The following is a 72,089-nucleotide window of genomic DNA, read 5'->3' as shown; positions in this document are numbered from 1 at the left end:
GTACCACTATTTAGCCATCTTTTGCTGACAGGCATTTAAATTGTTTTCAGTGTGTGCTTCTTATAAACAGTTACTGCAATAAACCCAAGTAACTATGTCAAATCCACAGTAGAAATAAGTTCAGTCCTAGATGTAGAATTACAGAATCAAAAGTTTATGGGCATTAGTTATTTTTACAAAAATTAAAAATCTCCACACTGCTGAGGGAATTTGGGGGCACAGATGAGCAGTTTACTACCTAGTTAGGTTGCACCAGTTTATAGTCCTTCCAACAGTGAATGAGAAGACCAGTCTGCACTCTGTTCTCCAAAGCTGTGCCGCTACTATGCATTTATTCAGGGATACAGAGCTCCTGCTCTGCCAGGTGCTGTAGCTATTTAAAAAAAATGATAGTGATAATGTCCCTGACACTCTGGAGTTTATGCATTCCTCACATTATGTGGAAAGAAGTCAACAATTTCATTGATAAAATAGGTAGTAAAATGTAAAACAAAATTAAAGTAGACAAGAGGATAGAGTGTGGGTTGGGAGAACTTAGTTTCTCCTCTCTCTCAGGAGGGTGGTTAAGGAAGACATTTGGAGAAGGTAACAATGGAGTAGAGGCTAAATGAGATGAGGAGACAGAAAGATTCAGAAAGGGCCAGCTGAAAGAGGGAAAACAAGTACAAAGGTCTGGAAGTTCCTTGCTGGATGTGTTCAATGGGAGCAGGAAAACTAGCCAGTCTAAGAGTAGGGGAGGGGAGCAGAGGGCAGAAATTTTACAGCTACTTAGGACTTCAGATAAATTCAGTTAAAGATAAGCAGCTGTCTTAAGCTATATTTCCGTCCCATTTTATAAACTAATTCTTTAGACAAGCATCCTGATTTTGTCTTTACTGTGATATCATTGTTATCATTTTTGATAGATGGTCTTGCCAGGGGTGAGAAGGAATACATAATCATTTTTATCTGAGCATAGAGAGACAATTTAAAAGCATTGCTCCTATTATAATTAATGAGAATTAAAGATCTAAATAGCCCCGACTAAAGTACAGACAGTATCCCTGTATTTCTGAACTCAGTATGACATATATATATACATATATATACATGTACTGACACCATACAATTATGATAAACAACCTCATTATAATACAGGGAAAACTAACTGGAGTGCTGCCTTTATTTTTTAGCAACTCTCTCTCCAATTTCAAGTGAAAAAAAGGTCTTGCTTCAACTAAATTATTAATGTTGTAATAATCTGTCATTAGAATCAATACCTGCTTTATTATTCATAGTGCATAGAGAGCTAAAATGGACCTTCTCTGAAATAAATTTAGTGCCTTGTCACAATACAATATGATTTTACAATATTGCTAATGTGCACAAAGCATTCAAATATAGAATATTGACATGTCAGAGATTTATGACAAACGTGAGGAGAGGATGCATCTAGGTTAAGCTTTCGTGTCACTTGACTGAGGTTAAAAAAAAAAAATCAATACTATTCATAATGTATCTTTCACCCATAGTCTTAAATGAAAAACCTTATAAGAATAGAGGAACTTTGTTTATTTTTCATCTTGGCTATACAAATACTCTAGAATTGAGGTTAATAGAGAAAATAAATGACAACTAATTAGTAGGAAAGTGAGCTAATTACATTTTGAGGATATACAATGACTTAGGACCAGGGAGCTAGATACAGACTCATATGCTTTCCCTATTTTTATCTTTACCTTTGTCTGAAGGTATGTTTAATGTTTGTGAGATGCAAGATGTGCAATGCTGTAGGCAACAGTCACACTTCTCAACTTTTGACTTTTATGGATTTTAGAACATGCAAAAGATTCAGCAAATTCATCTTTATTTTACTTACTGTTTCCTAATTCTTTCAACACAACATGGTTTTTAGGTATATACTGAGCACAGTGTTCAATTCCTGTAATTCTTTTCATCCCTAAAGATTAGTGTAGACCAAATGCTGCTATTCTATTATCCTTGTCAGTGAGTAGTTGAAAATAGGCAAGTCATTTAGTCCTGGTCAACGATATATAAGGAGAAACCTGTTAGCAGTTTCTACAAAAAGAATCTTTCTTTTTAAAAAGAAGACTCAGAAGAAAGAATGTTATTCTTTCTTCTCTGAATTTTATCTAGAGATTCAGGAACTTCTAGAGTTATCTTGAAACCCTGGGGGAATTTAGCCCAGCTGACTTGGAAAAGATACAGTGCTGAGAGATGAAATAACTCCATTATTCTGTGAAATTGTCTTTAGATAAGTCTGGAGACTACCTTATCTTTGGGTTTAAGACAAATATCCAATTTTAAGCCATTTTGAGATGCAATTTTATATTGCAGCCAAAAAGTATCCTAACTGATGCTATCAGTCATGATTAGAAATTAACTGAAGATTAATTATTTTTCATAGTTTCATTTATTCTTTGATGCAAAGAGACTGTAGTCTGCAAATGTATTATCAGGGAATTAAAATGGCTAATGAATCTAATCATAAATAACTGAGCCCATTTTAGCTCAGAGAAATGACAGTAGTCCTGTTTTATAAACTTGATCTATAGTTAAATATTTTTATGAAGAGTCTTTATCTCTGAAAGGTTTTTAAGTATTACAATAATTTTATGTAACTCTTTCATTAATAGGTTGATCCTGAGCAATAGTTATCCATACATACATTCAATAAACACTTACTCAGTGAATAATGAGAGAGGTAAACACATAAAATTGTGACGAGTGCAGTAATAGAAATTATGCCCAAGATGTCTGATACCTTGAAAGATAGGCACTACCTAATCTAGCACAGATGAGGAAGAAACAATCAAGAAAGGTTTCCTGGATAAAATTCTGCCTGAGCTGAATCTTGAACAATGATTAGAGCCTGCCAGATGAAAGAAGGAGATGATATGAGGATATAAGGAAAAGAAAACCAAATAGATCAATAAAGATAGAAAGGTACACATCTGAGAATTATGAGTCCAGGGAGTGGGACAAGAAGTGAAAATAGATAAGGCTGAAGATAACAGCAGAATATAATGGTTAAAAGCAAAGATTTTAGAATCACAGTGTTTTGAATGTCAATCCCTCATTCAAGCAATAATTGCCAAGTTTCAAACATAAATCCATTTCTGTGACAGACAGTCATGATACAGTAAAAATCTTTGTCATCATGAAGCATACATTCTAGAGAATGAGAAACAAAAAAAAGGAGATAAGCAGAAATGTGGGGGAGTGGGGAAAGGACTGTCAGTATAAAGAGTGTTAGGAAGGAAGCAAAGGGCTGAGGTAGAAATTAACAAGTATCTATTTAAATAGGATGGTCATGGTGGATATCCCTGAGAAGATGCCAGGCTGAACTTAAAAGCTGAAAAGGACTTAGCTTTATCAGGAATAAAAGACTCATAAACATTTCTCTCTCTACAAAAGCAAAACCATTTTCCAAAAGGAATAGTGATCATGTCCTTGCTTTTCTTTATAATTGTATCATCCAAGTGTGCATCCCAAATTGCTGTTGTTTGTTGTTGTTTGATCACTAAGTCATGTCCAACTCTTTTGCAACCCCATGGACTGAGGCCCCCCAGGCTCCTCTGTCCGTGGGATTTTCCAGGCAAGAATACTGGAGTGGGTTGCCATTTCCTTCTCTAGGAACTCTTTATGACCCAAGGGTCAAAATTGTGTCTCTTGCATTGCCAGGCAGAATCTTTATCACTGAGCAACCTAAACACTAAAGTTTAATTCTTCCCATTTCTCCTTTTTAGTTTACATATGTTTTTTTAATGTATAGTTTTATCCTCAATCTGTTGACTTTTTTCTTACGTGTATATGTCGAAGAAACTTGGTTATTGAATCTGTAAAGTTACCCACCATATGATAAGAAGTAACTTTTATCAGTCTGCTTTTGGATAGCTCTTTTGTACATAATACTTTGGACTTCCCTTGTGGCTCAGCTGGTAAAGACTCCACCTGCAATGCAGGAAACCTGGGTTTGATCCCTGGGTTGGAAAGATCCCTTGTAGAAGGGGAAGGCTACCCACTCCAGTATTCTTGCCTGGAGAATTCCATGAACTGTATAGTCCATGGGGTCACAAAGAGTCAGACACGACTGAGCAACTTTCACTTTTACATATTACTTATCTGCCCTTATGTCCTTCTGGAAAGTTTAAAAATAATATCCCTTACAGGGCCCACTCCTAATTTCCACAAGGAAAGATACCCTGTCAGCACACTCTCATTTTAGGGTTGGATGCCTTATCTGTTAGGTGTATTGGGGAATAAACTTGGGGAGAATGGGCTCAACTTTCTTTCTTCCTTGTGAGAGTTGTCAGAGCTAGTGCAAGCGTCTGATTTTTCTGGGCCGCTACATTTGGCAGCGGTTGGGCAGTGCTGGTGGTGGAAACGCCTGTCCCAATTCAGAATTGTTATTATGACTGCTCGTGTCAGAGGGCCCACCTCTGAAGAACACTGCTGATAACCACACGTGGCTAACTTGGAGCTGTGTCCTCCACTGGGCCTCACCAGTGATACAAGCAATATTTTGGTCCTATGGCATGCCTTTGCTTTATTTCTTCAAATTTTCAAAACCCTGAGAAGAAGATTGGTACCCTAAGATCTAAACAAACATCTGTTCATTTTATTTCCAGGGTCACTTTAGAAACATGTAATGATGATTTTGGACTGTATTTTGTTTAAGTAATAAGCACATTTCTAACAAATTTAGTTACATTTAGACTTTGTGATTTGACTTATTTAATATTTAAAGTGAATTAAGGTTGCACACTATTTTAAAGTAATTCTTTGGTAAAATTAATTGTACAATTCGGTAAAAATTAATTGGACCTTAGTTTCTTTTCATCGGATTTCTTTGCTGAAATACTAACAAGATTTTGTGAATGCAAGCTAGATATTGAGGATAAACTTCTAAACGACACATTGAGTTCAGGAAAGTAGCAATGCATGTGTGGTTTGGGGAGGAATTCCACAGAATGTTGACAATGGAAACTTGACATGTAGGAGGCACTGTATGGATAAAACACACTATTTATGTGTAATATCTCCACACCCTACACTTCTACATGGATGAAACGCTCCACTGTGAGGTGGCTATTCCATTCCAGTATTGATATGCGGCAAATGTAAACATTTGGCCATTTTTCTTTCTAATATCTTTCCACAGTATGGTAATAATATGAGGCTTTATCTAAAATGTTTTGTTATATTCAGATATGTTGAACTTTAGCCAAATAAGTCTCTGTAATCCCATAAAATGAATTGGGAATAAGTTTATCTTCATAGAAGACTTTTGAAAAATATTTTCTTTTGGAGTTTTAGGTATTTACTTTAGAGTTTTATTCTCACAGATAGAGGTTTATTTTATGTTTATTAATGTAAAAACTTTACTTTATATTAAAGTAAAAAGTTAAAAGTTCTTTTAACTAAAGACATTTACTATATATAGCTTTTATAAAAACTGTCATTCATAAATTTATAGGTAAGAAGAAATTACTTTTAACTGCATTTATTGAAAATCTATGTTTCATAGTTGCAATATAATCCCCTTGCTGGTAATTATAATTTAGAAAGTTCAAGTCTAACTCTGTATATCATTGCTTCTGCCAAAAGAACTTTGGTAAATCTCTGCTCTTTTGACCTGAATATCTATAGTGAATCCTTACATGTCTTTAGCAGCATCACAGGTTAAAATCATATCTCATCTTCATTTATAAATCTACTTATCTATTTCTTTGTTTTCATGTATAAATATTTTAGTTAATGAAACCATGCTACTTTAATGAAAAAAGTCTTTTGGTCAGCATTATGTTCACTTCAGTAGTTAGGAAGGTAATCATACAAACAGTGTATATTTATCTGGAAGAGATAAAAAGGCTCTATTAATTTGATCAATATGGATATTATTAAATAGAATGTGAATTAAGCAGACACAACTATATAAGTGATTTTTCGGTGAAAAGAGTATTAGAAAGATGATTTAAAAGAGTCTTATTCATTGCAATTCTATTTTTAGACATGTCAATTGCATAACAGATATATTATCACCATGTAAACCAGCTTTCATACTGCCCTTTGACCAGATAAAACAAATGGTTTGCATGGCCACCAGGTTGCCAAGTGTAAATGATATGGATTCATAGACTATTGGACATTTTTAAGCCAATTTAAATTAAATACATTTTTACCTTAGTGTGAAAACAGGAACTGGCACATCCTTTTGAAACGTCATCTGCAGAACTACAAGGATAAAAAGTAAAATATATAAATATATATTTAGAGAAGACAAAGTGGATTTATAAATAAATAACTACGGATATTATTTTGTATGCATTACTAATGCCATCAACTTGATCTTGTCTTTCAACCTTTTTTTCCTATAAGTAGGAAATTTTGCAATAGACAAATCCATAATTACAGTTGGAGATTTAAATACTCATCTTTCCAACCCTGGGTTAGGAAGATCCCCTGGAGGAGGGCATGGCAACCCACTCCAGTATTCTTGCCTGAAGAAGCCCATGGACAGAGGAGACTAGTGGGCTACAGTCCATAGGATCGCAAAGAGTCGGACACAACTGAAGCGACATACCATGCTCGCGCGCGCGCGCACACACACACACACACACACACACACACACACACACACAGAATATCTATATTCTCTGACTATATTGAATTAAATTAAAAATCAATAACATAAATATGTCTGGAAAACCTCCCCAAATTTGGAAATCATCCTTATCATTACCATTTTTCATCTGTGTCAAAGAAGGAATCAATACAAAAATAAATATTTTGAACTGAATAAGTATAAGGAAATAAACATAAAAATACAAAATATCAAAATCTGTAGAATGATGCTGAAGCAACACTTAGGGGTAAATGTACAGCCCTAATTGTCTATGTTAGGATGAAAAGGAAATTTTCATATGAATGACCTCAACTTCAACATCAAGAAGCTTAAAAGAAAAAGCAAATGACCCTTAAAATAAGTAGAAGAAATAAAATAAAGGTCAGATCAATGATATAGAAAACAAAAGACAATTAGAAAAATATCAACAAAAACTAAATTTGATTCATGGAGAAAACAAACTGATAAACCTCTTACCAGGAAAAAAAGGAGAGACGACATTACCAATACCAGAAATAAGAGAAGTAACATGACTTGTGACTATGTAAAAAATTTTTGGTCTTTTTAAAATTTTTTTCCTGACATTTTTCTGCACCGTCCCTTCAACATCAGTAGTCTGTCTCCTTTTGGCAACTCTCAACTAGCCTTCACTTCTGCGTTTTTTTCTTCCATTTAAAAAATCTGGTTTCTATAAACTTTGATTTCATTTCTTTTCATTATATTCCCATTTTCATTCTTGAATATTGTTTTTGTGCTTTGAAGTCTTGTTTTGTATAGAAAATTGCTTTCTCTTCTGTCTCTGCACTCCTCCAAAGACAGTTTACTTCTGCAAATATGGCTACAACTGCATTTCTCCCTTTAGTATCTCTTTCTCTGCTTCCAAGGATTTTGTGACAAACCTGGTTGGTAAAAACTTCAGTCCCCATTGGTTTAAATAAAAGAAGAGTGACTTTGCCCCAGAGTGCCACTTAATATAGGCTTTGTCTAAATTCTACAGTAAAGAGTAGATACCCTACTTTAGTATGCACACTAACCTGTATTTAATGTACACTTCACTGTATTTGATGACTCTTTCTAATGTGTTGTGGTTTAGCATTGCTCAGACAAACTTAACTTCACTGAAAATGGAGTTCAGGTTTCTCTTTTAGGCACTCTCTTTTGCTACTGGGTAACTTACAAGAAAAGAAATCATTTTAAAATTGAATGTCTTCTATTTTATGTTTTCTGATAAGAAATTTATGAAGAACACTAATGTTTTAAAAATAGTATTATTTACTTTGGAAGTATTAATTTAGTTTTAATCATTAAGAATTTAGAAATGAAAAACCTTTCAATTTAATCATTATTTTAAAGGTGATTTGGTGATACATTGATTAAATATCACATTAGTAAACACAACTAATATAGTCCTGAGAACTGATTTTATCTTCATATCATTTATCACAGGATGTGGTATTAAATTGGTATATTTATCATCTTATCAGAAAATGAACATATAGAAACTATAGCTGTCTTAAATCTAAACATAACCCACACAGAAGCAAAAACAGAGAGCACTTATAAGAGAAAGTATGAAATTTGAGACATCAAATTGCAGTTCAGAAAGGGATTCAGAATTTTATAACAAAGTATTTACCTTCTAGAAAACTGAGAATATTTTTAACTAAAATCTTTACCAAGTATTTTAAGTTTGTTTTGCCTTTTTCTGTTTGGAAATATTGAGAAGTTAATCCCATGGGTTTCTGGCTTGATGAGAGAAAGCTGAGAATGAACACCAGCTTTTAGAATTATATCTTTCCTGCTTTAATCTCAGCTAGAATTGTCAAACCAAGTACCTTCTCCTTTGAACACCAGGAAACCCATTACCATATTCTTTTAATCATTTCAATATACCGGTAGTATTTTCTGTTTCAGTTATAACTCAAAGAATGCTTTTAACTTCAAATATTTTCCAAGATATTTTTTAACTAAATAAATATTTTTTAATAAAATGTTCCAAATTGCACAGTGAAGAATAAAGTTTATAAATACAAATTACTTGGGAATCTTAGATGATCGTGTCAATTATTAACTAATGTAATAAAACCCTGGAAGCTCCGATGGTAAAGAATCTACCTGCAATGCAGGAGACCTGGGTTCAATCCCTGGGCTGGGAAGATCCCCTGGAGAAGGGAATGACTACCTACTCCAGTATTTTGGCCTGGAGAATTCCATGGACAGAGTAGTCTGGCAGGCTACACAGTCCATGGGCCATAAAGAATCGGACATGACTCAGCGACTTTCTTTTTCACTTTCAACACTTACTAAAGTGTTTGATTACATTATGTTTGTTCTTTCTGAATAATCAATAACTTTTAAAGTATTTTAGTTTTAAATAAATAATGCAAGCACAAGGTACAAAATCCAAAAGACACAACAGGGAATCAGTTCAACTCAACCTCTCAGTCATTCCATATCCCTCTTTAAAGACAACCCACTACTTCCAATGTCTCCTATAACGTCCAGAGCTGATCTGTGTATATATAACTACACACACACACACACACACACACACATTCTTTAAAACATAAATGGTAGAAATATGTATGTTTTTCTGACTTTCCATTTTCTATTCAACAATATGTTTTGAGAATAACTCCAGAACAAATGGAAGTACATTATTCTGCTGAACAGCTGCGAAGTATTGTATATATTGCATGAAAGTGCCATGACTCATAGAATTAGTTCTCCACTGTTGTTCATTTAGATTATTTCTAATTCTTTGCTAGTACTATCATTGTTGGCACAGATATTCTTTTACATTTCGTATACATATGAGTAAATTTGTAAGATAAACTCCTACAAGTGAAACTCCTGGGTAAGAATACATTCATTACAAATTTAGATAGGTATTTTGAAATGCTTTTCATAGAACTAAAAGATGTGTCAAATTTGACCCACATACAGTATTAGCATATAAGAGTGCTTATTTCCCCAAAACTTTAACAGATATATTTTCAAATACCCTTTTGTTAATCTAAAAGGTAATATATATATGTATATATATATATATTTAGTTTTAAAATTCATTTTTTTTAATAGAGAAAAAAATATTGCTTTTAGTGCCCACTTCTTTTAAACATCACCTGTATGAGCCAGGTTCACATCAGCCTCAAAGAGATCCTGCCAACAATTTATAAGTCCTTTCTTATTTTTCATCACCCTCATATAATCTTTTACAGAATACACATACTTCAAAATGTACCTACATATATAATTTTTTATCATTCTTATTTCACAAAAATTATATCATCCTATTTATTTCTATCAATGTTTTGCTTTTAATGAATAATTATAACTCTAAGATAATTGGCCTAGCTTTAATTTATATTTTTCATTTGCTACATAAGATCTAAATTATTCACTCCCTCCACTACTGTTGAACATTTATTTCCAGATTTTTACTTTTACAAATGATGGCACAAACATGAGTTCATGTATTGTTACACACTAAAACAATTTTATTACAGATTTGTAATAATTAACTTATACTGGTATCCATGCCTTAATTGTCAGTTTCATTTACCTAAATTATTTATCTATTCATTTTCTATATCAGATTTATCTTAATATCAGGGACCTCAGACTATATTCTAATTCCTAGTAACACAAGTCCCTCTCATTTTTTTCAAATATTTGACTTTTTGTGGGGGTATACATTATTTCAATATATCTTATAATTGTACATAGTTAGTAAAATCTGAGATGCTAGTAAGAATTACTTTAAATATACATGTTAATTTTCAAGGAGTTAAATCTTACATTGTGTCATTCCATTAAAAAATTGGATAAGAATTTTCATTTGTTCAGATCTTGTTTCATGTTCTTCAATACATGTCATAGTTTTAATCAAAAAGCCCCCACAATCCTCTTACCAAATCCATCACATTAAATTGCATATTATAACATTACTACATATAAAACATTTAAAATTAATATTTCTGTTGACTAATTATAAAAATGAAAAGTAAGTATTGGTTTTTATATATCTATCTTGTAGTCAGCCACTTTGCTTTATTGTTTATTAATGCCAAAAACAAAAACTCCATATAATTGCTTCAGTGTTTGATGTGTAGCAACACGTCATAAGGAACTGAATTCCACCAACAATCATATAAGCTTGCAAGTTGTTGCTTCTCTGACTGAACCTTGGCTGATATCCCAACAATGCAGAGGATTCAGCTGAAACTGTGGGATAATAAATGTGTGTTCTTTAAGCAAGTAAGCTTATGGGAATACTATTGTGCAGCAATATATAACTAACACATTTTCAATTTATGGTTTTGTTTCATTTTAATTAATAGATGCTGCCTCTATTGTCTACTTATGAAAATTTACTGTTATTTTGTTTCTTGATAAATGTACAGAATAAATCAATCTATGTCCAATGAACATTTGAAAAAAATATTAAGATCTAGGGCTCAGTGCATGTCAGTGAGATATGCTATGTACATCATATTATTAAGATTTTCTCTGTTTATATGTCTTTTAATCCACTACGTTTACTGAATTGAAGGGAATAAATTAAATTATGCTACTCATTATGGGTTTCTAGTTTCATTATTTTCAGTTTACAAATTTTCATGAACTGTTTAGTGCAAAGATATTCATAAGTGAAAAAAGCACGATTTTGTCTTTCTTTTTACTATTATAGCCACTTCCCTGATAGCTCAGATGGTAAAGAATCTGCCTACAATGCAGGAGCCCAGGTTTTAATCCCTGGGTCAGAAAAATCCCCTGGAGGAGGGCATTGCAACCCACTCCAGTATTCTTGCCTGGAAAATTCCATAGACAGAGGAGCCTGGTGGGCTACAGTCTATGGGGTCATAAAGAGTAGGACACGACTGAGTGACTAACCCTTTTACTTTTGTAGCTTAATGTTATTTGCTCTAACTTTTAAAATTTGTTGTCTATTTTGAATATGATTCTTGTTTTTTAAATTTAAATATTCCTAGGATATCTTTGCATATATTTTTACTTTTCTATTTCGGAGTTACTTTGAGATGAGTCATTTGTTTGTGTGCATGCATATATATATATATATATATATATATATATATATATATATATCAGTAAATATGTATATATGTACATATATGTATAAAATTCTTAGTTTTTTAAGCACTTTATCATTTAATAGAGGAATTTTGCTCATTTACAGTTAATTGACATAGAAAGTAGTTTTGATCTTAGAACTGCCAACCCATATATAATCATATACCTGTCTTTTTATTGGATTCAAAAACAGTCTATGGCTCAATGGCATTCATTTCTTTTGGTATTTTTGTATATGTTTGTTCTTTAAAAGATAAAGCTAGAATCAGTATTTTCTCACTAGTCTGACATCTATTCCTAGACTAAGCATGTGCAATACTTTTTTCTCAAAAAAGGAAAATGAAATTTGTGTAATTTGAGAAGATTCCCAAAGTATTTTTCAGTAGAAATTACTGACAATAACTTACACTTGTTGTTTAGTCACTAAATCATGTCCAACTCTTTTGTGACCGCCCCCCTCCCCACACCCTGCTCAGCTACAGCCCACCAGATTCCCCTGCCCATGAAATTTCCCAGGTAAGAATACTGGAGTCAGTTACCATTTCTTCTTCCTGGGATATTCCTGACCTACAGATTGAACCCACATCTCCTGAACTGGCAGGCCAATTCTTTACCACTGAGCCATCAGGGAAGCCCAATTTAAATTTAAGAATACAAATATAACTGATTTTCTTTTTATGACAAATAGATAATTACATTTATGGAATTTTCAAAATTATCATTCCTAAAAAACAAATCATTCACCCTAACTTACTTCTTCAGTTTGCAGTGAAATGTTTTTTGACTTCTCAGTATTTATTTATTCACTATTTTCACATCTTTTTCAACTTTGTATGTGTATTTTACACACATTGTTCCAAACTTTCAAAATCATGGACATATCTCTTTATTACCAGAAAGGTTTCCATTATTTCTTTGAACAGACCTGAAAATAGTCTAGATTTTCAATCTATATTGATATATTTCACACAAAGTTAGACTTCTACTTTAATTTCTTCACTGATTTAACAAATATTTTGAACCTTTAATCCGTGCTCAGAATTTTGCTAGGACTTGTAGATGATAAGATAAAAAGTCACATGGTCACTGACCTTGAAAAGCTCAAATCAAGTAGAATCTCTGAATTAATTTAACTGCATCCCAAATATCCAATCTGGAAGCATATGACAAACTAAAGGCAGTTAAAATATTTTACAATGACAGATTTCTTAGCACTGATAATAACATCACTTTGGTTACATTTCACATTAGAGAGTGGGGAGGAAATATTGGCCAAAAAACCTAATTCTTTAAAATCAAAACCTTTATTTCCCATGTTTCTAGAAAACAGATGCAATGAACACTCATCATCATTCTTCTTTTAAAATAAAGATAATTTAAAATGTTAATGTGTCCATTGAGGTTCTGCGGTGATAGGAGTTTTTAACTACTGGATTCCGTGTGCAGAAGTAGCTGACCCTTCTCTCACTTCTTTTAAGGGCTGCTTGAGTGAATGGGAAGTGAGGAGGCAAAGCGGCGGCACCTGTCTGCATGACAGATGACTCTTGACAAAGGGGCAATGTCACTTCTTTCTTTGATCCTTTCCAGGAAACAGAGACAGTGGTGATGAATGTTACAGTCCAGCTCTTCATATCCTGAGTAATCATTGATCTAGATCTCCCCAGGTAGTTTCAGTTAGTGTTTGTTGTATCAATACAATTAGTAGTGTTCAATTTTATTCTCAAAAACATTCCTATTTGGACAACAAATTACACAGTCACCACATTATTATGTAGGTATATTAAGTTAAGTAATGGGATTATATGAAGATTTTTGTCATCCATTCAATATGCTACCAAAAGACTTTGAATAACTTTTCAAAGAAACAATACCTAAAAAGATCAAAAAGAGAAATTCTAAAAGTTAAATGTCTTCTAATTGTTGGCAGCCATTTAATAAGGAAGCATACAAAAACCAGGAAAAACCCAGGAATCTAACTGGGGTCTCCTGCATTGCAAATGATTCTTTACCAGTTGAGCTACCAGGGAATCCCCAGTCCAATAACATGTCAGTCCAATTCACTCTTACCTTAAAAAAGAATTCTGGATTCCATGCAATCCACAGTGACAACCCACATGAGAAGTGATTAATGAGGGAAGGTAGAAGTTGCGAAAGTAAGTAAAAGTAAAGTCAAAGGATCTACTCACTAAACCACAAATTTTTAGTCATAATAAAAACTATTTGAAAAACATTCATAGTTGATCACTGTCAGAGGAAAAGAAAATGACTCTTGTTAACAAATGTCATTACATGGAACCAACACTTCCTTTTAAATCAAAAGACTAAGATATAAAGATTGACAACCAGTTCCATGTACTACAAAATAAAGGCCAAATCATTAACTCATGACTTCATTATTTTACTAAACTTTAGATCCTAGTATAAACCTTCTCCAGTCATTATTTCTTATAGGCAAGCCTCAAATGCTACTGTATTTATCAGCTTTCCAGAGGCTATGCTGCATAAGGAATCACTGCAAAATCTCACTAAATTAAAACAATAAATGTTTATTTCTTCCTTGAGTTTCATATAAACTGCAGCTCAACTGTGGTTTTGCTCTCGGCCTGGAATCGGATATATAATTTACCTATTGTTTCAAAGAAGAACCAGAAGTTGAACTAAGTAGTCACTTTTAGAATTTAAACTTTTAAAATTTAGAGTTTGCTCAGGTGGGACTAATATCACATATGTCATACTCCACTGGCCAAAATAAATCACATACCCAAGCCTAACAGGGCTTCCCTGGTGGCTTTGTGGTAAATCAGCCTACCAAGCAGGAGATGCAAGTTAGATCCCTGGGTTGGGGTGATCCCCTGGAGAAGGAAATGGCAATCCATGGACAGAGAAACTTAACAGGTTACAGTCCATAGGGTCACAAGAGAGTTAGACATGACTCAGTAACTAAACAAGACTTGCATCAACAAAGCAGAGACATATAACCCTACCACAAGATGAAGGAACAGGAATACTTCCCAACAATCATAAAATGTATCACAGCCATGCTCAATCAGTGTTTCAGTATTTTTTATGTCTTTCCAGTGTTTTGGGAAAGTCTTGCTAACCCATTTATTACCAGATTCTCCCACCTTCCAAGGATCAACTCAAATCAAGCAAATCCACAAGTCTTTTCCTAATGGTTGCAATTCACTTTGCTTTTACTTTGTCCACCCTTCCATGCATTTATATTTATCACTTATATTGACATAAAAATATGATTTGTATCATTATATATTTGTTTCATGCCCTTATGCCTTGTTTCAAGGACAAGGACCATACTCCCCTCTTTTTATTAATTTATGCACTTTTCACATATAAAATACAATAGAGATATATGTTGACTCAATCATTCACTATTATTTTGCTCCCTTTCATTTCAGAACTGGTTCTGAAGGGTAAAAGACCAGTGATCGAAGCTACATTCACACTATTTCAGTAGTTTCGTTATTTATTTATTCAATAAATATTTATTTAAACATGTATCTGTAGCCTGTATAACCTCACATATGAAGGTGCTAATGATGATTCAACAAAACTCTTGAAAGCTCTTGAGGAGTTCCGTGGCACCACTAAAAGATAAAATATTTTCTATCATAACTGAGGTATCAAAAAAAAAACTAATCTAGAAATATAGAGAACAATATAGAGGACAATATAAAGAAATGTATATATGTTCACACATACACTCCTTGTATGGTGTGCTTTGATTATGGTTGTCTATTAGAATCATTCTCTCCCTATGGAATATTTAGAATCCTTCAAACTTACATTAGAATATTTTGAAATCAACAAGCATATGTTTCTCATCTACAAATAACAGTTTACTATGTCTAACTTATTTTTACATCTCTAAGTCCATAAGAAATTTGCATTACTTTGTGAGTAAGAACAACCATTAGAAAAATGGAGAAAAAATAGTGAATCAACTAATCAACACTGTAAAAAAATATATTTCTTTCTCATCTTTATCCTTGCATTTCCTCTGTCCTGACTTTCTGACAATAGAGGTAAAGTTTGAAAGTGGTTTAATAATGTGTGTGTGTGTGTGTGTGTGTGTGTGTGTGTGTGTGCACGCGCATATGTGGGTGTGATCCTATTTGCAGGCTGTTATCAGAGACTCTTGGACAAAAACTATTTGGAAGGAAGTCTGAGATTTAGGCACCATGTTATAACAATACATTGTTCTCAGAGAAACAAGTTTTTAATAAGCGATGACCAATATTCTATTGCAAGTTGTGCCAGGAATTTTGTACTCCCTCAATACAGGTTACTATAATATTACATTTGTAAACTGTTTACTTTAAAATTCCTTCCTTTTAGAACTCATGATTACTTGCTTTTTACATTTTGTAAAGACTGACTCTAAGTTAGTAGAATTGTGATTTAATCTCACCATGATCTCACGGTATCTGCCTTGAACAGAGAAGTCCAAAGGCAAATAACTTTCTAAAAGGTTTTCAAGATTTAACTACTACTCATATCTTCATCCACAATAAGTTACTACACCCAAAGCAACAATTTTAGAAAAGTACCAAGGGCAAATAACATGATAAAGATTTATAACAGGTTTATGAAATAATAGGTATACAGATAGATTCAGCAACCTTTAGTGAGTAAAATTTTTTCCCAGCTTCTTGAAGTTATCATTGTAGGCCTATTGGTAAGAATATCTGGACTGCATGAACAAAAATAAAAATAATATTTAAATAAAGCTGTAAGTCATTTTAAAGAAACTAGCCCAATTTCACTAGCATTATAGTAGGGAGCAAGACAGTGAGTATCCTGCTATGAGTATAGCTAAGAAGAACTCTATTCCTTTGCTGCTGTCTTCTTTCTTCTAACAGCTTCTTCATTATTCAGCCCATATTAAAGATCTTGAAGAAGACTGTCAATACTTAATTCCCATGAGAAATTATCAGTGTTTCTGATTTTCAAAATTCTATGGTTGGTCCTAAAATCATGAATAACGTTCAAGAGTATCATGTTCAGATGTGTGTAGCTTTAATGTTACTGGAATTTACACAAAGAAGTTTCATGCTACTAAAGCCCAAGAAACAAATAACAAGGCATTGCTAAGATTTATTACTTCAGTCAGTTCAGTTCAGTCGCTCAGTCGTGTCTGACTCTTTGCAACCCCATGGACTGCAGCATACCAGGCCTCCCTGTCCATCACCAACTCCTGGAGTTTACTCAAGCTCATGTCTGTTGAGTCGGTGATGCCATCCAACCATCTCATCCTCTGCAGTCCCCTTCTGCTCCTACCTTCAGTCTTTCTGGGTCTTTTCTAATGAGTCAGCTCTTTGCATCAGGTGGCCAAAGAATTGGAGTTTCAGCTTCAACATCAGTCCTTCCAATGAATATTCAGGACTGATTTCCTTTAGGATGGACTGGTTGAATCTCCTTGCAGTCCAAGGGACTCTCAAGAGTCTTCTCCAACACCACAGTTCAAAAGCATCAATTCTTTGGCGCTCAGCTTTCTTTATAGTACAACTCTCACATCCATACATGACTACTGGAAAAACCATAGCCTTGACTAGACAGTCCTTTGTTGGCAAAGTAATGTCTCTGCTTTTTAATACACTGATTAGGTTGGTCATAACTTTTATTCCAAGGAGTAAGTGTCTTTTAATTTCATGGCTGCAGTCACTATCTGCAGTGATTTTGGAGCCCCCAAAAATAAATTCTGACACTGTTTCCACTGTTTCCCCATCTATTTCCCATGAGGTGATGGGACCAGATGCCATGATCTTAGTTTTCTGAATGTTGAGCTTTAAGTCAACTTTTTCACTCTCCTCTCTTACTTTCATCAAGAGGCTTTTTAGTTCCTCTTCACTCTCTGCCATAAGGGTGGTGTCATCTGCATATCTGAGGTTATTGATATCTCTCCTGGCAATCGTGATTCCAGCTTGTGCTTCATCCAGCCCACCATTTCTCATGATGTACTCTGGATATAAGTTAAATAAGCAGGGTGAAAACATACAGCTTTGATGTACTCTTTTTTTCTATTTGGAACCAGTCTGTTCCATGTCCAGTTCTAACTGTTGCTTCCTGACCTGCATACAGATTTCTTAAGAGGCAGGTGAGGAGGTCTGGTATCCCCATCTACAGTTTGTGGTGATCCACACAAAGGCTTTGGCATAGTCAATAAAGCAGAAATAGATGTTTTTCTGGAACTCGTGCTTTTTCTATGATCCAATGGATGATGGCAATTTGATCTCTGGTTCCTCTGCCTTTTCTAAAATCAGTTTGAACATCTGGAAGTTCATGGTTCACGCATTGTTGAAGCCTGGCTTGGGGAATTTGAGCATTACTTTACTAGCATGTGAGATGAGTGCAATTGTGCAGTAGTTTGAGCATTCTTGGTATTGCCTTTCTTTGGGATTGGAATGAAAACTGAATACCCATTTGCATGCAGAGTTCCAAAGAATAGCAAGGAGAGATAAGAAAGCCTTCCTCAGTGATCAGTGCAAAGAAATAGAGGAAAACAATAGAATGGGAAAGACTAGAGATCTCTTCAAGAAAATTAGATACCAAGGGATCATTTCATGTAAAGATGGGCTCAATAAAGGACAGAAATGGTATAGACCTAATAGAAGCACAAGATATTAAGAAGAGGTAGCAAGAATACACAGAAGAACTAAACAAAAAAGATCTTCACCACCCAGATAATCATGATGGTGTGATGACTCACCTAGAGCCAGACATCCTGGAATGTGAAGTCAAGTGGGCCTTAGGAAGCATCACTATAAACAAAGCTAGTGGAGGTGATGGAATTCCTGACACTGTTTCCAATTCAGCAGTGAGGATAGGAGTCCTCTACTGTCTGTGGTTAAATCACGACTATTTATTGCATCTGTTGGAAGTATGCATTTATGTAAAATAACAAAATTAAATTCTATAACACCAAAGGTTATTACTAAGATTAAGCATCATAATTATTTGAGCAAAAATGTTGTAATAAGGAGCTAATAGTCATATCAATAGAAATTGCTGTTAAAGAGGCAAAAAAATTCTAGGTAAGTATCATAATCAAGTCTACCTTTACATAAATTTGTAAATGAATTTTCTTTACCAAAATAGAATTTTATTAACATATATATTTTTTCTAATAAAACTAGCCTCCCATTTCAAACCCTATAACTCTGGAATTTACATAGGTTTATAAAGGCAATATTTTTTCACTCATCATTTATGCACTCACCATATACTTATTGAATGCTTATAAAGACCAAGCGTATTAGTTTCCTAATGGCACTAAAATTACCACAAACTTAATGACTTAAGACAATAGAAACTGATTCTCTTACAGGTCTACTGATTGTAAGTCCAAAATGAGTCTTACAGGAGGAAAATCAAGGAGTCAATAGGCTGCTTCCTTCTGCAAGATCCAGAGGAAAATATGTTCCTTGCCTTTTCTACTTTTAGAGGCTGTTTACATTCCTAGGGTCCTGCTTGCATCACTCCCAGCTCTGCTTCCAAGGTCACATCATCTTTTCCTCTACTATAGTCAAATCTCTCTCCGTCTTCCTCTAATAAGGTCTTTATACCAACTCAAGGCCCAAATCATCCCCATTATCCAAATATCATCAGCTTTAGACTGTCGGATCTCATCACCTAAATCAAGTATGGTTGAGACTCTCATTATGACAGATTCCAAGGAGAAATTATAGTCCATATGTGGTCCTGTGAAACTAGATAATAAATGATCTTGTCCCCAAATATAATGGTGAGGCAGTCATTTCAAGATTGAGAAAATGGAAGGAAGGAAGAAAGGAGTCACTGGTCCCAAACAATTTCAAAATCCATCTGGGCAAACTCCAAAAGGTTTCCAGGCCTGGAAATAATCAAAGCTCTGCCCTTGGAGTCATTCTTCCTTTTCCTTATAGAGTAGTAGAGATTCTTAGCAGAGTAATTTATCGGCCTGTTTCATGTCTACAAAATTTTGATAGTCTGATCATTTTCTTTCATTTTGCCCTATCTCTATTCCTTTTAGTCAAAGCTGGTAATATTTCTGCAGATAAAACATTCTCAAAAATCTTGTGGATCTGCTGCATATATCCCAAAGAATCACTCTCTTAGACAATAGGATCCTCTATAGATCTTTCCTGGATAATCTCATATCTATTCCTAGATTCTGCTGAGATGCTAATGGGATTGATAAGTCATGTACCTAATTCTTTCAGCAAAAGTAGTCCAATCACACCCTTGATATTCTCTCTAGAGCACACTTCTTGACAGTGAATCTTCTAATCTAGCATTATTTGCAATATAAATAGGTTAAAAATCCCCCAAATTATCGAGTCTTAGGGCTTTCCAAGTGGCTCATTGGTAAACAGTCCACCTGCCAATGCAGGAGATGTGAGTTCAATCCCTGGGTAGGGAAGAACTCCTGGAGGAGTTTGAAATGGCAAACCCACACCACTTTTCTTGCTTGGAAAATCCCACAGACAGAGGAGCATGGCAGGATCCAGTCTGTGGGGTTGCAGAGAGTCAGATATGACTAAGTGACTGAGCACAATCAAGTCTTAGGGCCCATTTGCTTAGCAATTCTCCCCTTAATTTATCTCTTCTTCTCACATTTTACCATGAACAACAAGAAGAAACGAAGCATCACTCTCAATACTTTGCTTGGAATTATCCTCAGCCAAATATTCAAATTCATTACTTATAAGTTCTGCTTTCAATATAACCCATATAACCAATTCAGCTAAGATTTCTGCCCTATTTAACAAGGTTCCCCTTTCCTCCAGTTTCCAATAACATGCTTATCATTTCTTCTGAGTGGTCTCTGGCCACAGTGTTTTTAAATGTCTTATTTCCACTAACACTCTTGTTTAAGGAAGTCTAAGGGTTTTTTTCCTATCACTTTCTTTATCATTCCTGCATGCTCTATATACAATATCCCATTTCAAAATCACTTTCACATTTTAGGTATTTGTTATAGCAGCACCTTACTTCCAGGTACCAAAACCTATGTTAGTTTCCTGTTGCTGCTGTAACAAATTACCACAAGGTTAGTGACTTGAAATAACAGAATTTTATTCTGTTACAGTTCTGCAGATCAGAAGCCCAAAATCAGTCTTGTGGGATAAAAATCAAAGTGTTACCAAGGGCTGGTTCCTTCTGGAAGCTTTAGGAGAGAATCTATTTCTTGTCTTTTCCACTTAGAGAGGCTAACAGCATCCTTTGGTTCCTAACCACACAATTCCAATCTCTCTGCTCCTTAGTTACAAATGCCTTCTACTTTACTAAAGTCAAATTTCCCTGTGTATCATTCTCACAAGAATACTTGTGATTACATTTAGGGTCCATGGGATAATCTAGCCATCCCAAGAGACTTAACCACATCTATATAGCCCCTCTGCCACAAAAGAACACATCATAGGTGCCAGAGGTTCCAGGGATTAAGATAAGGCATATTCATGGGTCATTACTCTTAAGTATCATGCTATCACTCTAGCTGTCTGTAAACAGCTAAGAACATTAGGTCTCCTGCCTCCAATTTGTTTACATTCTAATATTTTTCACTCTTAAACATATTAAAAAAGAATGCCAAGATCAGGTAAGGCTAAGATTGGGAGAAAGGGTAAAGATATAAACAAAACCTAGGAAGCATGCAGAAAGTACACAAATGTAGCCTGATGTGAGAAATGAACCACATGGTAATGAAGATCCTAAAATAGCAGAACTCCTAAACCGGGGAAAAGACGGCAGTCAGAAGCCCAGACACAAGGAGTCAAAAACAAGAAAACTTCAAAAGTGAAGAAATTGCTATATCAGATAGTAAACCTTCTTATTCATTTCCTGCTGTGGCAGATATAAATACTAGGAACAATAGAGTCAATCATTAGATCAACATAGCTAAAATGAAGAGTGCAAGATTGAAAATAAAAAAATCTATACTGTTTCATGAATAAACAAATTGTAGAATATCAAAGATCTATCACCTTTCCTTTTGAAAACTATCTAAATTTACTTTTTTCTTTTTGATGCAATGATAATAAAGCTCAGTCGGTAAAGAATCTGCCTGCAATGCAGGAGACCCAGGTTCAATTCCTGAGTCGGGAGGACCCCTGGAGAAGGAAATGGCAACCCACTCCAGTATTCTTGCCTGGAGAATCCCGTGGGCAGAGGAGCCTGCAGGGTTACAGTCCACGGGGTCGCAAGAGTTGGCCGTGACTTAGCAACTAAATCACCACCACCACCATGAAATAGTACTTACCTGACTTAGTAATCTCTAAATAAGACTCTACTTACAATTTGATTAAAATGTGTTCTTTCTCCATCTATATAACCTCTATTCCTCTGCCTTTGAAGAGATTTTGAACCTTGAGTTTATTTAATAGATTCCTATTTGAACTTGATTTCTCAGTATTTTATAAGTGCTCCGTCTTGGCTTTCCATATATGAATACAGATTGGCCATACTGTTTCTCAGAACAGATACTCTCTTTATGTGAACATTTAGCATCTGTCTAGTGACGAGAGTACAATATGTGTTGTCCACAAAAGCTTCAAATTGGTGAAAAATGGCTGTCTATTCAAAACAGACATTTTGCTACTTTTCCCAAAGCACATATCTAAATAGTTCTATAGACAGTAACATTCTATCTCTGTATAAGTTGAGCTTGTAGAGTGTGGGGCATCATCTTAGCTATTCTATATTCCATTAGAATATAATTGTGTAACTCCACCAGAACTAGTCAATATAGGATCAGTTGCTATTTGAGTAAATAGATTATTCTTGTTATTCAGCACAGCTATTAATTACCATGAAGCACCATGACAACTGAACTGTCCCTTATGCTGTACTTAAGAGAGTATGAGCATTTGGAGTCATCACAGAACAAGAAAAGAAGAAAAGCTTCAGTTGGGGCAAACGTGTGAGTGCATGCACAAGCATGTGTATGCATATTATGTTTATGAATGACAGGTGTGCAGAAATTAATTTCTCACATAAAAGAGATTAATCTCAAGCAATATAATGTAAAGTATTCAAAAAGCAAAATTATTGCTAAATAACCTCAGGAAACACCCCCAAAGTACCAGTCTCCAGCTCTCCAGTTTTACTTTAATTATTTCACCCTGTATCAGCAGCCTGAAAATGTTAGCAAGGTTAAAATTACTATGCTAACAGAAACTTACAGTTTCCATTCCATACTTTTCTTTTTTTCCTGAAACTTTCAGCTGAATAATACATATAACCTTTCATTTTTTATGAAAAGCAATACTGGCAAATTGCTAGACTGCTTGGAAAATTCTGGCAAAGTAATGTTAGTTTAAGACAATGCTAGCTTGACATAAACTAGTCACATTAGACGGATTTAAAAGACTAATGGAAATGCAAGGAAATAAAAAAAAAAAGTCATTGCTACACAGTAAGATCATGTCCTGGGCTTGGGCTTGTAGATAGTAGATCTGAAATTGCCACTGACTGATGCCATTAAAAAGGGAAAGAAGAATCCATTCAAATGGATCCATACTAATGTATCATCCAACTCGTCATTCTATGAAACACCAGCACATACAGTTGTAAAAGACTGAATGCAATTATTGCCTATTTTCTCTAGTCATAATTTGAAATGTCAATCTGCAAAGACTGCAAAACAAACATAGCTTACAGCATATTTTTCAATGTATTTTCATCATTTCTCTTTGAGTTTATCCCATCATTTATATAACAAATGGCTTTATTTTTTCATTATATGAGTTCCTGTGCCTGTATAATACCCAATAAGCAGAAAACAATTGAAACAGACCATTGGTGTTTTGATATATACAAAGAAAAGTGATCTATGAGATTTTTCCTGCATGTGTATTTTAAGCTGACTGATTTTACATTGAAATATAAGTATATCACAATTTAATTAGCTTAAAGTCAATAATGTTTCCCAGGTGGTTCAGTGGTAAAGAATCCTCATGCTAATGCAAGAGACATGGGTTTGATCCCTGGGTTTGGAAAATACCCTGGAGGAAGAAATGGCAACCCACTCCAATATGCTTTCCTGGAGAATCTCATGAACAGAAGAGCCTGGTGGGCTACAGGCCATAGGGTTGCACAGAGTCAGACAGGGCTGAGCGACTGAGTATGCATGCATGCAAGGTCAATGATAGCTTTCAGTCAGCCAGGACATTTCATATAACACTAATTCCTTTGAAAACATAGTGAATTATTATTTATTTATTTACCCAAATAAAATTGACATAGTCCTTTGGAATATAGTCATGTTGAAAGTGCAAAAAAATAATATAAAACTGTAAATATGGAACACTTAAATGTGAATTTGCAATAAATGAATCTAAATCACTATTGCTTAGTGGTCACTTAAATGCTCACACAAAAATAATTTTTTGCCATCTTCCAAAGTGTCTACCTCTCTTTCTCACTCTGTTTTTGTCTCTTTCTTATTCCCTCTGTCAAGCTGTGGGTGTGCATCCGTGTACACATCGGTATACACATGTGTGTGCACATTCTTTTTCTAAAACCCTTCCTGATCTACATATGTTTAATTCTGGATTTAAAAAGAACCAAATGCAAAATACAGCCATCAATACTGATTCACCAGTTGTAAGAAATGTACCACACTAACTCAACTTGTTAGTAGCAGGGAAAATTATGCTGGAAAGCTATTAATTATTAATTGAATTTCTTTAATAGATATGGACCTATTCAGATTATTTGTTTATACTTCTGTGAGTTTTGGTAGCTTGCATTTTTAAAGAAATTGGTCCATTTCACTAAAGTTACCAAATTTATGGGCACAGAGTTGTTAAATGTCTATTTTTTAATGTCCACAGAATCAGTAGTGATTTTCCTATTTCTAATATTAATAATCTGTCTTATTTTCTTGGGTTGCCTCACTAGAGGTTTATCAGTTTTATTGTTCTTTTCAAACTTTTAGTTTCACTGATTTTCTTCATTGTTTCTTGTGTTCAGCTTCATTGACTTCTTTATTTTCCTCAGTTTACTTTGCATTTCATTTACTTATCTTTTTTTCATTTACTAAGTAGGAAACTTAGAAGACAGATTTTAGATCTTTTTTCTTTTCCAACATACACATTCAGTGGTATAAAATTCTCTCTCAGTACTGCTTTCAATGCATCCCACAAATTTTTTAAGTTGTATTTTTGTTTTCATTTAGTTGAAAAATGTTTATTTTTTCTTCAAACTTGTTGTTAGATCCAGCTCCATGTGCTTTTAGAAGTGTTATTTAATCTCCAAATATTTCAAAACTTTCCAGTTACTTTTCTGCTCGTGATTTCAGATTTAATTTTACTGTGTTCTGAGAACATAACATACTCTGCATGATTTCTATTCTTTTAAGTTTGTTGAGGTATATTTTGTGGACCAGAATGTGATCTGTCTTGGTGAATGCTCCATATGAACTTGAGTAAAATGTGCATTTTGCTCTTGTAGATTGAATTATTCTATAAATGTCAGCTAGATCGAGTTGATTGATGATTCTGGGAATTAGTCTCTTTTGGGCATGGTACCTAATAAGAACTCAATAAATGCTTGTCAAATGTATGAATAAATGACTAAATTAGCAAATGAAGGATATTCCATGTCATATACCATAATGTAGTTAATCCCTTCTTTATTAAGGAACATTGAAATAAGTTAAGATTTTGCACTATTACAATCCTTATTAATGCATATGTATGAATGGATTTTAATATCTATAGCTCTGCAATTTTATTGTGTATAAAAGGAGAAGTTGAGACACAACAACATTAAGTAATGAAATTATATCCCTAAAAGTTCACTATCAGATTTTCCTCACTGTGAAGTACTGGCATCTTTCCCTTCCCACCACACCTTAATCATCTGTGTCTTGTTCACTATTGACTGCTGTATTTGGATCTGTTGTTTTGGAATATTAATGCAATATTAATGCAAACTGATTTTTAACATGATATCACAAATTTCACATGAGGAAATGTGGTTCATGCAGTAAAATTAGAAAGCTGCTAAAATCACAAAATGATGACAATGGAGATGTGGCATAGTTAGGACTTCCCTGTAGCTCAAATGGGAAAGAATCTGCCTGCAGTACAGGAGACCAGGGTTGATCCCGGGGTCGAGAAGATCCTCTGGAGAAGGGAGGATCCACTCCAGTAATACTGCCTGGAGAATCCCATGGACAGAGAAGCCTGGAGGGCTACAGTCCTTGGGGTTGCCAAGAGTCAGACACAGCTGAGTGACTAACACACACACATGGCATAGTTAAACTAGTTAACATAAGCAGAAGAGGAAACCGACACCTATGGTTACATGATAGATGTTTCAAAACAATTATTTCATATTAAAGTAAATAGCTTATGGAATAATTGAGGTTTTGTTACAAAAGTCACAAAAGGGGATTAAATATAAGGCTATTATAAAATGTTATTAAATATGCTATACTAAAAAGTTTAAAAAGTTGATCTGTATATTTTTTTAAAAACTTAACCTTTGCTTTGTATAGAACATGCAAATATAACATATTTGTCAGTCCTAAGTCTTTTAATTGTACTGATAGTGACTTTATTTCCTGTGCTGTGTAAGATTTAAATTTCTCCAGTGTCAAATCTGTAGGTCTTTCATTATAGCTATTAGACACAGAATATAGATTTCATCATATGTACACACACATACATGCATACACATTTCAGGTCAAGATTACAAAATAGCAAGATTATTAAACTTCTCCCCCATATTTCCTTATATAATACTTATAAACGTATTTGCTTAATTCCTAAAACAATATGAAGTTTGTGTCCGTGTGTATACATGTGTGTACATGGGATAAAATCAATATCTAATATATTTTTCTCCCACTTCATTTACAGTTGTCCCAGTATCATCTGTTTAAGCACTATATCATTTTTCATTGATTGTAGATGCCCTCTTATTGCAGATATAATTGCTGCTTATATATGGCCCTATTTTCTTGGGCTTTTCTTCTGTTCCAATGACCAACTTTGTCACCAGTATTACATTCTTTTAAGCTTTAGAGTTCTGTAGTTTATTTTATGCAGGCATACACTGGAGATATTGCAGGTTTGGTTCCAGACCACCACAATAAAGCAAATAGTGAATGACGTGAATCACACAAAAAGTTATGTTTACACTATACTTTAGTCTATTAACTGTGCAATAGCTTTATGTCTAAAAGTTGCTTAACTTAATTAAAAAATACTTTATTGCTATAATGCTAATTACAATCTGAGCCTTCAATTAGCTGTAATCTTTTTGCATCAGTAACATCACTGATCACATATGATTATAACAATATTCTAGTAGTGAAAAGTTAGATATATTGAGAATTACCAAATTGTGACAAAGAAATATAAAGTGAGGAAATATTACTGGAAAAATGATGTAATAGGCTTGCTTATGCAGGGTTGCCACAAACTTTCAATTTATGGGAAAAAGAAAAGTAGTACCTGAGAAATGCAAGGAAGTGAAGCACCATAAAATGAGATATGTCTGGGTTTGGCAAGACCTGTCAATTTTTTTGTTTGTTTATCAAAATTTAGTTATTCTTTTTTTTTCAGATGTGAACCTTCATAACTTTTCATTAGTATTGTCATTGACTATCCACAAAATGTATGGATTAAATTATACATAACTGGCATCTTTGCAATATATTTTTCCTAACTAAAAATATGATGAACAACAGACTGGTTCCAGTTTGGGAAAGGAGTATGTCAAGGCTGTATATTGTCATCCTGCTTATTTAACTTATATGCAGAGTACATCATGTGAAATCCCAGACTGGATGAAGCACAAGCTGGAATCCAGATTGCCAGGAGAAATATCAATAACCACAGATACACAGATGACACCACCCTTATGGCAGAAAGCGAAGAAGAACTAAAGGCCTCTTGATGAAAGTGAAAGAGGAGAGTGAAAAAGTTGGCTTAAAACTCAACATTCAGAAAACTAAGATCATGGCATCTGGTCCCATCTCTTTATGGCAAATAGATAGGGAAAGAAGGAAACAGTGACAGACTTTATTTGGGGGGGCTCCAAAATCACTGCAGATGGTGACTGCAGCCATGAAATTAAAAGACACTTGCTCCTTGGAAGAAAATCTGTGACAAACCCAGAGAGCATATTAAAAAGCAGAGACATCACTTTGCCAACAAAGGTCTGTCTAGTCAGAGCTATGGTTTTTCCCATAGTCACATATGGATGTGAGAGTTGGACTATAAAGAAAGCTGAGTGCTGAAGAATTGATGCTTTTGAACTGTGGTGTTGGAGAAGACTCTTGAGAGTCCATTGGACTGCAAGGAGATCCAACCAGTCAATCCTATAGGAAATCAGTCCTGAATATTCATTGGAAAGACTGATGCTGAAGCTGAAATTCCAAAACTTTGGCCACCCGATATGAAGAACTGACTCACTGGAAAAGACCAATTGCTGGGAAAGATTGTAGGCAGGAAGAGAAGGGGATGACAGAGGATGAGATGGTTGGATGGCATCACCAACTTGATGGACATGAGTTTGAGCTTCAGAAGTTGGTAATGGACAGGAAAACCTGTCGGGCTGCAGTCCATGGGGTCACAAGAGTCAGACATGACTGAGCGACTGAACTGAACTGAAAATGTAATGTGCATTTTTATTTATTTAGGTCTTCTTTTATATTTGTCTTTTTCTAATACTTAGTGGAATTCCTTTCAATATTTTACCATCATATGTGATGTTTTCTGTAGACTTCTATGGTATCAACTTCATTAAGTTAATATAAATGTGCCTATTGAATATTTTTAGTTACAGGGAGCCAAGGAAATAATCCAGATGTCACGTGGGGGGGGGTTATTGTTAGTTTGTCTGAAATAAAAGAAAGGCTCTGAAATTATCTCATTAATTCATTGACTATCCACACCCACTTACTCCATTAGACGATAAGCTTCATGAGAACAGAGACCATGTCTTTCTTAACTTTTACAATCCAGCACCAAGGACAGAGTCCCTCAGTAAATGGAGAATGGAAGAAATCACATTTAGAAATTTACCCCATGACTTTAAAGCAGCCTTAGGCATATGGTTCTCTATTTTGGAGAAAAATCTTAACATTTGGAGATAGAGCCACTGAATTAAATCCTGATTCTGATTCTTACTATCCGTATGATTTGGAGCAATTTAACTCCTCTGAGTTGCCTAAATGGAAACTGAAATGGATAAAACACAGAACCACTGTGAGAAGTAAATGCAATGATGCTATAACATTCCTAACAATGTATAAGATACATAATTCATAAAATTAAATGCTACTGTCATTTTCCTCTTTTCCTCATAAACTAGGAATATCATTTAAATAACTGTTGGGCAGTTATATATGATATTGTTTATGTTCATTATTGAAACATACATTCAAATGAATTTTTCATGTTTTATAATGTTTTATATAGAATGAACATAACATGATTTTTACCAATCTGAATTCATATACCTCTAGAACCACAGAAATCTTCCCTTCAATAAGTGTTTTCACAAGCAACCATGGCCTGAAATCTATCATAATCCTTCTGGTGATAAAAAATATTCAATTCAACTAAATATTTGAATATTTAATATCTGCTATAAATGTACTTCACAAACAACCATAATATGAAACCCCTCACAATTCTTCTACTGATATAAACTATTCAATCCAATCCTATTATGTTTATTTAACATCTACTATACTATGCATTATAGAAAATATTAGTAAGAAAGGACCATTATCTTCAAAGGAATCCCATATTATGAGTGAAGCAGATGAGAAATAGACTTGAAACAAACATATAAGTAGGTGTATATAATTTTCAGACATTGCAGTATTGCTTTTGTACTCATTTAATTATGAATATGGGCTTCCTCAGTGGCTCAGCAAAATTTGTGTGCAATTTAAGAGCTGCAGGAGACTTGGGTTTGAACCCTGGGTCAGGAAGATCCTCTGGAGGACATCATGGCAACTCACTCCAATATTCTTGCCTGAAGAATCTCTATGGAACAGAGGAGAGTCAGACAGGACTGAAGTGACTTAGTATGTATGCATGCACGTATGCAATCATGAATATATGTCCATCAAAATGTTACAAAAATAGAATCAGTTTTTATAATCAGTTTTATAATTTTCTGGAAATAAACTGAATAAAATTATAGATTTTTAAATGTTGAGGGACTCAAATTCTCAGGTGAGAAATTGGAGGAACAGAGAGGTCCAAAGTTACCTAGACAGCTGGGAATTAAAGCCTGATTTCCTACATGCTAACTAATTATCCCTGTCACACACAGCATGTGATATATATTGACAATTTACATTAACGCACATAGTTATATTGTGATTTAACATTCTGAGATGGCAATTTCTTTGGGATTCTTTATCTTCATGCCAAAACTATTTGCTGACTATAAAGCTTTTCTCTCAATTTTGCATAAATAATTCATCTATTCATGCATTTGAAAAACTATCTGATAAAACAACTTTAAATTGCCTAGCTCATTCCCAGAAGCTAGTTATTCCCTAAAACATATTCATTTTGAGTAATTCAGTTTTGTTCATCAGTCATGTGAAATTCTCCTATACTTTTCATAATTTAAGAAATTGTTAACTTACTTTTTTGTTAATGCTTAAAGTCTATTTTAATAATACAAACTAATTTTAAAGTTTTCATTCATTAATCATTTTTTAAAAATCCAGTGATTCTTCAGAACTATTGCTACAAATTCAGATAAAAATTGAATTAGCAGACTGATGTCAGCACTAGGTTGATGTAAGATGCTCCCTTTCTCCCCTTTAATCTCCAACTAGTAAAACACCCATAACTCAACAAAGGTTCTTCTACTCAACATACCAGGAAATGGAGGGGTCCATACATCTGTCCTTCTGAAGGTTAGTGGATTAGACTACATAGAGTAGGTAGAACTGGAGGGAAAGGGCAGGTGGTGTCTATAATCTTGACCATAGCAACGGAGCCTGCAGCCAGAGAACCTGGTATCAGCAGCAGAGGCATCACAAACAATGTTTACTTCCCAGCTGCAGGTACTAGTTGTCCACAGGGAACCAAGCAGCAGTAGAAGTGGAACTTGCCTCTCCAGCTGCAGTGGAACCCACATCTCTGGGCCCCTGCCCTAGCGGCAGCACCTGTAAGGCTAACAATCCCAGACATGACAGAGGTGCCCACAAGCCCAGGTTTCCTCCAAATACGCACTTCTACCACCATGCAGCAGTGCTCACGTCTCAAGTGATCCCAGGCATGGTGGAGACACCACTATCCCTGTGCCCTCAGCGAGAAATCCAGCAACAGAAGCAAGGCACCAGCAATACCAGAAGCACAAGCAGCAATGACAGGGAACAGGTGACTTTCTGGTAGAGGCAGCAGAGGAAAGAAAGTGTAATTCTCAAACACAGCTAGAAGCAGCTCAGTTAGGACAAGGAAAAAATACGTCTGCTAAACTGCCTAGCAACACAATACTCCATTTACATCAGTGGACAGACCATCCATCCAGACCAACAAGGAAACAACAACCTTAAATGAAACATTAGATCAGATGGATAGCAGATATACACAGAACACTCCAAACAAAGCAGAGAATATACATTATGCTCAATACAAATGGAACATTCTCAAGGACCAACCATATGTTTGGCACAAAACAATAAAGTTAAGACTAAAATCATAAGAAAATTAGAGATACCAAGGGAACATTCCATGCAAAGATGGGTTCGACAAAGGACAGAAATGGTATGGACCTAACAGAAGCAGAAGATATTAAGAGGTGGCAAGAATACACAGAAGAACTGTACAAAAAAAGATCTTCATGATCCAGATAATCACGATGGTGTATCACTCACCTAGAGCCAGACATCCTGGAATGTGAAGTCAAGTGGGCCTCAGAAAGCATCACAACGAACAAAGCTAATAGAAGCGATGGAATTTCAGTTGAGCTATTTCAAATCCTGAAAGATGATGCTGTGAAGGTGCTGCACTCAATATGCCAGCAAATTTGGAAAACTCAGCAGTGGCCACAGGAAAAGGTCAGTTTTCATTCCAATCCCAAAGAAAGGCAATGCCAAAGAATGCTCAAACTACCACACAATTGCACTCATCTCACACGCTAGTAAAGTAATACTCAAAATTCTCCAAGCCAGCCTTCAGGAATACATGAACCATGAACTTCCAGATGTTCAAGCTGGTTTTAGAAAAGGCAGAGGAACCAGAGATCAAATTGCCAATATCCACTGAATCATCAAAAAAGCAAGAGAGTTCCAGAAAAACATCTATTTCTGCTTTATTGACTATGTCAAAGCTTTTGACTGTGTGGATCACAATAAACTGTGGAAAATAGTTCTGAAAGAGATGGGAATATCAGACCACCTGACCTGCCCTTTGAGAAACCTATATTCAGGTCAGGAAGCAACAGTTAGAACTGGACATGGAACAATAGACTGGTTCCAAATAGGAAAAGGAGTACGTCAAGGCTGTATATTGTCATCCTGCTTATTTAACTTCTATGCAGAGTATATCATGAGAAACACTGGGCTGGAGGAAGCACAAGCTAGAATCCAGATTGCTGGAGAAATATCAGTAACCTCAGATATGTAGATGACACCACCTTTATGGCAGAAAGTGAAGAGGAACTAAAAAGTCTCTTGATGAAAGTGAAAGAGGAGAGTGAAAAAGTTGGCTTAAAGCTCAACATTCAGAAAACTAAGATCATGGCATCTGGTCCCATCCCCTCATGGGAAATAGATGGGGAAACAGTGGAAACAGTGTCAGACTTTATTTTTGGGGGCTCCAATATCACTGCAGATGGTGATTGCAGCCATGAAATTAAAAGGTGCTTACTCCTTGAAAGGAAAATCATGACCAACCTAGATAGCATATTAATAAGCAGAGATATTACTTTGTCAACAAAGGTCTGTCTAGTCAAGGCTATGGTTTTTCCAGTGGTCATGTATGGATGAGAGAGTTGGACTATAAAGAAAGCTGAGTGCCGAAAAATTGATGCTTTTGAACTATGGTGTTGGAGAAGACTCTTGAGAGTCCCTTGGACTGCAAGGAGATTCAACCAGTCCATCCTAAAGGAGATCAGTCCTGGGTGTTCATTGGAAGGACTGATGCTGAAGCTGGAACTCCAGTACTTTGGCCACCTCATGCGAAGAGCTGACTCAAATGAAAAGACCCTGATGCTGGGAGGGGTTGGGGGCAGGAGGAGAAGGGGACGACAGAGGATGAGATGTCTGGATGGCATCACCAACTCGATGGGCATGAGTTTGAGTAAACTCCGGGAGTTGGTGATGGACAGAGAGGCCTGGCATGCTGTGATTCATGGGATTGCAAGAGTCGGACACGACTGAGCGACTGAACTGAACTGAAAATCATATCAAGCATCTTTTCTGACCACAGTGATGTGAAGTTAGAAATCAACTACAAAAGAAGGCTGGAAAAATCAAATATGCAGAGATGAAACAACATACTATTGAACAATTATTTCATCAATGAAAAATTGAAAAAATAAAATCAATTAAAAAATAAAAGAGAAAGATGAACATTGTATGATATTACTTATGTGTGGAATCTAAAATATGACACAAATGAATCTATATATGAAAGAGAAATAGAATCACAGACATGGAGAACAAACAGATTGGTGGTTGCCAAGGGAGAGAGGCTGGGGATATGGAGTGGGAGGCTGGGGTAAGCACATGTAGTTTTAACATATGGATAGATAATAAAGTCTCAGTATATAGCATAAAGAACTATATACAATATCCTCTCATAAATCATAATGGAAAAAATGAGAAATTAAAGAAAAGTTACAACAAACATTACAGAAATATAAAGAATTATGAGACTACTATGAACAGCTGTTTACCAACAAACTGTACAACCTAGCAGAAACAAATATACTCTTAGAATGATATAATCTTTCAAAACTGAATCATGACAAAATAGAAAATCTGAATAGACTGATGGAATAACTAGGCAGGAGACTGCAATGTTAATCAAAACCTTTCCCAAAATAAAACTCTGGTACTTACTGCTTTACTGGTGAATTCTACCAAATATTCAAATAAAATTTAACACCTATCCTTCTCAAATTCTTTCAAAATATTGAAGAAGAGGGAATGCTTTCTAACACATTGTAAGAGGTCAGCAGTACTATAAAACCAAAAAACCAGACAATTAAACAGGTAAAAGGACATCACAGGCCAATATCTCTGACAAACAAAGGCATAAAAATCTTCAACCAAATACTAGCAACACAGCAGTATATTTAATGGGTCATATTCCAAGATCAAGTGAGATTTATTTAAGTGATGTGAAGAGAGTTTAGTACCCACAAATCAGTCAATGTGATATACCATGTGAAGAAAATGAAGAGTAAAAAAAACATATAAACATCTCAATAGATGCAAAAATGTATTTAATAAGTCAACACCTATTTATGCTAAAAATCTCAATGAAATGAATATATAAGTAACATATCTCAACATAACAAAGGCCACATATAGAAAATCCACATCACAATGGTATAAAAACTGAAAGATATCCCTCTAATATCAAGAACAAGACAACAATGCACACTCTTGCCACTCTTATCCAACACTGTATTAAAATTTCTAGCCAGAACAATTAGGCAGTTAAAAAACTAAAGGGCATACAAATTGTGGAGAAAGAAATAAAAGTGTCACTATTTGTAGATGACATGATACTATACAAAGAAAACCCTAAAGATAGCATCAAAAATTATTAAAAATAATAACTGAATATAGCAAAGTTGCAGAATACAAAATCAATATACAAATATCTGTTGTAAGCTAGGAGAAAGAAAAATTAAGAATATAATTCCATCACATCAAAAAATACCTAGGAATAATTTTTTTTTATTTAAACTTTTTATTTTCTATTGAGGTATAGCTGATTAACAATATTGTGATAGTTTAAAGTGAAGAGTGAAGGGATTCAGCCATACATATTCATGTATCTATTCTCCTCCAAACTGCCTCCTCATCCAGGCTGCCAAATAACATTGAGCATAGTTCCATGTGCTAAACAGTAAGTCCTTGTTAGTTAACCATTTTAAATATAGCAGTGTGTACACGTCCATCCCAAACCAAGGAAGTAAAAAACCTGTACACTGGAAAGAGTTTAGACACTGAAAAGAAAAATGAAGACAAAGATATTGAAAGATATCTTGTGCTCATGGATTGAAATAATTAATATTGTTAAAATGTCCCTAAAACCCTAAGCAAGCTCCAGATTCAGTGCAACCCCTATTAAAACATCAATGGTATGCTTCAGAGAATAAGAAGAAAGAATTCTAATATTTGTGTGGAAACGCAAACGATCCCAAATAGCTAAAACAATCTTAAGAAAGAGGAACGGAGCTGGAGGTATCCCACGTCCTGATTTCAAATTATACTACAACGCAACAGTAACCAAAACTGTATGGTACTGGCACAAAAACAGACACATGGATAATTGGGACAGAATAGAAAGCCCAAAAATAGGCCTAGATACGTGTATAGTTAATTAATCTATAACAAAGGAGACAATCCTACAATAGAGAAAAGATAGTTTCTTCAACATGTTGTGCTAGGAAAACATCAAGATATTTGCAAGTATACATCTGAAAAGGGGCGAATGCCCCAAATATACAAAGAGCTAATTTGAGCTAATGCCCAAAATACATATAATATTCAACAATGACAAAAAACAACCTGATTAAAAAGTGTGCAGAGTATCTGAACAGAATTTTTTCCAAGAAGACATACAGATAGCTAATAGCACATCAAAAGATGTTCAACGTCACTAATTACTAGGGAAGTGCAAATAAAATTGTAATGATATATCACCTCACACCTGTTAGAGTAGTTATTATTTAAAAAAAAAAAAGAAATACCAGCTATTGGAGAGAAACCTTTATACAGTGTTGATGGGTATGTAAATTAATGCAGCCACTACAGAAAACAGTAAAGAAATTCCTTAAAAGTTAAAAATAGAACTACCATCTGATTCAGATATTCCATTTTTGCAAATGGAATATCCAAAGAATGTGAACATACTATTTCAAAAAGATATATGTACCCTTAGGTTCAGTGCAGCATTATTTATAATAAGCAAGAAATGGAAGCAATCCAGGTGCCCATCAATAGATGAATGGATAAAGAAGATGTAATACATGCATATACACACACAGTGGAATACTACTCAGTCATTAAAAACACGAAATTTTGCCATTTGCAACAAAATGATAGACTTTGAGGGTATTATGATAAGTGAAATGAGTCAGAGGGAGAAAGACAAATACCATATGATTGTTCTCATATGTTTAATATTAAAAAACAAAATAAAACAAAAACAAACACTTAGATACAGAGAACAGATTGGTGGTTACCACTGGGAAAGACAGGGTCAGGGGAGGATGAAATAGTTACAGGGGATTAATAGTATGGTGAGAAATGGAAACTATACTTTTGGCAGTGAGCATGCTATCATGTATAAAGAAACTGAACTATAATGTTGTACACATGAAACTTACATAAGGTTATAAACCAATGTTACCTCAATTAAAAAAATAAGTTCTTAAAAGCACAGAAGCTAAGTTAAAGTACATGTATCTGCCATTCTTTCCAAATATGACATGGCTTATGAGATGAAATTGATAACAAAATTAAGTTAGATATAGCAGAATTGAGACCATGCAGGATCCAATGTAATTTAGCCTAAGTTCTTTCCCACAGATCTTACTACAAATAGAATATAATTAAGCCCTACAATCTCGGGGGAAATAAATTAATTTCAAGTAAACTTTTCAGGACGATTGACTCTTGCTTCTGCGGAATCAGGGTTATCAGAACTGCTGAGGCTATTTATTAAACTTTGGTTGTGCCTGATATATTGCATAAGTTTGGGACCCAAAAAGCAAATACCAACAGATGTTTTGGGAGAAACACCCTTGGCACAGTGGACCCAGGCACAATGAGTAAGAGGAGGCTTGATGCACACAAAAGGAATAGGACGGAGGGATAAAGTGGGAAGAGCCTCAGACAGCAGTGCAGTTCTGTGAAACTTTCCACCAGGCCAAGCAAAAGCTGCCTAGCATAGAGTGTTGGGCAGAAAAGGTGTGCAACCGTGCCCACACTGTACTTGTCACTGACTGGGCACAGTCCAGGAAGACTGCTCTAAAGCAGTGGTGGATCCAGAAGTGACAGCTGGGACAGTCAGTCAGTCTGTTCCTCAAAGTGGTTCTCTTGGAGATCTGAGGAACATATTTCCTTGGTTGCTGCAGCTTATAGACACAGCGGCATATGATAAACTCATAAAAAATAATTTCAGTCAAGTTTTCCTCCTCAGCATTACTTCATCATGCTGAGATACGTTCTGAAGAGAAACAACATTCATAAAAATATGTCTTACAGAAACCCAGGGGAAAAGGTATGTTTTATGCTTATACTTTATCATCACCTCTCAGGGGACAAGGGGAAATCATATGGCTCTCTCCCCCTCATTCATGGACTCTTGCTCTTTTACCACCTTCTCCAATTCCTTTCCTTGCCCTGCAAAGTGGGTACACTTCCGAAGGGTCAGATTGCAGACTCCTGCTTTTGTCTCTTCATCTCTATCCTCAATGAATTCTCAAGACATCCACATTGGTGTCCTTGTAGCCACTTTCCAGAGATACTTTTTCTACAGCTCCTAACTTAAGTCACAGCCTCGACTACCTTCAAGAAATGCTGAATTTGCTATTTCAACACAACTTTAATTTACCATGTCAAAAACAAAAAACAAAAAAATTCATTATTTCATTACCAGTTATTTTTTCCTAAGGAAATCATTCTTGAAAGATTTGAGTCATCCTCTCCCTGCACTAAGGATTATCAGGGTTTTTCAATTTCCATTTTTTATGGAAAACTCTTTTAAATCCTCCCTTCAATTCCATACACATACCACTCATCATCCTAACACTAACATGATTAAGATAGTGTCAGCTATTTACCTCACTCCCTGAAATAAGAACAGAAACTCTGGCTCATCAGCTGGCGTCACTGTCCCAGAGAGTGTAAAAGACGTGTGAAGCCAGAGACGAGGCACCTCAGGGGGCCAGGAGTTACTCACCCACCAAATAGTTTCCATGTGCCTACTAATATTCTTTTAATGGTGATAAAAATCGTGAACAATAAAGAAAAACAGTTTAACCCTTTGTGAGAAATATGCTGCATTTTTTTTTTAACCCATGACAACTTTTACACCAAGAAGCATTTTTGTGTGATTTTTTTTTTCTACTATGGTTTTGAAAAACAACAAGGGATTTTAAATTATCTTGCATGAAATTACCTCCACAGATAAGAGGGTTCAGCTGGAAAGTCTAAACTTCCATCTATGAAAACTGGCTTAATCTTTCCAGCAAAAAAAATTCAAAATATGGACCCCAATATGCCACAGGTAGCTGTTAAAAATATTACATCACATCTTCAAGATTACACATAGGTGAGAACACCGGAACCATAAATATCATTTGTGGATTAGGTAAAACAAAGTTCTTCTTTGTCAGCAACCCAAAAGGGCTGCAGCCACAAGTTATAAGCTCCAGACTCAAATCCAAGAAAAACAAAAAGGTCACCTCCCAGCCAGTTTCTGTTCCTCGTCTCGGAGACTGCCCTTGCTTCTCCCTTAAAAGTCAATAAAAGCAGAGCTCACTGCGCACACCTATCCACACAGTACAAGGAACGAACCCAGAAGGCCTCCAAGAGGGAAATCAATAAGCTAAGAGAGCAGAGTGTAAACTTCACTTGGAATGTGCCTGTTATCCATGTCACACATTCTCCTCCCAGCCTGAGAAGGATGTCAACTTGCTTAGTTCTTTGTTGTATAAGACTTACCTTCAAGCCAAATACAAAGGACTTTACCATCGCTTGGTCTTTATACCAGAAAAAGTGGAGCACTGTAAATGGTGCCTCCAAAGAGAATGCGTGCATTCTTCCTCAGCCTGGTACTGACGACTTTCCCTTCCTAATTCCTTGTGAAGTTGTGAGTCAAAACTGACTTGCATTATTTTTTTTTTTTTAATATTTAGACATTAGGTGTTGTAGAAATGCAAATAGTGAAATGCAGATAAAAAAATACACTCCCTTACACTTTCATGCCTCATTGTTTCAAACTGTCTAATTCTAGCTCCCAAAAGAAATGCAACATATGGACTTTAAAAAAAAAATTAAAAGTACATTGACAATTAAGCACGAGAATGATTTGCTGCAAGCTTTTTGTTCTGTTATGACCCTTTGCCTACCACTGTGACTAGAATCAGAACACATGTTCATCATTGCAATATACACCTCTTTCTCAGAACTTCTGCTAAACATCTTAACCCATAGTTATCACTCTGTTAAATGGTAATATCAAATATTCTTTTTTGCTTACCAATTAAGGTATATGTTTTCTACTTTGTATTGCAGTGCTTTAAAATAGCTACCTCAGAGATTTGGGGTTTTGTTTTCATTTTGGTTTTATATTTTGTGCTCAACTCTCTCAAAGTAAGATGTTTTTAGAAAGACTTTTTATTCTAAGTGACCCCTGTTTAGTAACTGGTTCCATTTAAAGTAAATGCATTTTTTTCTCTTAATAAACCCATGAGAGGAAAAATGAACAAAACTCACTTTTCTGATGAAAAGCAAGTAGAAATGCTTAATGAACAATACAGTGAAATATTCTTAGTTTAAATGGAAATGGGGTGTTTTATTTCCAGAAAATAGATGATGTTTTCCTTAGGATTTCTTTCTTTTATTGTATAAGAAAACAGTTTTGACTAAGATCTGACTTTTATAATATTTTAAGATGATTTTCTTGAGTCTGAAAGAATGGCAGAAATTGATAAGAAATTTAAAAGTATATACAAAATTATTTGTTCTAAACTTAAAACAATCAGTTCAGTTCAGTCACTCAGTTGTGTCTGACTCTAACAATAAATGGTCTCATTTTATTACCATTAAAATGAAATGAACACTTGAAAGAGGTTGAAAAATATTCAACCAAATTAAATGCGCTGCTATACTATGAGCTGGTGTTAATTTTACCTCATTTGTATTAATGTAAAATAAATCATCAAAGCAGAAGTGAAAATGCAACAGCATTTGTTAGTAATTTCCACTTAAAGCTCTGGCAGTGTTATAAATATATCATTAATTATATTGTGCCAGACACAATGTTAAATTACCTTTTGAAAATATTTCTCTTAATATAGCCTTTAATATTGGACACTATCAAAAGAATGCTTTATCTTGAAGAGCTATCAAAATATTGATCTGAAATTCCAAGTCTAGTTGGCTATTTCATAACTATAGTGTCCAGGGAAAAAAATGGTTGGCAATATTTGTCATTTCTGGACAATGATTCTCATAAGAATACAAAAGATTAAGGTGCATATCAATTATCTGTTGGATGTCCTGGGTATTGAGTGATTACCTGTTTTATCAACAATTTATTGTCTCCTCAATAATAAAGTTAATTCTTATGCCAAACATATGTGATCATAATTGATAAGGGATTTATGATGGCAGTCATAAATCAATTTTTGTACTGACTCTTCTCCTAGGATATTGAAGTAGAAAGCATAATTTGTTATATATCTTCAGTATAAAAGGATAGAAATAGTGCCATGTTCTGTTACTGATTTTGGTATATTAAAATATGTCAGAATTTGGGGAAAAGACTATGTTTCTTTTTTTTTATTATTCTCTATAGAACAGAAGTTTTGTTTAAATAAATTCATTGAATGAAAGTTTAAATAAATTTTATTAAGTGAATTCTTAATTATTAACCTTTTGAAATAATTACTAAAGCTTTTCCATACATACTACAACTTTCTCTTATGAAGAAATAGAGATGGGATCTGAACATAGTACTACGTAAGATGACAAACCAAGACAAACCAATACTTATAAGGCAAATTTACTAATTCATCCAATTGAGAACAGTCGATAAAGGTACAGGTAGGCCAAGTTATAAAAATCAATAAATGTGTTAGTGAAGCCAGGTGATCAATTCCTAGCCTTGAACTAAGAAGAGATGTTATGTTTAGGTGATAAGAAGAAACCTCAAGAAGATTATGTCTTTCTTTCATTATGTGTATACTGAGATTTAGTGTCTTTGGGGCACATCACTGCCACTGTTTTCCTCAATGCATGAACACAGTGTATTACCTCACAAGTAACTTGCTTTTCTAAGTAGAGTAGGACACAAAATCACACAGTCTTTCCCTACAGCCTGTGAATTTTTGGTTGGGAAGTAATTTCCTGCTCCTGATTCTCCACTTGCATAACAAAAACATGGCAGTATTTTCTGGGCTTGTCGTTTTAATAAGTGCAGGGATGACCCCTTAGCTGAGGTTTAATTGAGCAAAAAGAGTTCCTGAACAAACAGCAGCAGGCTCTAGTTTGTTGTCCGAGGAAATATAAATTTCAAATAGCTCTGGCCACTTATAAAAAAAGTACATGTGATTAAACCAAATATATCTCTTTTTCACACAAAAGAAGTCTGATGTTTCTGATTTCAGACTTCCATGAAGACCCTGTGACATCATCATGCATCAAGAGGCCTTTCAGTTTACTGCGGTGCCACTGATGGCACGTCACCCTTATCTACGTAATCCAAAATGGCTGCCTGGGCTCCAGCGGCTACGTCTACACTTCAGGCAGCAGGATAGGAGAAAAGGTGGGGAAACATGTGCATCTTCTCTTGAAGGAAACATCTTAGAAGTCACACAGGATATCTCTCGTTGTTTCTCATTGTATAGAGTTATCACATGATCATATCTAAGTGCAAGTTGGGCTAGGAAATGTACTTTTAAAATGGTATGTCAGTTTACCCAACTAAACATTGGGATTCTGGTGGGGGAGAATGGATATTGAAAGGCAACAGTCATTCTACCATAATATAAATTTTTCTTTTTCTTAGAAAAAAAAATCCCAATAAAATGGAAAAGGAAAAACATGTCAAGACTGTGAAATTTAACACTGCTTCTCAGACCATGCATTGGAACATAAAGCTTGCCATGTGAATGTATTCATATGAACATGGTTGTAAGGTAAGTCTCAACTAATGTATTTCTTCCTAGTCATGACTTGCTGTGAATGTAGCAGGAATGTAGACTGAAAGCTCCTTAAGGGCAGAGACTACAACTTAACGTTAATTCTCAATGCTTGTCCATTATAAATGCAATGAATAAATATTGATAATTAAATAATGACTTAAATGATTAGGATGACTTGAGATCCAAATAATGGAAAGTAAAAGAAATCAAAACTACTAACACCCAAACTTTAAACTGAGTGAGATTTAACATGACAGTTAGTAACAGGATGTTACGTGAGTCATCCAAATTCTCTAGTGCTCAATGTCCTTCTTTCTGAAATAAAGGCAATAAACCACTCTATGGTAACACTGAGTTTTAACCTGATGGTACTCTACTGGTCCAAACTTAGTGAAATGTTCCATGATTTCCCTAGCTGTCCTATCAAGAATCTAGTTGCCAAGATTGACTGATTTTTCTTTGTTTGGCTCTCCCTTCCATATATAAGTAATTATCAAATCCTCTAAAGTTTTACATTCTGTCTCAGTCTGTCCAAATAGTTCCACCCATATTGCTACTATGCCAGTCTTAGACACCATCATATCATCATACCATGCATGGATTACAGCAAAAGCTTGTGTTTATAACTGCCCTCATTTCCTGCTGCTTACTTACCCAAAACACATTTGAGTAATCTTTCTGAAATGCAACCCTAGTGAAGACAATCTTCTAATTAAAACTGTTCAGTGGTTTTGTATTTCCCTTGCTGCTGCTAAGTCACTTCAGTCGTGTCCGATTCTGTGTGACCCCATATATGCCCACCAGGCTCCCCCGTCCGGGGGATTCTCCAGGCAAGAACACTGGAGTGGATTGCCATTTCCTTCTCCCGTGCATGAAAGTGAAAAGTGAAAGTGAAGTCGCACAGTCGTGTCCTATTCTTAGAGACCTCATGGACTGCAGCCTACCAGGCTCCTCTGTCCATGGGATTTTCCAGGCAAGGGTACTGGAGTGGGGTGCCATTGCCTTCTTCATTGTATTTCCCCTAGGATTTCCCCTAGGACAGCCATGAATCCCTTCATTATGTGACCATGAAGAGCTTAGGCTTTTGCTCCTACTCTTCCCTGCCTCACACCCTTTATCCAGCCATAGTTAACTCCTTTCACCTTTTGAATGTGTAATACTTTCTCTTACAGACTTGGCACATGCCATTTTGTTTATTTGAAATACTGTCCCCTCTCTTTCTATCTATCTATTTTTCTACCTAGCTCTTTTCTTCATTCATTTATCCACTAACCATTTCCTCTAAGGGGATTCCCTGATAGCTCAGTTGGTAAAGAAGCCGCCTGCAATGCAGGAGACCCCAGTTCAATTCCTGGGTCAGGAAGATCTGCTGGAGAAGGGATAGGCTACCCACTCCAGTATTCTTGGGCTTCCCTTGTGGCTCAGCTGGTAAAGAATGCACCTGCAATGCAGGAGACCTGGTTTCTATCCCTAAGTTGGGAAGATCCCTGGAGAAAGGAAAAGCTACCCACTCCAGTATTTTGGCCTGGAGAATTCCATGGACTGTATAGTCCACGGGGTCACAAAGAGTCGGACACCAATGAATGACTTTCACTTCACTTCACTTCATTTCCTCTAAGAAAATTTTCCTAAACCTTACACTCCACTTCCAGACTCAAGGAGGTACCACTGCTATTTACTCCTATAGTACCCTGTGCTTCCTTATTATCATTTTTATTAGTCTATTTTTAACTAGTCCCTATTGACTGCTAATTCCATAAATGCAGTAACAATGTCTGTTCTCTAAAGTTATTATAATATCTGCTTAGTGATAGATAGTAACACTTACTACATATGAATGGTATAAATTTCAATCAATCCAAGTCAACTCATATAATGTATGCACTAAAATATATGGCAAGATCAAAATAAGTGTAAATATATATAATTATATTAATAAATCTACATTAAGCTTTACTCATTTTGGCTCATTTATATTTTGCTATAGTATGAACTCTTTAGATTTCTGTGTTTTAAGTTTCAGAGTCCATCTCTGTTTCTACTTCTTAAACCATAGATCTATGGTATACTCTGGCTTCTGAGAGCCTGTAGAGTAGAACCAAAATGTTGATTTTTAGTCTTATATTTATAAAATAAGGGCTTATCTTGGGAAAACTCTATTGATGTAGCTCACAGTTGTTGCTGAACCTTCTAACCATTTGTCTCCAGGGAGTAAACTGACTTTCTTGATATGTGGATTTCTAAGAATTGTGTGACTTACTTCTGCAATGTTCTTTGGTTTTTCTCATTTGCTCTTCCTTTCATGGGAAATAAAGGAGAAAATATGCCAGAGGGTGATCAATGAAGTTTTTATCAAATCTAACAATAATATCTATCCAATAAAAAATGGTTCTTGTGGCAACTGTACTTAATATCATTTCACTCCACCTTCTATTTTCCTTTTCAATCACTATATTATTTACATAGGAATAACCTAACTGGGATGAGCCTTATAACAGTTTTTATTTGTAACTTTGTCTTCTAAAACACAAGTCTCAAAAAATTACTTCTCCTTTAGTATTTTAAAGTTATTTTAAACAAACTTCACTATTAGCTTTGAAATATAATTATATCCTATTTTTAATACAAGAATAAAACAACTTTTTTAGACAAGGTTATTTTTCCATGAAAAGAGTTCTAGAAAATTGAAGATAATAATTCTGAGAAATAGAGTACAGGTTTTTAAAATTTATAACTTTGGAAACATAACAGAAAATTCAAATTTATAGTCATATAGAGATAGCAAGGTAGAATCATTTACACACATGAAAAATATTAAAACACTGTCATACCCAACAGACATTCATTTTTAATCTGAATAGTGTCTGAAATGGATGGAAGTCAGAAAGAGGAACTTCTATAATTTCTTCAGTACTTTTATCTCTTTTCTTCTATTATAAAAAGTATATGTATCTTGGGAATATTTCTTTTTGCTCTTACTTTTCCTTTAATTTTGTTCTCTTTCTTATTTTCAAGAGATTAAATATAATGTAATATAATTACTTTGAATTAAGATATTAAAATGTAAATATCCTAAATAAATAGTTACAGCCAGGGATGATAGCTTAATCGTATCAATCAAGGTATATAATGAACTCTCTGTCTCTCTGTCTCTCTCTCTCTCTCTCTTACACACACACACAGGCATAAATACACATTTAAGTACACATATAGAGTACATTCCCATAGTAGAATAAAGGGATTTATATACACAGAAAATACTATCTTCATACAAGACCATATATATACATAGTAGATTCTATTAGAAAACTATCAAGTTCTAATGTGTTTAAAAGTGGTTACCAGAAATGGTTACTGGGGAAAACAATAAACAGCTGATAGAGAAGTAATAGCCAGAACAATCATTGGATTGTTCTTCCCTAACCTGTCCTACTTGAGCTGTGGAGTGAACTCCAATGTTAATTACCAAAAGGCTAACTATGAGTTAGGAAGCCTTGAAAGGTTGAGCATTTCACCAAGGAGTTATTGATATAGAATATACAAGAAGATTAAAACCAAGAAGAAAATAATGTCACATATAACCAATATACTCTTCCACCAAAAGTAACAGAGGGTAGATCCTGTCCTCAAAAGAATAGGACACAAACTTTAGGACTCAAACACATAAACTTTCCCACATGATCCCCAAAAAAGAATCATCAAAGTTTTAGAGAAAATATTTTTAAAAACACATGAAATGAAGGCACTAACTAAGGAAGGAATTCTCAGGTGAAGACACAAGAGAGGATATGATATCTATATATGAGATTCAAGAAAGTGAAAGTGTTAGTCACTCAGTCGTGTCCAATTCTTTGCATCCCCATGGACTGTAGCCTACCAGGCTCCTCTGTCCATGGAATTCTCCAGGCAGGAATACTGGAGAAGGGTTGCCATTCCCTTCTCCAGGGGATCTTCCTGACCCAGGGATTGAACCTGGGTCCACTGCATTGCAGACAGATTCTTTACCATCTGAGTCACTGGGGAAGCCCTGAGATTCAAGAAGACCCGTCATAAATTTGGAATATTAAAAATTTTATGGCAGTATTTTTTTAAGTAATAATTGATAGTGTACTAAAAATAGCTGAGGGGGGAAAATATATCTTGAATAAATATTAAGAGGAATAGAATACCTCAGAACACAGAGAAAAGGCAAAGGAATAAACAGTTAAGGGGGGAAAATGTCAATAGATTTGGAGAGTAGATCCATCTAACCCTAATAAGTTGTGAATTAAGAATCTACTTAATAGAGATTCTAGAAAAAGAAACAAAATAAAGTGAAAGAAATAATAAAATAAAATAGTAAAGAAGTTCATGATTAAACAAATAAATTGACAAACTGATCTTAAAATTCATTTGGAAATACAGGGGACTCAGAATAATTTTGAAAAAGAAAATTTGTAAGTTCACACTTCCTGATTTCAAAATGTAACTGCAAAACTACAGTAATCAAGACAGTGTGGTAGTGGCATATAGACATATAGATCATAAATCAATAGAAAACAATTAAATTGCAGAAATAAACTTTAATATGTATGATCATTGATTTTCAAGTAGGATGCCAAAACAATTCAAAGGCAGAAAGAATAATCTTTTAAGTAAGACTATATATCTACATGCAAAAGAATGAATACCTACTCCTCAAACAACATATAAAAATTAATTCAGTGTGGATCACAAACCTAAAAGTAAGAGTTAAAGCTACAGATTAGCTCAAGAAAACAATAGTAAAAGCCCAAACAACAAAGCCTAACAATCAAACAAACAACCACAAATGTTCAAAGGGTTTGAACAGATAGACCTTTCTACAAATAAGATAAACAAATAGCCGATAGGCACAGGACAATCAAAACTAAAATGAGATATCACTTTACACTTACCAAAATGGACAAAATAATTTTTTTTAACTAACACATGTTGTTTAGGATGTGGAGACCAGAAACCTCATATGCTACTGATAAGAATGTAAAATGATAAAGCCACTGTGGAAAACATTTTGATGTACCCTCAAAAAATTAAATATTCAATTACTACATGACTCAGTAATCCCCACTGCTAGATATATTCCAAAAGAACTGAAAACAGATGATTAAACAAAATCTTTTACATAAATGTTCACAGTAGCACTAGTCACAATAGCCCGAAGTAGAAACAAACCAAATGCGTATCAGTGAATGAACTGGTAAACAAAGTGTTAATATCTAGGCATAAGGTTTCAATATATGGACTGATACAGGAAAAAGGCCTGACCACAAGTTGGCAGTAGCACATACAGGCTTTATTGGATGATGCTTCGACAGGTTTGCATGTAGGGGAGGTACCTCACAGCAGAAGTTTGCCAAGAGGCTATAGCATAAGGATAGCTACTGGTAGGAGGACGAAGGCACAGAAACTCCAACTGAGAGAGGGAGTACAGAGACGACCTACATAAGTAGGTGATGTCACTCAGAAGCACAATAAGAAGTCTCTAGGTCAAGGAACTATGAAGTGGGCAGCAGCTTGGGGCCTTACAACTATAAGGTGCTATCTTAGCAGTGAGTGACTGTTTTCAGTGAGGTCTTACGTAGTATGCAAACAAGCAGGCTCTACATGGGTGAAAACTTGCTTCTTTAGGCTATTTTTTACATGATTAGATGTGTAAAATGTTGAGTTTGGTTCTGGCAGGCTTCTGAACTATCAGATCTCAGCTTACAATAAAGAAATAAACAATCTTGTGTCCATTTCTTAGAGGATATGTTTGGCTTATTTATATAACACAATACAATGGAATATTATTCACTCATAAAGGAATGAAGCAATGATGCATTCTACAACATGGCTGAACCTTGCAAACATTATTCTACGAGAAAGAAATTAGACACAAATGCTTCATACTATATTATTCCAATAATATAAAATATCCAGATTGACAAACCATAGAGATAGAAAGTTGATTTGTGGTTAGTGGAGGGAGAAAGAAACAGGGAGTTATTGTTTAATGTGCATGGGGTTCTCATTTGCGATGATAAAAAAAAAAAACGTCTTTAACAAGACAGTAGTGATAGAGATAATGGGGCTGGGGTTAGGCTGCTGGCACTGAGCCCGAGCTTCTGCTGAGTCAGAGATCTCCATTGTGTTCTTGTGCACTGGCTTTTGGAACTCAAGTAAAGGCCCTTTCACTTCAGGTGAAATTCCTCTTGTAAAACTAACCCTAGGGAGTATGAAATAGTGAGAACTCACATAAAGGAAACCACTGGAATATAAGACCTGGCATCACCCAACCACCAGTAGCACCCTTTGCAGGATGCCTCATGTAAACAACAAACAAAACAAAAATACAAAAAAAAAAAGAAAAAAAACAAAAAAACAAAAATACAAACCAAATCATCAGCAGATAGGATTACCACCTCACTCAGCCTTGCCTATCAGAGGAAAAACAAACAAACAAACAAAACCTCAGTACAAATCTCACCCTATATGAAGCTTACACAAACCACTGGACCAACCTTAGGAGGGCCGAAACCAAAACGAAGGAAGAATTCAACTTTGAAGCCTTGGAAAAGGAGATCTCAAACACAACAAGTTAAAAAAAAAAAATAATGAAAAGGCAGAGAAATACTACACAAATGAAGGAACAAACTAGAAACACAGAAGTCCAAATAAATGAAGAGGAAACAGGTAAACTACCTGAAAATGAATCCAGAATAATGATAGTAAAGATGATCAAAAACCTTGGGGAAAAAAAAACTGGAGAAAATGCAAGAATCAATTAACAAAACCCTAGAAGAATTAAAGAATAAACATACAGAGACAAACAGCACAATTACTAAAATTAAAAATACTCTAGAAGGAATCAATAGCAGAATACCTGAAGCAAAAGAATGAATCAGTGAGCTGGAAGATAAAATGGTGGAAATGACTTCTGAAGAGCAGAAAAAAGTAAAAAGAATGAAAACAACTGAAATTAGTCTCAGAGACCTCTGGGACAATATCAAACACACCAACATTCAAATTATAGCTGTCTCAGAAGAAGAGACAAAGCAAGCATATGAGAAAATTTTTGAAGAGATTATAGCTGAAAATTTCTCCAACATGGAAAAGGAAATAGTCAATCCAAGTCCAAGAGGCACAAAGAGTCCCATGCAGGATAAAACCAAGGAGAAACACTAATATTACTAATAGTAGTATAATATACTAATCAAACAAAGACTAAACACAAAGAAAGTATATTAAAAGCAGCAAGGGAGAAGCAAGAAGTAACACACAAGGGAAACCCCAATCACTTTACAGCTGATCTTTCAGCAGAAACTCTGCAGGCCAGAAAGGAATAGCAGGATATATTTAAAGTATTGAACGGGAAAAAGCTACAACCAAGATTACAGTACCGGGCAAGGATCTCATTCGAAATTGATGGAAAAATAAAAAGCTTTTCAGACAAGCAAAAGTTAATAGAATTCAGTACCACCAAACCAGTTTTACAACAAATGTTAAAGGGATTTATATAGTCAAGAAATACAAGAGAAGAAAAAAGATCTACAAAATCAATCCCAAACAATTAAGAAAATGGCAATAGGAACATATATAGCAATAATTACTTCAAATGTAAATGGATTAAAGGTGCCAACCAAAAGACACAGACTGGCTGAACAGATACAAAAACAAGACCCATATATATGCTATCTACAAGAAACCCACTTCAGACCTAAAGACACATATAGACTGAAAGTGAGAGGATGGAAAAATATATTCCATGCAAATGGAAAGCAAAAGAAAGCTGGAGTAGCAATCCTCATATCAGACAAAATAGCCTTAAAATAAAGAGGATTATAAGAGATAAGGAAGGATACTACATAATGATCAAGGGATCAATCCAAAAGGAAGACATAACAATGGTAAATATCTATGCACCCAACATAAGAGCACCTCAATACATAAGACAAACACTAACAGACATAAAAGGAAAAATTGACAGTAACACAATAAAAGTAGGAGACTTTAACACCCCACTCACACCAATGGATAAATCATCAAAACAGAAAATTTTAAAGGAAACAGAAGTCTTAAAAGATACATTAGATGAGATGGATCTCATTGATATCTTCAGGACATTCCATCCAAGTGCAGAAGAATACACCTTCTTCTCAAGTGCACATGGAACATTCTCCAGGATAGATCACATCTTGGGTCACAAATCAAACCTCAATAAATTTAAGAAAATTGAAATCATATCAAGCATATTCTCTGACCACAATGCTATGAGACTAAATATCAACTGCAAGAAAGACACCATAAGAAACACAAACACATGGAGATTAAACAACACGTTTCTAAATAACAAACAGGTTACTGAAGAAATCAAAAGGAAAATCAAAAAATTTCTAGAAACAAATGACAATGAAAACACGACAACTCAAAACCTATGGAATTCAGCAAAAGCAGTTCTAAGAGGGACTTTTATAGCAATACAATCCTACCTACCTACAAGAAACAAGAAAAACATGAATAGACAAGCTAACTTTACACCTAAAACAACTGGAAAAAGAAAAACAAACAAAAAAACCCAAACTTAGTAGAAGGAAAGAAATCATAAAGATCTGAGCAGAAAGAAATGAAAAAGAAATAATAGCAAAGATTAATAAAACTAAAAGCTAGTTCTTTGAGAAGATAAACAAATTTGACAAGCCTTTAGCCAGAAAAAGGAAGAATAAAATCAACAAAATTAGAAATGAAAAAGGAGCGGTTACAACAGACAATGCAGAAACACAAAAGATTATAAGAGGCTATTATGAACAACTATATGGCAATAAAATGGATAACCTGGAAGAAACGGACAGATTCTTAGACAAGTTCAATCTTCCAAGACTGAAGCAGGAAGAAATAGAAATTATGAACAACCCAAATACAAGCACAGAAATTGAAGCTGTAATCAAAAATCTCCCAAAATACAAAAACCCAGGACCAGATGGCTTCACAGGAGAATTCTGTCAAACATTTAGAGAAGAGCTAATGCCTATCCTTCTAAAACTCTTTCAAAAAATTGAAGAGGAAGGAACACTTCCAAACTCATTCTACAAGGCCACCACTACCCTGATACCAAAACCAGACAAAGACAACACAAAAAAATAAAACTACAGGCCAATATCACTGATGAACATAGATGCAAAAATCCTCAACAAAATTTTAGCAAACAGAATTCAGCAACATATCAAAAAACTTGTACACCGTGATCAAGTTGGGTTTATTCCAGGGATGCAAGGATTCTTCATTATATGCAAATCAATCAATGTGATACATCATATTAACAAATTGAAAGATAAAAACCATATGATAATCTCAATAGATGCAGAAAAGGCCTTTGACAAAATTCAGCACGCATTTATGATTAAAACTCTTCAAAAAATGGGCATAGAGGGAACCTGCCTCAACATAGTAAAGGTCATATATGCTAAGCCTACAGCAAACATTATTTTCAATCATGATAAACTGAAAGCATTCCCCCTAAGATCAGGAACAAGTCAAGGGTGTCCACTTTCACCACTGTTATTCAACAAGTCTGGAAGTCCTAGCTATAGCAATCAGAGAAGAAAAAGAAATAAAAGGAATCCAGATCAGAAAAGAAGAAGTAAAGCTCTCACTGTTTGCAGATGACATAGAAAGCCCTAAAGATAGTATTAGAAAATTACTAGAGCTAATCAGTGAATTTAGCAAAGTTGCAGGATACAAAATCAATACACAGAAATCACTTGCATTTCTATATACTAACAATGAAAAATCAGAAAGAGAATTTAAGGAATCAATCCCATTCACCATTGCAACTAAAAGAATTAAATATCTAGGAATAAACTTACGTAAGGAGACACAAGAACTGTACATAGAAAATTATAAGACACTAATGAAAGAAATCAAAGACAACATAAACAGATGGAGAGATATTCCATGTTCCTGGGTAGGAAGAATCAATATTGTGAAAATGACTATACTACCAAATGCAGTCTACAGATTCAGTGTGACCCCTATCAAATTACCAATGGCACTTTTCACAGAACTAGAACAAAATATTTCACAATTCATATAGAAACACAAAAGACCCTGAATAGCCAAAGCAGTCTTGAGAAAGAAGAATGGAGCTGGAGGAATCAAGCTTCCTGACTTCAGAATATACTACAAAGCTATGGTCATCAAGACAGTATGGTACTGGCACAAAGACAGAAATATAGATCAATGGAACAAGATAGAAAGCCCAGAAATAAACCCATGCACCTATAGGTACCTTATTTTTGACAAAGGAGGCAAGAATATACAATGGGGTAAATAGCCTCTTCAATAAACGGTGCTGGGAAAACTGGACAGCTACATGTGAAAGAATGAAATTAGAACACTTCCTAACACCATACACAAAGATAAACTCAGAATGGATTAAAGACCTAAATGTAAGATCAGAAACTATAAAACTATTAGAGGAAAACATAGGCAGAATACTCAATGCCATAAATCAAAGCAAGATCCTCCATGACCCACCTCCTAGAGTAAAATAAAAACAAAAGTAAACAAGTGGGACCTGACTAAACTTAAAAGCTGTTGCACAGTAAAGGAAGCTATAAGCAAGGTGAGAAAACAACCTTCAGAATGGGAGAAAATGATAGCAAATCAAACAACTGACAAAAGATTAATTTCCAAAATATACAAGCAGCTCATACAACTCAATGCCAGAAAAACAAACAACACAATCAAAAAGTGGGAAAAGGACTTAAACAGATATTTCTCCAAAGAAGACATACAGATGGCTAACAGACACAGGAAAAGTTGCTCAACATCACTCATTATTAGAGAAATTCAAAACTACAATGATGTATCAACTCATACCAGTCAGAATGGCCATCATCAAAAAGTCTACTAACAATAAAAGCTAGAGAGGGCGTGGAGGAAAGGGAACGCTCTTGCACTGTTGGTGGGAATATAAATTGATACAGCCACTATGGAAGATGGTATGGAGATTCCTTAAAAAACTAGGAACAAAACCACCATATGACCCAGCAATTCCACTCCCAGGCATATACCCAAGGAAACCAAAATCAAAAAAGCCACATGTACCCCAATGTTCACTGCAGCAATATTTACAATAGCTAGAACATGGAAGCAACCTAGATGCCCATCAACAGACGAATGGATAAAGAAGTGTGGTACATACACACAATGGAATATTACTCAGCCATAAAATGAAACACATTTGAGTCAGTTCTGATGAGGTGGATGAACCTAGTACCTCTTATACAGAGTGAAGGGAGTCAGAAAGAGAAAGATAAATATCATATCTAACATATATATATGGAATCTAGAAAAAATGGTACTGAAGAATTTATTTTCAGGGCAGCAGTGGAGAAACAGACATAGAGAATAGACTTATGGACATGGCGAGGGGGAGGAGAGGGTGAGACATATGGAAAGAGTAACATAGAAACTTACATTACCTTATAACCAACAGGAATTCGCTGTATGACTCAGCAAACTCAAACAGGGGCTCTGTATCAATCTAGAGCAGTAGGATGGGGCAGGAGATGGGAGGGAGGTTTGAAAGGGAGGGGACACATGTATCCCCTATGGCTGATTCATGTTGAGGTTTGACAGAAAACAACAAAATTCTATAAAGCAATCATCCTTCAATAAAAAAAATAAGCTAAAAAAAAGTGCTAGTAGTGTTAGTTGTACAACATTGTAAAGGTAATTAATGCCATCAAATTGCACACTTTTATGTCTCCTGCATTGGCAGAGGAATTCTTCACCACTGTGCCACCAGGGAAGCCCATTCTGCTCTTACCAACAGCTGTAAAAACTTGATTTTCTTGCTTCCCTTGTAGGTAGAATTCACCATGTGAGATATTTTTGGCCAGTGAGGTAAGACAATGTGGAGTTCACCTCCCCCCGTGAATAGATCAAAAACACATCTACATGTGGAACAATTCTCACTGAAAACAAACTAGAAACTGGCAAAAAGAACTATACAACCAAGGGAATGTAAGAAAGATACAAATTTAATCAGGTAGGAAGGGAAGAAAAACAATCAAGTTGGGATCTATGCCCCCAGAAAGAGATTCACAGGAAATGAGAGATTATGTGGTAGACAGCAGACTTAGGGTCAAACCATAGATTGGATACCCTAGTCCTAGGGTCCTTCATGAGGGAGAGAGGCCCCTTGGCTGATTAGAGAACTTCTTAGGCAAAGACAGTGGGAAGCCTGGACTCTGCTCTCCTGAGGAGCATGTATGCACAAGTACTTGTTTACAAAACAGAGAGAGGCCTGCTATAGATGGCACAGATTTCTCACAGCTGCCTCACTGCATGGCCCAGTCCAAGTTGAGCAAATGATCCGGTATTGCTCATTCATGTCACAACATGTCACTGGCTGTGAAGCTGCCAATAAGGGAAAAGACTCGACCATGGAGCACAGAGAGACCCAGTCCCTGGGCAGAGCCTGGTGGGGCTGGTGGTGTCTGTTGCTATTTCTTAATCAGGGGATGGGTCTTCCAGAGTCCCTAGTGGTCTTTTTTCCATTGCATATTCTTGCCTCCTTTGTCAAAGATAAGGTGTCCATAGGTTAGTGGATTTATCTCTGGGCTTTCTATTCTGTTCCATTGATCTATATTTCTGTCTTTGTGCTCCAGAGTCCCTAGTGGTAAAGAATCTGCTTGTCATGCAGGAGATGCATGTTTGATCCCTGGGTCAGGAAGTTCCCCTGGAGAAGCAAATGGCAACCCACTCCAGTATTCTTGCTTGAGAAATTCTATGGACTGAGGAGCCTGGTGGGTTACAGTCCATGAGGTTGCAAAGGAGTCAGACGTAAGTTAGCAACTAAACAACAGCTCAGGGAACGCCTCAGAAGCAGCCTAGATCTTTGACAAAAGTCACTCCACCAAAACTCATCCTTCATGTCAATAGGCCACAGAGGCTCCTCAACCCTGAGGTGTGACTCAACAACAGTGTACCGTGGGGGGCTGAGGCTGGGTCAGTGATCAGCTGTGAGGAGCAAAAGGGACTTGCACCTGAGCCTGTGTCTCAGCAGAGTGATAAAATCAAGTGTAGGTATTGCACAGCCAGCCCACAAGAGACAGCTTTGACCTCCATCTGCAACTGAGAGCCCACAGGAACCCCTTGCTTCAGCACTGCCCCACTATTAGTAGGGATATAAGCTGGTGCTGCCCTATGGAAAACAATATGGAGTTTCTTCAAAACTCTAAAAATAAAACTACCCTATGATCTAGCAATTCCCCTCCTGGGTATATATCCAAAGAGAATGAAAACACTAATTTGAATATATATATGCACCCCAGTGTTCACAGCAACCTTATTTACAGTTCAGTTCAGTCGCTCAGTCACATCTGACTCTGCAAACCCTGCATGCCAGGCCTCCCTGTCCACCACCAACTCCCAGAGTTTACCCAAACTCACGTCCATTGAGTCGGTGATGCCATCTAACCATCTCATCCTCTGTCGTCCCCTTTCTCCTCCTGCCTTCAATCTTTCCCAGCATCAGGGTCTTTTCAAATGAGTCAAGACATGAAATCAACCCAAGTAATATTCCATAGTGTGTGTGTGTGTGTATACACATATGCAATAGAATATTACTCAGACATAAAAAAGAATGAAACTCTACAATTTGAAGCAATGTAGATAGACCTAGAATATATAATGCTTTGTGAAATATTAATAACTCATACAGCAAAAGGCAAATACTATATAATATCACTTCCATATGGAATTAAAGTATAAGACAAACAAATATATATAGCAAAAAAGAAACAGTCTCACAGATATAGAAAACAAATTAATGATTACCAGTGGAGAGAGGGAAGTGGGGAGAGAGGCACATTAGGGATACAGGATTAAGAAATACAAGCTACTATGTATAAAATAGACATGCAATAAGGATATATTGTATAGCACAAGGAATGATTGCTGTTACCTTTTAATGAAGTACAGTCTTTAAAAATACTGAATCACTATGCTCTACACCTGAAACATATAATGTTGTAAGTTAACTATATTTAAAAAGAAGTGAAAATTAATGAAAAAAATTTAAATACACAAAAAGAAAGGAAAAATTCATAAGCTTCTTGAGTGTCTGGCTGTGGGTACCAAATTCTGTGACCCAGCCTATAGCATAGGCCTGGTCTGTCATTTGTTTCTTTTGGATCTTTTTTTTCAGAGCTACTCACCCTACCTAAAGGTCAGAGTCACAGTTAAATTCTAGCCTAGTTTCTAACAAGCCATAAGGCTCCAGGCAAATACCCTCTCTGACCTTCAATTTCCTTATCCTTAAGGCAGAAAAAAAAAAGTGATACTTTACAGTGCATTGGGATTAAAGAAGGTAATGAGAACATATGGGCAACGTCTACCTGTAAATTGCAAAGTAGGTCTAAGTTAGTCTTCCAGGGGAGGTTCTCCCAACCCTTTAGTAGTTAAGTCACCAGAATGTTTATTCAAGACCCCCTAAGATTAGCATCTGTAGAAGGAAGCAAAACACACAGCGGGAGAAAGAAGCTGAATTGTGCATGGGTGCAGCCCCAAGATGGGCTTCCCTTATTGCTCAGAAGGTAAAGAATCAGCCTGCAATGCAGGAGACCTGGGTTCAATCCCTGGGTTAGGAAGTTCCTCTGAAGGAAATAGCAACCCACTCCAGTATTCTTGCCTGGAGAATCTCAAGGACAGAGGAGCCTGGTGGGCTACAGTCCACACTGTCGCAGAGCCAGACACAACTGAAGCGACTTAGCAAGTAGGCAGACCCAGGACAGCCTCAGTCTGCCATGCAGTCAGCTCTGAAACTAGAACGGACCTTCAGGATTGTCCCAAGTGGGACTAACATAGCCAGGCTTTTTTTTTCCCCCTCTATTATGAACCCACCATTTGTATCCTCCCCAAATTCATTCTTGAAGCCCTAACCTTCATGGTGATGGCATTTGGAGGTGAGACTTTGAGAAGTCATTAGATTGAAATGTGATTATGAGGGTGCAGCCCCAAGATGGGATTAGTGTGCACTTCTAAGAAGAAGAAAAGACCAGAGATCGCTCTCTTCCCACCATGTGAAGTACAACAAGAAGGCATCCATCTCTGAGTCAGAAAAGAGCTCTTATCAAGGACATGACTGTGCTAGCACCTGATCTTGGACTTCTAGCTTCCAGAAGTTTGAGAAAACACATGTCTGTTGCTTAAGCCCACAGGCACACAACAAAAGAATTAATATAAAAAAGAACATGGAATACAAATTGTGACTGCAACTGAAAATTAAGAAAATGTGAATGAAGAAAGCTAGAATTTATCAAAGAAATATGGATTGAATGCTTGGTAGAACATCTTTGGCAAAATTTAAATAGCATAGAATTATTTCACCTTCTAGGGCCTCCCTGGTGGCTCAGATGTTAAAGAATCCACCTGCAATGCAAGAAACCTGGGTTCAATCCCTGGGTCAGGAAGATCCCCTGGAGAAGGGAATGGCTACTATGAAAAGAAAGTATCTCTTGCCATATCAATAAATAAGAAATCTCACAGCCATCAGCAATTTATGGCCTCCAAATGTGAATGAAGGCTTCCGAAACTTTTAATCCATCTGATGCTGCCAACCCCCATGGTGATTGCTGAGGATCTGGGGGAATGCAAGAAGAAGGGGGAACAAGGAAATAAGATTGGCCCCAGATAGCTGAGGTGCATATGAAAGGAATGAATTCAGTGAGCCCAGAGGCTTGTATCTTGCCATATATAGAATGCTATACTCCTTAACTTTCCATCCATAGAATGCTATATTCCTTAACTTTCCATCCGAAGAATGATATATTCCTTTTCCATCCATAGAATGCTATATTCCTACAGAATGCATCTTTCCATACATAGAATGCTGATCTTTGACGTTCAGACTGCCTGCTCCCTTTATTACAAACTTGTAAGCAGACTGGGAGGCCTGCCTTGCTGCAGTCCATGAGGTGGCGAAGAGTCAGACATGACTGGGTGACTAAAAGATAACAATAAATATAGCCTGACTTCCCCTCCTGCCTCCTTGGAGCAGTTTTCTCAGAGCTACTGAGATGCTGTCTCGCAGGCTCAGAGTCCTAAATATTCCCACCAAATAAAATAACTCTCTACTTTCAGATTATGACTATATTTTTTAGTTGACACTACTCACTCCAGTACTCTTGCCTGGAGAATTCCATAGACAGAGGAGCCTGGCGGACTACAGTTCATGGAATCATAAAGAGTTGGACACAACTAAGCAACTAACACACACACAATTTTACCTTCTACATGGCTTAAAGCACAGTTATTAAAACTTACATATAATATTAAAAATTTACTGTATTGGTTTTCATCTTTTAAAAATAAAGATCGAAAATGTAGTATTATTTCAAAGCAGAACTTAATGTTATAAGGCTTCATGATTTTTAAAATAGCAATAAAATTTTCAAAAATGAATGGAGAAAGACAGAGAGGAGGTTTAAAAATAGATAAATATTCTAATTCTTTCATTTTTCACAGCAGAGAAGTCCATAAATACTTTTGATAAGCCAAGCATTAGGCTATGACTGAATAAAATGTAAATCACTAGAGGAAAGTAAGTTAAATAAACAAGTCAAACATTAGAGAATGAAGAAAATATAGTAAGTTATGTGAGTTAAATTTCTCATGCTTTCCAAAAAAGAAGCAATATTTATTTTTCAAAACAGATAATTTAGAAATAGAGTAAATATATGAATAATATAAAGGGAGCAAATTGAGTAAACATATAAATCATATGTAATTATATATAATATGCATAAATTATAAAATATATAATTTAATATATATAAATATATATTTATATAAATATATTTGTTTAAATATATATATTTATATAAATATATTTGTTTAAATATATATATTTATATAAATATATAAATTATAAATATATATAAATTTTATAAAAATATAAATAAAACTTTACATGTTGTATAAAGCAAATAATGGTAGGCAGAGAACCAAAAAGAGAAGCTGTTGTGCTGTTTACGTAAAGGGAATAGAGATTAGTCATAAGGTGATTGCTACTTTGCATTTTGCTTTCTTAAAAAACAATTTTTTATCATGTACATCATCTTATGGAATTAAAACCAATTAATGAAGTATATAATTTAGATAAGGAAAAACTCCAGCTCTGCTTTACCTGAACCATAATGGGACAGAGTCGTGATATCACCATCTATTTTGCCATAAATAGGCAGTACAGTAAATACAAACACATGGAAAATATTGCAAGGTAGCCAACTTTTTCAGTATGCCCAAAGTTCATTCCTTAGGTACACTGCTTCTGAACCTGAAAAACATTATACAAATGACTCTAAATTTTTCCTGTGTTCATCATATTTCAACTTATTTTTTAAAAACTGTATGGTAATTTACAGCACAAGGTTAAAAATATTTAATGTTAAATATCCTCACATTGATGCATTTTAAACCACGCATTTTGTGTGAAGAGGGCCTTTGCAGCTCATATATCTTTCCTTTTTTGCATGCTACTAAGGTTTATTCTTGATTCTGTTATGTATTTGGTTCTACAAGCAAACTGAAACACAAAACAGAAGTGAAGCCTCGGAAGCCCCACACCCAAGTGCAATACTTGAAGAAAAAAATGACAAAGAAAAGCACCTGGACTTACAAGGAACAAAAAGCAGAACAAAACAAACTCAAAGAACAACAAGCAAACAAAAGACTTTATTGGATTTAGATGGTGTTATCTTCACAGACCACAAAAGTAAAACCAAGAGTAGGCCAAACTAGACATAAAACTTAAGACAAGTTCTGATAGAGAGTGATGAAATAATGAGCTAAAAATAATGCACATGATTTATAAGGTCAACAGAGACAATCATAAAAGAAAAAAGTCAGCAATAAATATTAAAATATAATTGAAGACTAAAACCAAGAAACAGAAGTTAGTGCTCTTATGAAAGGGAAAAAGAACTGTGGATATGGGGATGAGAAATCAAGAGTTATGGAAAGATTTTTGTCCTGGTGCTAGGTCCAGGGCATTACTATCAGTTGACGAATTATAAGGAACAGTAAACAAAAATTCAGCATTGTTTATCAAATCTACATATGTTAATAGCTTTAATTCCATATGTGCAAATGTAATCTTTATTGTGAAAGAAAATTTTATCATAATATTCCCTTGATATTTAGTATAAGTTGATTACAGTCTTTAATATATAAGACCATAGGACAGTAAAGATTTGAGGGCAAGATTTAAACAGTATTACTGAAACACCTAGAAAACATCCTATTTTTAAATAACCCTGTTGTTACTGTGTCACTGTTTTCTTGAATATATGGTCCAAGAGTAAAATTGAGCTCTATAATAATTAATTCTGACAGTTTTATACTGAAACAGAAAGATCATAATGATGAACACTAATATAAATGTTGACATTTAACAAAATGCTATAAAAGAAAATTTTATTATACTACAGTGGCTACTTACCAATTGATTTCTTAATAACCTAAAAGAATAAATGGACCTAACAAAAGTTCCTAAATTACTCTTAGAGAACAGCTTCCATAGATATATCTTCCCTTTAAAGATGGTGAAATTTCTCAACTACTAATTCTTCACTTCCCATGGATCATGAAAAATCATGAATTCAAGTTTCTCAAGCCCATAATCCTTGAGTCAAAAGAAAGTGAACAGACTCCTGAGGTCATTATTACTTGTGCATCATTAAATTTAAAATATATTCAGAATATGAACAGAGTTTACCTCAGATAAAAGAGAATATAATGTATCTATTGAGTCCATAAATTTAAAACTGCTTCAAAGTCCTTTAAAATGCAATATTGGATTTAAATATATTATTTTTCATGCTTAGAATAAGAATCTAATAAAAGAACATTTACATTTATGCTTATAAATGTAATAATGCCAAGATGACTCCTTACTTTCATAGAGAATCTATGAAATTCCCTTGGCATGTAGTCCTGTTTATTAACTGTAAACATTAAGTCTACAGTAAATAATCCATTTCTGCAGTTATTTTTAAAAGGCATCCTGATAAAGCCTAAAGAAAGAATTATGTTTCCTGTATCTTTCACGGGAATAAAATATGCAATTAAAATTACCACTAAACAGTAATAACACCTTTATAAAGATGACTTGATAAGAAAGTCAGGTCAAGAACACTAGCTAGAACATTCCATTTGCTTTTGCCAGCATCCTTTTCAGACATTCCTTGCTACAAAAAGACAATGGATGAAAGAAAAGAAGGGGAACAAAGATTCTTTGTAAATATTGGTGCTTAACTCTTTGAAGTAGATGACTACTCACCCTGAGTACTCTGTAATTTTCTTGTTCAACACTCTGCCTCTCATAGCCTTCTCAGGTTGTAAAATTAAAAGATTTTCCAGGGTTGCTCTGAACATAAGTTTCTACGTGCTTTTGTACACACTGAATGCTGTGCCAGTATTACTTTGCAATCTATTCACTTTTAGCTTATCGTTTTCCCTCTTTCCTTAAAATCCTACATTATAGGTTGGGGGAAATACCTGTGCTACCATTTTCATACTTTCCAAAATAGTAAAAGCCATAGTTTGTCGTCATCCTAATATTAATATTTTCTTAATGTACCATATCCAAGACACATTTGGCATTTTAAAATATGCTTTTAAGGAAATCGACATGATTAACATGGTGCTATGTTTGGGGAGGGGGAGTATTGTAGCATTATTATCCCAGTTCATTTTTTAAACAATTGAGCTACCTTTCATATAGTTTGTTTCTGCAGGTGACGATTAAATAAATTTAGTTCTCCCATATTGTTCTTGGTACTGATGCTGGGTTCAACTGTTGTGAAATCAGTGTTGATTGTGAATAAGTTATTCATAATACAGCTTCTCATGAAGTGTGGACGTGACATGAATAACAAATATCCTAGCTCTTTAATAAGGTTATCTCAGACTCATCATAAAACCCTACATTGCCTCTATAATCCTGCAGAGGTTTACCGAAGTCAAATTAAGACACATAAAAACACATTCTTCAAGTGTGATTCACAATCCTTAGGAAACGACTATAATTGATTTACAACAAACCAGCTGTACTGAGAACTCAGCAGCCCCAGGTGATTCTGACAGTTGTGCTTGAGTAAATCTGTGTGCAAAACACACTATTCTGGAATTGTTTACTGCCAGATTGTTAAATCCAAAGATGAAACACGTGGTTAATGGGGAACGTTTAGCAAAAAGGACTGGAGAATGATATTGCTTAGGTAAACATTCATTTAAACACATTAGTAAAAATGTCAGGCACATTAAAAAATTATATAAAGAATTTATAAAGCTACTGTGTGTTTCTAAAATGAATCTTTTCCCTCTCCTTTGGTAGATCCTGCTTTGTTTAAGCTTTCTTGTTTTTATAAAATTCTGGCATACACAGTGTATTGTATCTGAAAATGATAAAGTATGCCTCTTTGGTATGCCCTTGTCAATTATATGTGCCTTGTTTCATTAGCTACAGCTAATTATTAGCCATAGTGTTTGAGGCTATGAATTTAAATTGAGGAAAATGAGTGGTCATTTTTTATGATTTCCTTCTAGTCATTTCAGATTCATCAGACTATTTTTATCACATGTGAAAATACTAAAAGTATAATAACCCAAATCTTTCACCACCTTGTTCAGCAGTTGAATAAGAATGCATATTAAGAATGACAGAGATAGATGGGATTAACTCCATTTTTTTGCTTGACAGCTTTTGCCCACAACATATGTTCAGTGCTATCAGGGTTATTAGAGAGAACACAAACTAATCAGGTGGACAGATCCACAAACAGTGCCCAGAACACATGGTGGCCTCCTAGTGTTAACAAGGAACATCCGAATCAATTGCAAACATGGTCAAATAATGCGAGGATTTGTCATTTTGATTGTGATTCTTAAAATCATCATTAGAATAACTGTGTTGTCTATTAAGCTTCTGAATTGGAAGTTAAGGTACTGGGACATGACCTTACTTACTGTTGTGTCATTAAAAGGGAGGAAAATAATAGGCTCTGTAGGTTCTAATATTGATTCAACCACCTAATGTGCTTTACCTTTAAAAATAATTTGTGGTTCAGTTTTATTCTTGAAGCTAAATTTCTTAAGGAGAATTATTATCAGACAGCCATTTTGTTCAAAAATTTAAAATTTGCAAAGAATGGAAAAATTATAGCATGTTGAATTAAATGAAGGAATTTAAGGATTGTGAGGAGAATGTTGCTGGAAAAAAAACAAAAACTCAGAATTGTGATATTTCCAAGTAAAGAGACCCATCAAGAAGCTAGAGCTAACTTTAAGGGCAACAGTCACATAGAAAACCATCTGGGCTCAGCATTTATTCCACTAACTTTCCTCAGTTTTTTTAAAAAAGGAGAGATTTCTCTATTAAACTGTGGATTCTTGGGTTTGTAACTTTCTCTCACATTATTTTTTCCTACACTGAATCTTCTTCCTTCAATCAGTTTATCATACTCAAGGTTAGAGATAAAGATTCAGTTCAGTTCAGTCACTCAATTGTGTCTGACTCTTTGCGACCCCACGGACTGCAGCACAACAGGCCTCCCTGTTCATCACCAACTTGTGGAGCTTGTTCAAACTCATGGCCATCAAGTCAGTAATGCCATCCAAAATGATCTCATTCTCTGTTATCCCCTTGTCCTCCTGCCTTCAATCTTTCCAACCATCAGGGTCTTTTAAATGAATTAGTTCTTGGCATCAGGTGGCCAAAGTATTGGAATTGCAGCTTCAGCATCAGTCCTTCTAATGAAATTCAGGACTGATTTCCTTTAGGATGGACTGGTTGGATCTCCTTGCTATCCAAGGGACTCTCAAGAGTCTTCTCCAACACCACAGTTCAAAAGCATTAATTCTTCAGTGCTCAGCTTTCCTTATAGTACAAACCTCAGATCCATACACGAATACTAGAAAAACCACAGCTTTGACTAGAAGGACCTTTGTGAACAAAGTAATGTCTCTGCTTTTTAATATGCTATCTAGGTTGATCATAGCTTTTCTTCCAAGGAGCAAGCATTTTCTAATGTCATGACTGCAGTCACCATCTACAGTGATTTTGGAGCCCCCCCAAAATAAAGTCTCTCACTGTTTCCCCATCTATATGCCATGAAGTGATGGGACCAGATGCCATGATCTTAGTTTTCTGAATGTTGAGCTTTAAGCAAACTTTTTCACTCTCCTCTTTCACTTTCATCAAAAGGCTCTTTAGTTCTTCTTTGCTTTCTGCCATTAAGGGTGGCATCATCTGCATATCTGAGGTTATTGATATTTCTCCTGGCAACCTTGATTCCAGCTTGTGCTTCATCCAGCCTGGCATTTCGCATGATGCACTCTGCATGTAAGTTAAATAAGCAGGGTGACAATATACAGCCTTGACATACTCCTTTCCCTATTTAGAACCAGTCCACTGTTCCATGTCCAGTTCTAACTGTTGTTTCTTGACCTGCATACAGATTTCTCAGGAGGCAGATAAGGTGGTCTGGTATTCCCATCTCTTTAAGAATTTTCCACATTTTGTTGTGATCCACACAGTCAAAGGATTTGGTGTAGTCAATAAAGCAAAAGTAGATATATTTCTGGAACTCTCTTGCTTTTTTGATGATCCAGTGGATGTTGGCAATTTGATATCTGGTTCCTCTACCTTTTCTAAATCCAGCTTGAATATCTGGAAGTTCATGGTTCACATACTGTTGAAGTCTGTCTTGGAGAATTTTTAGCATTACCTTGCTAGAATGTGTGATGAGTGCAATTGTGTGGTAGTTTGAGCATTCTTTGGCATGGCGTTTTTTTGGGATTGGAATGAAAACTGACCTTTTCTAGTCCTGTAGCCACTGCCAAGTTTTCCAAATTTGCTGGCATACTGAGTGCAGCACGTTCACAGCATCATCTTTTAGGATTTGAAATAGCTCAACTGGAATTTCATCACCTCCATTATCTTCATTTGTAGTGATGCTTCCTAAGGCCCACTTGACTTTGCAATCCAGGATGTCTGGCTCTTGGTGGGTGATCACACCATCATGGTCATATGCATCAAGAGATCTTTTTTGTATAGTTCTGTGTATTCTTGCTACCTCTTCTTAATATCTTCTGCTTCTGTTAAGTCCATAACATTTCTGTCCTTTATTGTGCCCATTTTTGCATGAAAAGTTCCCTTGGTATCTCTAATTTTCTTGAAGAGATCTCTAGTCTTTCCCATTCCATTGTTTCCCTCTATTTTTTTGCATCGATCACTGAGGAAGGCTTTCTTATCTCTCTCTGCTATTCTTTGGAACTCTGCCTTCAAATGGGTATGTCTTTCCTTTTCTTCTTTGCCTTTAGCTTCTCTTCATTTCACAGCTACTTGTAAGGCCTCCTCAGACAACCATTTTGCCTTTTTGCATTTCTTTTTTCTTGGGGATGGTCTTGATCACTGCCTTCTGTACACTGTCATGAGCCTCTGTCCATAGTTCTTCAGGCACTCTGTCTATGAGATCTAATTCCTTGAATCTATTTGTTGCTTCCACTGTATATACATAAGGGATTTGATTTAGGTCATACCTGAGTGGTCTAGTGGTTTTCCTTACTTTCTTCAATTTAAATCTGAATTTGGCAATAAGGAGTTCATGATCTGAGCCACAGTCAAATCCCACTCTTGTTTTTGCTGACTGTATAGATTTTCTCCATCTTTGGCTGCAAAGAATATAATCAATCTGATTTCAGTATGACCATCTGAGTTAAAGATTACTGAAGAATAAAAAAAAATCATATAAATTAGAATTATATGAATTTTAAGTTAAAATAGATCCTATCTTGTTATCCAATCAGCTCAGACAAAGTCTAAAGTCATTAGCAGTTCTTTGTCTGTAAAATAAAATTCTATTCAGAAGTGTAGTCTTTGGAGACAGATGACAGATGTTACTCAGAAGGTTGATTGTAACACTTCAGACATGTGTGAATTTGGACAAGTCATTTAACTAATATATCCTTAATTTTATCATCAGGAAAACATAGAAAATAATACCAAATTACTAGGGTCATTAAGAGGATTAAAACAGAAACCATTTATTTTTAAATTATTTAATAGAGTGACTGACACATAGAAATGCTTCATAATGGCATCTATTATATTTATTTTCCTGGTTATTTCTATTTTGAATTTTCAGGACAGCCTCTAGGCTCCTATCTTGGGAAAAACTATTCCCATTAGTTCTATTTCTAAGAAATAGGTTAAGTTCCTCTCTTTTTCATCTTCTCATTCTGAAATAGTGACTTTTTCTGCCCTTGGCAGTACTTCTCTTTAACCACAACTTGAAACTGTATTTTATGTCACCTAAATAGAGATCTACTTCAGCCTTCTACCATTTCCCTAGCACCATACACAGGAATATTAATTTAACATATGTGCATTCAAATTCATTCTTGCCCAAATCAGAGGTCTCACCCTCTTGCTGGTCCATAGTTACTTCCACAGACTCTCCAATGAATTCTATTTTATCCCCTTTATATAGTTATCTCATGCCTTCCTTTATCTTTTGCCCTTCACTTTTTCTTTCTCTAGATTGCCTTTTATCTCTATCAATCTATAAACATGTTTCTGTGTTTGTTATCTTTAGAAAATAAAAATTCTCCTTTAACTCCAAGGCTTCCTCTGGTCTCCTCCATTCATCTCCAAGAGTCTTAAATATAATCACCCTGCTGTTTCTACTTTCTCACTTTTATTCTTTTACTAACTAAATATCATTACAGACCCCACCTCTCTATTAAAATTGTCCTTTCCTGCTCAGCAATGATCTGTCACTTGTAAAGGCCAATAAGCACTTTCTAGATTTATTTGTAGCATTTGAAATGTTAATCATTTCCCCCTGGAATTCTCCTCTGTGAGTGTCCAACAGCTTCACCACTTGTCTTCCTTGTACCTCTACTTTTTGAAATTCGTGAGATCCTTTTCATCTCTGTGTTTCTCAGTTCAGTTCAGTTCAGTCACTCAGTCATGTCCAAATCTTTGTGATCCCATGGACTGCAACATGCCAGGCTTTCCTGTTCATCACCAACTCCCAGAGCTTGCTCAAACTCATATCCATCAAGTTGGTGATGCCATTCAACCATCTCATCCTTGGTCGGCCCCTTCTCCTCCTGCCTTCATTCTTTGCAATAATCAGGGTTTTTCCCAATGAGTCAGTTTTTCGCATCAGGTGGTCAAAATACTGGAGCTTCAGCTTCAGCATCAGTCTCTGCAATGAATATTCAGAACTGATTTCCTTTAGGATTGACTGGTTTGATCTCCTTGCAATCCAAGAGACTCTCAAGAGTCTTCTCCAACACCACAGTTCAAAAGCGTCAATTCTTCAGAGCTCAGCTTTCTTTATGGTCCAACTCTCACATCCATACATGACTACTGGAAAAGCCATAGCTTTGACCAGAAGGACCTTTGTCAACAAAGTAATATCTCTGCTTTATAATATGCTGTCCAGGTTGGTCATCGCTCTTCTTCCAAGGAGCAAGCAGCTTTCAATTTCATGGCTGCAGTCACCATCTGCAGTGATTTTGGAGCCCAAGAAAATAAAGTCTGTCACTGTTTCCATTGTTTCCCCATCAATTTGCCATGAAGTGATGGGACCAGATGCCATGATCTTCGTTTCTTGAAAGCTGAGTTTTAAGCCAGCTGTTTGTACCTGTTTCTGCATAGTAATTATTCTACCTTCAGTTCTCTTTCATTCAATGAAAGCACACTGATTTGTCTGACACACTCATGATAATCCTCTACATCTCCAGCTCAGCACATATAACCACTTCCTAAAAAGACTACTTGGACAACATTTCCAACATAACTTGGCCAGAACGAAATTATATGGCCCTCCCCTGTAACTCACAAATCTTAGTTCTCTATTTTGCAGACTTACGCCACCATATTGCCAGTTTCCCAACAGGTCTCAAGGTCCTTTTAGATTTCTCACTTTCCCCTGCATTCACTCCACCTCAACATTTTGTCGATTCTACCTTTGATATACTTAACAATGCATTTTCTTTCTCTGTGATTCCTGCCTTTACCCTATGTTAAACCCTCATCTTTACTTTCCTTCTTTTCTTCTTCCTTTCTTCTCTCCCCATTATACTTCTACACCGTCACAAAAGTGATTTTTCTAAAGCATCAGGCAGATCACATTATTCTCTTCAATCATTCTAGGTCCTTCAGGATAAACTTTCTGCCATAACTCTTATTGCTCCAAGTTTTATTTATTTGTACCTCATTCACTAGATTATGAAATTCTTTAAGAAAATATGAGATGCACTTTGTTTGCTACACAGGTACCCTCACCTGATGCATATTCACCACTCTGAATAAAAAGTCATTAAAATGGTTTTGTAGACAATTAGCATAAAGAAGGCAGAGAACCGAAGAATCTATGCTTTTGAACTGTGGTGTGGAGAAGACTCCTGAGAGTCCCCTGGACTGCAAAGAGATCAAACCTGTCAATTCTAAAGGAAATCAATCCTGAATATTCATTGGAAGGACCGATGCTGAAGCTGAAGCTCTGATTTTTTGGCCACCTGATGCAAAGAGCTGACTCATTGGAAAAGACCCAGATTCTGGGAAAGATTGAAGGTAGGAGAAGGGATGACAGAGGATGAGATGGTTGCATGGTATCACAGACTCAATGGACATGAGTTTGATCAAGCTCTGGGAGACGGTGAAGGACAGAGAAGTCTGGTGTGCTGCAGTCCACTGGATCACAAAGAGTCAGACGCGACTGAGTGACTGTGAACCACAAAACAATGAACAGTGATCCTTGATCTCTACTCTCATTCCCTCTCAGTAGCTCCATTAAATCGTTTTCTTTAAATGTGTATACTGGAGTGTTCTCGATTTTTATTTTTCTATTTTGTTTCCTATCCTTGTTTTTCATAATTTTCCAATAGGCAATTTACCCACGTATATGCATTATGGAAACCTCTGCCTCTCCTTTCTGTGAGTTCTGATTTTGACATTCTTTACTGAATCCTAGTGTTACTAATTACAGGCTCTTAGCTATTCAAAACATAAGTATATCAGTAGCACAACCTGGTTGTCTTGGAGATTGTATTTATCTCAAATGCAGCCCATTACATCTCTCTGAAAAAGTTACTAAATTAAATGCCCTATAACATGTTATACTGAATTGATAAATTGTCAGGAAAGTATAGCATTGATTTCTCTTAAAGCATGAGATGTAACGAAGACCTAAGATTCATACATTTCTTTCCCTTTGAGAAGCTATATCTAAATCTATGGTAACTACTGATATTTAGAAGATTGTTTGTTGCTGGCCAGAACTATTTAAAAAATACTCCTCATACTCACAAACAAGGTTAATTCTAAGTGAAAATATACCACATAATATGGAATTAACAGTTACAAATAATACAGACATTTCATAGAATGTAGTATTATAGAAGCATCATCCTGTGTATAGAAACTATATTTTGTGTTTTTGTTTATAAAAAAAACATTGCTTTAGGGCAATGATAATAAATATCATTTACAAATGTCATATACTAGATGGCTAGTACAATTTCAAAGTTTTGATTATAATTTATCTTGATAAATCACCATTTTTTCCCTTGGAAGCAAAATTAATTGGAGGGTCTATAAGTTGATCAGGTTTAAAATATACCAGAAGAATTGCCAAATAATGTTGCAAACATACCAGTGTTTGGCCAAACTGAATTTTAAGTTAAAGTGACACTCCCTATCATATTGAATTCAGTACCACTGAGATTCAACCGAGATTGTAATCAAGAACAACTTTCCAAAGTGACTTCAGCAACATGGCTGAAAAACAAATCTCTCATTTGTATTCACCCCTCAACAATAATATTTTGGCATCCATCCACAGATAAAACTGCATTTGTGAGAACTACAGTATACAGAACCATATGCTAAAGGACTGGGACATATCTTGCTAACTCATGTGTAAGATAATAAGCATTCAGACCTTGGTCCTGGTGACAGACACTGCAGTGGTCTATGAAGCAGCTCCAGCCCCTTTTGGCAATGATCTGGGAGCTCCTAGAGAACACTGTATTAGACAATAACCCAAAGATAAGAGAGGCTTTAGGGGAGTCCAAGTTCTAATGTAGAAGTTTCGGCACAAAAATTGGAGGAAAACAATGTGTTTGGATGTACTGGAAAGGTCATCCCCCTTCAAGACAGCATGGTTCAGTTCCAAAAACTATTTTCTCAGCCTACGATTTCTCCCTCAGGGTAAAGTGCAAACACATGAGTGAGTGCCTAGCTTCTTTAGCTGTGTAGGACATTGCCAAAGAGACCTATTTCTCTCTCACCCATCCAGAGTACTGAGTCATGAGCTGCATGACTGGGGAGCAGAAAAACCCTGGGAAAGCTACAGATAAGACTCTTGAAGCAAATTGAAGGAATGCAGATCCTACTAACTGTATTGAGGACTCCTTCAAGAGGCAACCAACAAGTCACTGGCGACCTGGGGCATGCAAATCCCTCAAGTTGGCCCACAGCATCCAAGCATTCTGTGTGCCTCTGTCATAAATACCTCGATCCTCTGACTGGCTCACTGTGTGCGCTCCTGATGGTAGCAAAAGCAATCTTTAGCAGGTAGATGGATATGGGACACAGGCAGAAAGCCGGACCAAATTTGTGAGCTAGAGAGAGAACACAAATTTGAGCTTTAGTGCCACCATTGGGAAAGCAAAAAGGCGGCTCTCAGCACCCAGCCTGGTATGTTGCAGAGTTGAGAGAAGGCATACAATCTTAAGAATTCTAACACAAAAGGGAGTAGGAAGTGTGCAACATACATAAAAGATCTGAGAAAGATTCAGTATGCCTAGCAGGACTCATGAAATGCAGCTTCTCCCAAAGTCAACTAGTAAAGACTGGTGGAGGTGACCGCTACTACTTGTGAATAAGTTTAACCAAGAGGTGAACCATATGGACTTCCCAGGTGGCTCAGAGGTAAAGAATCCGCCTGCCAATGCAGGAGAGGCAGGAGATGAAGTTTTGATCCCTGGGTCAGGAAGATCCCATGAAGGAGGAAATGGTAACCCACTCTAGCATTCTTGTCAGAAAAATCCCACAGACAGAGGAACCTGGTGGGCTACAGTCTGTGGGGTCACAAAGAGTTGGACATAACTGATCAACTAAGCATACACAATGAAAGATGTGGACACTGAAAACTACAAGACTCGGACAAAGGAAATGGAAGAAGACACAAACCAAAGGAGAAATATTCTGTGCTCATGAACTGGAAGAATTAATATTGCTAAAATGCCCATACAGTTCAAAGTCATCTACAGAATCTATGTAATCCCTATCAAAATTCCAATGTCATTTTTCACAGAAATAGAAAATACTATCCTAAAATTTGTATGGAACCACAAAAGAGCCCAGTCAAAGCAATTCTGAGAAAGGAGAAGAAAGCCAGAGATATCACATTTCCTTATTTCAAAACATACTGCAAAGGGGTGTGTGTGTGTATGTGTATATATACATAGAAAGAAAGACAGTTAAGTCGCTCAATCATGTTCGACTCTTTGTGAACCCACTGACTGTAGCCTGCCAAGCTCCTCAGTCAATGGAATTTTCCAGCAAGGATACTGGAGTGGGTTACCATTTCCTTCTCTAGGGGATCTTCCTACATATATGGGTGTGTGCTAAGTCACTTCTGTCGTGTCTGACACTTTGTGACCCGATGGACCACAGCCCACCAGCTCCCGTGTGAGCTTGTGTGTGTGTGTGCGCTTGTGTGTGCATGCTCAGTTGTGTCCAGCTTTTTGCAACCCCAAGAGAACTATAGCCCACCAGGCTCCATAGTCCATGGAATTCTCCAGGCAAGAATACTGGAGTGCGTTGTCATTTCCTTCCCCAGGGAATCTTCCAGATCCAGAGATCTAACCTGTGTCTCTTGCATCTCCTGGATTGGCAGGTACATTTTTTACCAATACGCCACCTTGGAAATCCCTATCTATGTATCGATTTTTATGCCAGTATTAACAAATACAGAATAGTACTGGCATAAAAATAGATATATAGATATTAATCAGAACAAAATCAAGAGCCCCAGAAATAAACTATCATGTATGTAGTCAACAAATATTTGATAAGCAAGTCTAGAATACACTGTGGGGAAAGGATAGCCTTTCATGGATAATGCTGGGAAAACTGAATAATTACATGCCAAAGAATGAAACGGGATAATTT

This window comes from Dama dama, chromosome 9, assembly GCF_033118175.1.
Source record: "Dama dama isolate Ldn47 chromosome 9, ASM3311817v1, whole genome shotgun sequence".
In the NCBI taxonomy this organism is placed as follows: domain Eukaryota; kingdom Metazoa; phylum Chordata; class Mammalia; order Artiodactyla; family Cervidae; genus Dama; species Dama dama.
The sequence above is the reverse complement of the archived record's forward strand: the minus strand, read 5'-3'. Positions refer to the sequence as shown.